Raw genomic sequence first — 72,089 nt, forward strand, 5'->3', positions numbered from 1 at the left:
TTGTAAACCATCTAACTGTAGGTTGCCATTGATAGTATTATTATTCAGTTTTTCATAGTAGATAGTGCCTATCCATGGTGAAGTGTTGCATGATAATTCAGACTGAAGGAATGGTTCAAAATTCTGTAAATACATTTACTGTATGTATTTTGTTTTGGGTATACACATGAAAAAGATTTAATATATACAAATCTTAGGGACTCCCCACTAATAAACTATCACTGAAAACTGGCTTTGACAAGGAGTATTTCCTATGGATTGCTGAGGAGCTGAAGCCAATTTTTTTTTTTTTTTTTTTTTTTTTTGTATATCAGCAACCCCTGACAGTCCATTAAACTTTGGGGAATATTTTACATTTCAATTATCATTGTGAAAACTTCAGTTTTCCAACCACTTTTTAATGTGTAGGGGAGGTAGCCAAGTGACCTATGACCTTTAGTCATGCCCAAAATACAACGTATCTCTACCATACTCTCTTGCTCTTATTCTACAGGATCAAATACCATTAATAGTTTTTGATACGAAATTACGTTGCGTCTTTTTTTCCCCAGAAAAAGTATTCTAGTATTTTATAATATGACATTCTGACAAAGGATCAATAGAACACGATATGATTGTTATATGTAGTACGTTGTAAATCTTAGTGCACTGTATAAATATGAACTGGGAACATATGAACATAAATAAGAACATAACACATAACACTTGTCCAAAAAGATCCTGATTCCACACTCTGAAAGAGACCTAGAAATAAAAATAGTTACCATAGATGAATGTGGTTCCTTTGATTCCCCATCAATGAGAAGTGTCATTTTCTGGTGCTGGGGCTGGGGTGGAGGATCTGAATTGGGCTGATCTGTGCATCTGTGCCAGCACTGAAGAGATAACAGTGCTTTGATAAACATATTAGTTTACTTGATTCTTACTAAAAGGTATGAAGTAGATGGATATTATTATCTCCAATTTATTGTACAGGGAAATTGAAAAATGGATGACTTAGCCAAGTCATCAAGCAAAGGATATAGTAAAAAGCAGAATATATGCCTCTTGACACTTTGTAAAGTTCTGGAGTAAGAGACACAGTTTGGATATGGAATAGAAAAAAGGCTAATTGATTAGAAGATATCTAAACTCTCTTCGAGTCTAATTATATTCCATATATGGTCATGGAAATGTTGAACTTGATCTTATATTATAGTCAACCAGATACATATCTAATAAGGTCTAAACACACTCAAAGGCCCATTGTGCAGAAGCACTCCATATACAGTAAAGATAATATAATAATACCATTCAAGACCCAGTTTGTTCCCAATAAAATCTTTTAAAAATTGAATTGTAGTTTATGTTTTATATCACCTTTATTTCTGAATGCAGAAATGGATTTTCCTTCCCTTACCAATTGCAACAAAACTGACAAGTAAATCACCTGAGTCTGAAAGTATATGTGATGTTCTACGCTTGTAGTTCATCTCTGCAAAGCAAACGCTGCATAGTCTTATCTGTGCTCTGAGGTGATCTTCCAAGCATTATTATTCCCTCTGCATGATTGCCACTTTCAACAGCACTTTTATTTGAGTTCTCATTGCTGCAGGCCTCTGTCACACCATCTATAATTCTTCACATATCTTTAGCATAGAGATGATAATTTAACGTATGTGAGATGATGTGGTCATCAAAAGAGAGAATGTGGAGAGAGATGGGAAGATAACCCAGAGCCTTGGGGTACATGGACAATCAGAAGGGAGGACATGGATGACGATCCAGCAAAGGAGTATAAGAAGTCAAATAAATGGGAAAACAATGAGAAAGAAAAACCAGAAAGGGAAGAATATTCTGAAGGAGGTGTTTAATAATGTCAAATGAGATCTCAAGAAAGCTAAAGATTGAGCAAAGGCTTTCTCTCTACCTACATGGCCACACTCTGATTACAAGTGCATATCATACCTCATCTGAATCATTGCAGTAGCCTAACTGGGCTCCCTGCCTCCAGTTTCATCCTCTCTCCATTCTAACTTCCACAACGTAGTCAAATTGATATTTCTAAATACCAAGTGTGACCCCACCATCATTGTGCTTCAGAAGTTCTAGTTGATGTTTATTGCCTCTAGGATAAAATTCAGATTCTTCAGTCTGTTGTTTAAAGATGTTTATAATCCCACCTTTCAAGGCTTATCATAAATTAATACCATACACACACATATATGTATATATGCATATATATGTATATATATATATATATACACACACACACACACACACACACACTATACCTACCAGTCAAACTTCTCTACTTGATGTTCCTTGATACACTACATTTATTTCACAATTGTTCCTTTTGCCTAAAAAGTGCTTTCTCCTCCTCCTGTGTGCTTCCCAGAATTCCTAGCTCCTCTTCTTCACAAGATCTCTTCTGATCTACCATGATGTAAGTCCTCCTGTCCCCATATGACTTTGTATTACATACACACACACAAACACATACACATGTGTATGCATTTACAAATGCATTATACATATATCCATATTATATATATCCATATATGTATATTGCACTTATTAAATCTGTACATGTTACTTCCCTTCAGTAGAATGTAAGTTTTTTTGAGCGCAGGAACCATTTTTGTTTTCGTCTTTGAATTGCCAGTACCAAATACAGTACTTTACATAGAAAAATGCTTAATAAACATTTGCTGAGGTGAATTGAAATGCTTACAATACATGGGGTGCTATCTTAGGTCCTATGGAGAAGTCAAAATAAAGTGAAAATATAGTCACTATCCACTACTTTTTACTGTCTAACAGATGCTCTATTGAATATCATCTAGGTAGATGACACTAGATTTATATGATGCTGAATTGTTGTGACTTCAAAAATTCACAAGAAATCTTACTTCTAACATTGTTGGGCTAGTGTAAGCTGATATGGTTACTACCAGTAAAAAACTTTGCTCATCATTATTCTTCTTTAGTAAAGACCTGCTCATTAACCTCTTCAAACGACATGGAGAACAGAAGGCAAATTGCGAGCCCTTGAGGAGGAGTGGAGAGAAGAAAAAAAACATGCTTATTTCTCTTTTCATACCTTACACCTAAAAACTTCCTTTTAGATAAAAACAATGTAAAACCTTGGGTTACTGTTTTAAGGTGATGCACATAGGCTTCTGGGTTGATGTCTTCACTATTTAGATCATTTTTAAGATTCATTGAACTTAGTCAATTTTATCTTTTGATAATTTAGCAGTTTTACTGAGAGTTAGGAGATGCCCTCAGTGTTCTACACTTCTAAACGTCTTGTTCTAAGGGATATGGGGAGGGAAAACCCAAAAGGAAGAAATTGCTGGATCCTAAGGCAAAATTGAGCAGCTAGATGGTGCTGTGGATAGAATGCCAAGCCTAGAGTGTGAAAGTTCTTGTTCGATTTTTCAGTCATGTCTGACTCTTTCTGACCTCATGAGCATAGCACACCAGGCTCTTCTGTCTTTCACTATATTTCAAAGTCTATTCACATTTATGTTCGTTGTTTCTATGACACTGTCTATTCATCTCATCCCATGCTGCCCCTGAAAACCTGAATTCAAATCTGACCTAGACACTTGCTAGCTGTGTGACCTTAGGCAACTCATTTAACCCTGTTTGCCTCAGTTTCCTCATCTGTAAAATGCACTGGAGAAGGAAATGCAAACCATTCCAGAATATTTTCAGGAAAACCTCAAATCGGATCATGGAGAGTTGGACACCACTGGAAAATGACTGAACAGTAGCATCAATTAGTGGAAACTACTTAGAGAAGCCTATGGAAAGCTGAAATCATCAGGAGAATGCTTGTCCCCAAAGAAAAGATGGGAAAATGCATTTCTCCACTTCCAGTGCAGCTAGGTGGCTCATGGGACTGAGTCAATAAGATCACAGTTCAAATCCTGCCTCAGACACCTTCTAGCTATTGGATAAATCATCAATTTCTCTCTGCCTCAGTCTGCTCATTTCTAAAATAATAGCACTTATCTCACAGGGTAATTGTGAAGATCAAAGCCAACACAAATGTGATAATAGAGGCAAAGTTGTTTGTGAACTTTATGCTGCCATATAAATATTAGGTATTATCTGTAGAGATCAAAATCTGTAAGTGTGGAAAAGTGCATATATTGTTTTACTTGGTTGAAATAATTGTTAATTTTGCTGATATACTTTTTCTTTCTCTTTTTATTTATTTACTTATTCAAATTTTTTACTGAATAGAATTGGTCACTGGGCAGGGAAGGATGAAATAATATATTTGGAAATATGAAAACAAAACATTATTTTTAAAAAGAGAGAAAAAGAAATCACCTGATGGCTATCAAGGAGATGTTGAAATGAAAGTTCAATTTTTAAAAAGTAGCATACTGCTTGCATTAGCCATTTGGCTTCAATCAATTCACTTTAACACCCTAGACACTGACTATATTTTTTCCTCACATAAAGAGGTTGGACAAATAACCCCTTCCAATGCTGATATTTTATGAGTCCAAGAAACTGGAAAGATTTCACGCTTTCTGTCCTAGTGACATCCCATTTCTGTCCTAAGAGGAGAGGGACATGCTTCAGTATATGTAATATGAAGCCATGTTTAATTTTCCAGTTATTGAGACTTCAGTTTCCATTTGCCTTGCTGTAGTCATTGAATATATTTTCTTTATATTCTGCTTATTTAATTCTGTATTAGTTTATTCATATCTTCTCATCTTCCTATTAATCCCTCATATGGTTTATTCAGCCATTCCTCAGTCAATGGACTTGTATTTTCTTTCTAGTTCTTGGTTACTGCAAAGATTAGGAACAGGAATTTTTGAGAATGAAATTATTCACTATTATTGGAGCCATATGCAGGGTAGGGGTGATGGGAGCTTTGTTACAGGCACCACAATTGGGAAGACTTGCCATGAGCTAATGAGGAACCAAAACTTTCATTAAGTGTTCTCTATAATGTCAAGTCCAGTATTAGGTTCTAGGGATACAAAGACAAAGAACAAAAAAGGCAATTGTTACTCTGAAGGAATTTACATTCTGATCAGGGAAGATAATGCATAAAGAAGAGCTGGAAAGCAGGGAAAGTTACAATTTTATCACTATTTGAAACTCTTGATGACAATCAAATTCATACATATCCAGCCACTCTTCTCTAACCATGACTATCTTGGCCTCCACTTCTTGAATATCTAGGTAGGTTAAACTTCACCCTTCCCCTAGACTTCTCTGGTACTCTTAAAAGGGACTAGGGGTATCTAGGCTCTCTACCAATAGCTCAAGCCCTCTCAGATGTCTTGCCCAATTGTAAGGCATGTCCCCTGCACTAACAGTCAGATTAGCTTTTGCAAAGAAACATTTACTTCAAAAACTATAAATGTAAACATATAAAGTTTAGTTTTCAGTAAGTAGGAGGCATATTTCCTATCCCTCTTTTGCTACCTTAGCATCTGAAGAGAGTAAGGGTTTAGATTCATAGTTTAATTGGCTCCTTTAACACAGTCCCAGTTCTAAATTCAACCTCCCTTTCTTGGGCTCAAGTTCCAGGCACCCTGGATTCTCAAGGCTTCCATACCAGATGAGCTGACTGCACCATTCCACCTACCATCCTGGTTCCAAAGTCACCATGGCTCAAATCCCCAGGTTTGGTGGGGATCACTGTCGGCATCTAAAACTGAGAAATACAAGTGACACAGAGCAAGACAGAAGCCCCAGTTCAAGAAAAATGCCAATCATGGACTAAAAGAAGATGAGGGGAAGGAAATCCTTCTCCTTTACCCATTTCAATGAATGGCTCTGGATGCAGGAGGAAAGAGTATAAGGCAGCTAGCTCAGCATATAAACAGCAATCACCTCAGTCTAGCCAGTTTTTAAGACACAGCTTGTTCTGTTTACACAGCCAAGCAAAGGAGGTTACATTCACCCACATGGTAGAGGACAAGGAATGACTCCATTTTGGGAGTACTGGAAATGCCCAAGCAAACCTCTTAGGATGACTTCATGTTAGGTAATCCGGGCATTCTTAGAAAGTCCTGTTACATATCTATAACTTAAAAATTTAGAACATTGTCTGGGACCCTTAGAAGTTAAATGACTTTTCCATGATTGTGTGCTACATCCAAAGACAGTGTGTGTCAGAGAAAGGATTTGATCCCAAGTTTTTCTGAATCTAAAATAAACTCTCTAGTTACTAGGCAGTGTTGCATCTCCTCTGAAGTTCAAAGGACATAAAATTTAACAATGTACTTCTACAAGAAAGAATTCACTGCAATTTTTAATTCATCCACTTACTCAACTTAATTTTTGTTAGTTATTTCTTGTATTATTTCACATAATGAATTACAACACTGATTTCAGGGAATGTGATTCTTGCTACCTGCCCTGGTTCCAATTAATGGTATTTGCCCAAATGCCAAATGGCTTTTGTGGCTTCTGATTTTGGTAATGGAGATAAAACTTTCAATTCAAGAACCAGTTCCCTAGATGTCTCTTCAATTTAGAAATCCAGTTGGTAATATTAAATATGCTAGTCTGTATGAGGGACCAGTTTTAACTTTTACTTTTGCCTGCTTCAATCCCCTAACACTTGCCTCCTTTGAGAGATTTTATTATTATAGCAAAGCAATCAAGGAAGATAATTATGAAACAAAGGATACGGATGTCTGTGTTGCTGAAAGTAGACAAGAAAGAACCTATCTTTAAAGAGCTGGCACCACTATAAATAGAAATCCCTAGAACAATTGGAAAGTAGTTTTCACAGCTTTGTTTTCTTACCAACTGACCAAACATTCAATGAGAAACCCAATATGTGGTGAGGCGATCCCTTTCAGACACTTTCAACAGTACTTTTCACATTTCCAAATAATTTGTTTGAAAAGCACAAGTTGTGCTTTTATTAAGCTGGCATGGGCAACATTGTGTGGCTTATTTTAGCTGTATTAGTCAATTTTATTTGCCAGTGAACTATAGCTCCAAGCTGACCATCTGGAAAAATAAACTACTCAACAGCCATGTAATTTGTCTTTTGTCTGGTTTCAGTCAGTGGATTTGGGGGGGATTATCAGTATTAAGCAAACACTGAAAAGGAGCTTTCCTTATTCCATGAAGTGCTCTCACTTGTAAGTGCCATCTTGCAAAGTTACAAGTTAACAAGTTGTCTTTACTAATATAATACGTCCGTAAACACAAATTTTACATTACCTAATTTGAAAAAGAAAATGCACAACACATTTGTTTTTTAAAGCAACTTTTCATTTGTGCTCCAGTGAAGTAACAGCACCATGTGGATCAAAGTCCAAGGAAAGAAAAAAAAGTTGTCTGGAATCTTAGCAGGCACACCAGCTGTAGCCATATACTAACAATGGATGGCAATAGGGGTGAGGGGGCTTTTCTGTCTCTGGGTCTTGAAAATTTGATAAAGAAATTAGACCAGCTGTTTGAGAAACCATGCCATAGGAAACCATGCTTCACATTTTATTTTTTTTTTTCAGTCCTTTATTTTATTTTTTTGCACTTAACAGTATTTTTATTTTACAATTACATGTAATGAGAGTTTTCAACATTCATCTTAGTTAGAATTAGAGTTCAAAATTTTTCTCCCTCCTTCCCTTCCCTCCCCCTCCCCAAGACAGAAGCAATCTGATATAGGCCATAATGTACAATCATGTTAAACATATTTCCACATTAGTCGTATTGTGAAAGAAGAATCGGGACAAAAGGGGAAAACCATGAAAAAGAAAAAAATAGAAATAGTATGCTCTGGTCTTCATTGAGACTTCATAGTTCTCTCTCTGGATATGGACAGTATTTCTGTTGAGTCTTTTGGAATTGTCTTGGATCATTGTACTGCTGAGAAGAGCTTAGTCTTGATCATCACACAATGTTGCTGTTACTATTCACAGTGTTGTCCTGGTTCTGCTCACTTCTCTCAGCCTAAGTACATGTAAGTTTTCCATGTTTCTTTTTTCTTTTTTCTGAAATCTGCTTGCTCATCATTTCTTAGAACTATAATAGTATTCCATTACCTTGATATATCACAACTTGTTCAAGCATTCCCCAGTTGATGGACACTTTTCCCTTTCTTATGATCACTTTTGGATATAGACCTATTACTGGATCAAAAGGTATGCACATTTTTGTAGCCATATGGGCATAATTCCAAATTGTTCTCCAAAATGATTGGATCAGTTAACAACTCTGCCAATGATACATTAGTTAGGGCTCCATTTTTTCCACATCTTCTCTAACATTCATCATTTTCCTTTTGTCATATTAGCTAATCTTATAGGTATGAGGTGGTACCTCAGAGTTGGTTTAATTTGAATTTCTCTAATTAGTAGTGATTTAAAGCACTTTTTCGTATCATTATAGATAGCTTTAATTTCTTCATCTGAAAACTGCCTGTTCACTTATCCTTTGACCAGTTATCCATTGGGGAATGATTTGTATTCTTATACATTTGATTTAGTTCTCTGTGTTTGAGAAATGAGGCCTTTATCAGAGACACTGTTTGTAAAAATTATTTCCCAGTTTTCTGCTTCCTTTCTAAGATTAGGTGCAATGATTTTGTTTGTGCAAATCCTTTTAAATCTAATATAATTAAAATTAACTATTTTGCATTTCATAATATTCTCTATTTCTGGTTTGGTTATAATTTTTTTACCTTTTCCATAAATATGACAGGTAAACTATTCCTTGCTTTCCCAATTTGCTTATGCTATCACTATCTTAAAATCATGTATCCATTCTCACCTTATCTTGGTAAAGGGTGTGGCATGTCTATCTCTGCCTAATTTCTGCCATGTTATTTTCCAGTTCTTCCAACAGTTTTTTTGTCAGATAGTGAATTCTTAATCCCAGAAGCTGGAGTCCTTGGGTTTGTCAAAGAGTAGATTACTATAGTCACTGACTACTGTGTCTTGTGTATATAACCTATTCCACTGATCCACCACTCTATTTGTTAGCCAGTCCCAAACAGTGGTGATGATTGACACTTTATAATATAGATTTAGATTTGATATAACTAGACCATCTTCCATTGCATTTTTTCTATTAATTCCTTTGATATTCTTGATGTTTTCTTCTTGCAGATGAATTTTATTACACTTTCTAGATCTATAAAATAATTTTTGGTGGTTTGATTGGTATGGCACTGAATAAATAAATAAATAAGTTAAGGTAGAATTGTCATTTTTGCTATATTAACTCAGCCTATCCATGAGCAAAGAAAGGGAAGATTGAGGGAGGTGGTGGGCAGAAGCAAAATTGGCATTAGTTAGCTTTAAGTAGCATTAATAAGATGGTATAACAAGCAAAGTTCATATAAACTATTATTAATCAAAGTATGAGATGAACTTTCCCACAAATAAATATCATGTCCCTGGAAAATATAGGCTCTTAGAGTACAATAGTAATGAGATACATACATACATATATACATTCATGTGCTTCAAGTAAGGGGACAGTGGAGGAAAATAGGGACAGCTGTCCTTTGGGAGACAGCACAAAGCAATGCTTATTCATTTGCCACGAGAAAGCAACAGGAGATGGAAGAGACCAATAATTGCTTTGTATAAAGATGAGTTGTCTTTTAAAAGGAGAAAAAGAAGATAGTAATGTCAGGGAAACATAGAAAGGAGAGAGTATAAAGAAGAGAGTGGAGAACAGTATCAAAAAAGTGGTCAAAAAGAAAGATGATTGAGAAATGACAATTATATTTGGCAATTAAGAGATGTATGGTAATTTCAGAGAGAGAACAATTTAAGTTGAATGATGAGGTTGAAAGAAAGATCATGGAAAATGAAGAAGTAGTTATTTATTCCACCTATGAGTGTTTTGTAATTACTTCTATACTGTCTAGACTAACTGCCCAATATTTTGTACGTATCATTTTGAACAGGACTTCCATGTCTGATATTCTCTTTTGAATTTTGTAATTGATATATAGTAATGTTGTTCATGTGTTTGTTTTGTGTTCTGTGACTTTACTGAAACTATAAATTGTTTCAATTAGTTTCTTTGCTGATTTTCTAACATTTTATAATTCAAGCGTATTGTTGTTAGCAAAGAGATAGCTTTATATCTTACATACTGATGTCTGTAGTTTGAATTTCTCTTGTCTTACCGTGAGCATCTCTGGAACTGTGACAAATAAAAGTAGAGAAAGGAAGCATTCTTATTGATTCCTGTATTTATTAGAAAGACTTTTAGTATTTTGTTGCTGCATAGACTGTGGTTTCACATAGATTTTTTAAAAATAACATTTTAAAAAGTATATATTATACCTATGTATTATAAGTTCTTCTAAAAACCATGAATGAATATTAAACTTCATTAAAATCACCTTCTGTACCTACTATCATAATGGTGAGGATTTTATCAGTTTTTAATCAGTTTTATCAGTTTTTAGTATGATTAACTTTGTTTATTATTTTCCAAATTCTGAACCATTAGGATATTTGTATCATAGATCCAATCAGGCCATAGTGATATTTTTGTACAGGTATCCAAAGCCTTTTTGCTGTTATTGTAAATTAAAATGGATAATTATTATTAACATTAGACTATAGTTTTCTTTCTGTATTTTTATTTTGATTATTCATATATATGGACTATATTTTTCTCCTAAAACAAATTTGGTATAGTACCTTTCTCAATTTTGATTATAATGGTGGAGCATAACTATTGTTTTTTCTTTGATCATATTTTCTTATAAATCTATCGGAAACAAGTTTTTTCCTGCATTTTTTAATTCATTATGTAGTAACTTAAATATCTTTTTGAAACAGGATTAGCTGAGATCTCCATTTGGTGACCATTTAATGTACATTGATTATATATATTTTTTGAAATTTTCTTTTGTTTCTTTTACTCCCTTGACTTTGTTGCCATGTAATTGTATAGTAGGTTCTCATTATTCTTTTCCTTTTTTTCTGATTTCACCTTGTCCATTTAAAATGTATTTTCATTTTCCTCCATTTTTTATCATGTTGGTTATAGGTTTAGTGATTGTGTCAATTTGTTAGATTTTCTTTAAATCAGCTTTTACAAAGGTTATTTTAAAAGGTTTATCAAGCTAATAGTTCTTTTCATTTTCCAGTTACAAACTGGCGAGAATTCTGAAATTTTCCAATCTGACCAATAATCTATTAGCTTTCTACTTTTTCCTCAGTTTTTCCTTATCAAAAACTTTCCTTTTCCTTTACCACTCTTTCTGTCTTCTGGACGTCACCAATATGTGTCACTCCTCAAATGATAAATGGTCAAAAGACCTGTCTCCTTCTGATGACACAGTTTCCCTCACCCTCCTTCCTAGTATTGGCTACACTGTCACTTATTCTCCTGGGCTCTCTGGATAAGGTAAGAAGTTACAATAATTCTTCCTTGCCATTCTAACATTCAGATTCTCCTCTAGCTCCATAACTCAGTAAACTCTCCTCCTTTGAGATTGATGCAATTTCTGTCTGTCTCTCAATAACCAAAATCCTGATAGCTTTTGTCTGTATACCTTCAGGTAACTCTCCTTCTTTCCTCACCAAGTTCAATATCTGACTCACAACTTTTCTCGCGAACTCCTGTGTCAGAGTAGGAAATTTCAGTGGACATACAGCTTTCTGTCAAACCTCCTAACTCTTTAAGTAGTTCATCTTCTTCACCCCACTACAGTCACAGAAAAAAATGATCATACTTTTAATGTTGTGATGACTATTAGTTTTATGTTCAAGAACTCTGAAATTCCCTTATCTGACCAATAATCTATTAGCTTTCCACTTCTCCCTCATTCTTCCCCTTATCAAAGGGGAATTTTTGTTCATACTGTGACCTCCAATAATTCACTGAGTTTTTCTTCAGTTCTCTCCCAGACCATCACCCCTATATGAAACACTCATTCCTCTTTTCCCCCTCTTGCACCCACGATGAATGGTTCAACTCTATACTCTCTTATTCTTTTGTGTCCCTGATCAATATTTATTTTTTATTTATTTAATTAATTTGTTTTCAGTTTTCAATAATCACTTCCATAAGTTTTAAATTTTCTCCCCTTTCCCTCTTCCTCCCCAAGTTGGTATGCAATTTCATATAGGTTCTACACATACATTCTTATTAAACACATCTTCACATTAGTCATGTTGCATAGAAGAATTAAAATGAATGGGAGAAACATGAGAAAAACCAAACCAAAATAAACACAAGAGAAAATAGTCTGCTTCGTTCTACATTGTGATTCCATAGTTCTTTCTCTGAATGTGGATGGCATTTTGCCTCAAGAGTCCTTTGGGAATGTTTTAGGTCCTTGCATTGCTGTGAAGGGCTAAGAATATCAAAAACAGTCCTTGCACCCTGTGGCTGTTGCTGTGTATAATGCCCTCTTGGTTTTGCTCATTTCACTCAGCATCAGTTTATATAAATCTTTCCAGTTTTTTTTTCTGAAGTCAACCTGTTCATCATTCCTTATAGCACAATAATATTCCATTACATTCATATACCACAACTTGTTCAGTCATTCCCCAATTGATGTGCATTCCCTCAATTTCCAGTTCTTGGCCACCACAAAATAGCTGCTATAAATATTTTTGTACATGTGGGACCTTTTCCTGTTTTTTTTTCTCTTTGAGATATAGCCCTAAAAGCAATATTGTTGGGTCAAGGGGGATGCACATTTTTATAGCCCTTCTGGCACAGTTCCAAATTGTTCTTCCAAATGGTTGGATGAGCTCACAGCTCCAACAACAATGAATAGGTGTTTCAACTCTCCCACATCTTCCTCAACATTTATCACCTTCCTGTTTTGTCATGTTAACCAATATGATAGGTGTGGTGTGGTACCTCAGAGTTGTTTTGATTTGCAGCTCTCAAATCAATAGTGATTTAGAGAATTTTTTATATGACTATAGATAACTTTAATTTCTTCCTCTGAAAACTGCCTGCTCATGTCCTTTGACCATTTATCAATTGGATAATGACTAGTATTCTTGTAAATTTGTTTCAGTTCTCTATATATTTTAGAAATGAGACCTTTATCACAGCCACTAGTTGTAAAGTTTATTTCACAGTTTTCTGTTTCCCTCCCAATCTTAGTTGCTTGGCTTTGCTTGTGCAAACAAATTTGATGTAATTACAGTTATCCATTTTGTATTTCATAATGTTCTCTACCTCTTGTTTGGTCACAAATTTTTCTATTTTCCATAAATCTGACAAATAAACTTGATTTGTTTATAGTATTAGCCTTTATGCCTAGATTGTGTAACCATTTGAATTTTATTCTTGTGTATAGTGTCAGACATTAGTCTATGTCCAGCTTCCACCACACTACTATCCAGTTTTCTCAGCAGTTTTTGCCTGACCAATACTTCCGTTTATACTCTGATAAGTCTCAGCCTTGAGTCACTTCCACTATTCATTGCCTTTGTTCCTACATATGTTATTGGAGGTGATGAAAATCCTATAACTGCTCTGACTGTCAATATCACAAATTTATTTTACACAACCTCAACTGAACCTCACTACAACCAGGCAATATTTCCAATCCTCCATTATCAATTCATTATCTCACTTTTCACAGAGGCTCTTCAAAATCTTTTCATCCCTTCTCAAATCTACAATGAATTCCTTCCCCACTCTCTCCACTGAAAACCTTGCCTCATATTTTACAAAAACCAAGGCCATTCTCTCCTTTTTTTCCTCATTTACGTGTTATATTACTCAGATATCTTCTCCTGCTTTCCGCTTCTTCACTTCTGTCTCAAACAAAGAGGTGAGTCTTACTCTTTACTAAGAGAAACCCCTCTGCTTGCACAAGCAATCTCATTCCATCCTGTTTCCTCCATCAGATTGCCTCTTCTTTCATTCCCATTTCATTTACCTTCAATTTCTTCTTGTTGATTGTCTCCTTCCATGCTGTCTATGAACATCCTTATGGCTCCCACATCTTCCAAAAACCCTCCCTTGATGTTTCCATCTCCGCTGTGTCCTATATGTCTCCTCTCTTTTGTAGCTAAGCTATTGGAAAAGACTTTTCTTTCTTTTTTAAAATTAATTAATTAATTTAAGTTTCAACATTCATTTCCACAAAATTTTGAGTTCCAAATTTTCTCCCTGTGTCTCTCTTCCCCCCACCCCAAAACTCCCAGCATTCTAATTACCCCTATCACCAATCTGCCCTCCCTTCTAACATCACTCCCTTCCCTTATCCCCATATTCTCTTTTGTCCTGTAGGGCAAGATAAATTTCTATACCCCATTGCCTGTATTTCTTATTTCCTAGTTTTATGCAAGAACAATACTCAACAGCTGTTCCTAAAACTTTGACTTCCAACTTCTCTTCCCCTCCCTCCCCACCCATCCTCATTGGGAAGGCAAGCAATTCAATATAGACCATATCTGTGTAGTTTTGCAAATGACTTCCATAATAGTTGTATTGTACTAACGATATTTCCCTCCATCCTATCCTGCCCCCATTTCTTCTATTCTCTCTTTTGACCTTGTTCCTCCCCAAGAGTGTTGACTTCAAATTGCTCCCTCCTCCCATTGCCCTCCCTTCCATCATTCCCCTCATCCTGCTTCTCCCCTTCTCCCCCACTTTTCTGTATTGTAAGCTAGGTTTTCATACCAAAATGAGTGTTCATTTTATCCCTTCCTTTAGTCTAATGTAATGAGAGTAAGCTTCATGTTTTCTCTCTCACCTCCCCCCTTTTTCCCTCCATAGAAATGTCTTTTACTTGCCCCTTTTACGAGAGATAATTTGCCCCATTCCATTTCTCCCTTTCTCTTTCCTATATATTCCTCTCTCACCCCTTAATTTCACTTTTTTAAGATATGATCCCATCCTATTCAACTCACCTTGTTTCTCTCTCTCTCTCTCTCTCTCTCTCTCTCTCTCTCTCTCTCTCTCTCTCTCTCTGTGTGTGTGTGTGTGTGTGTGTGTAATCCCACCAACTACCCAGATACTGAAAAAAAGTTTGAAGAGTTACAAATATTGTCTTTCCATGTAGGAATGTAAACAGCTGAATTTTAGTAAGTCCCTTATGATTTCTCTTTCCTGTTTACATTTTCATGCTTCTCTTGGTTCTTGTGTTTGAAAGTCAAATTTTATTTTCAGCTCTGGTCTTTTCATCAAGAATGCTTGAAAGTCCTCTATTTCATTGAAAGACCATTTTTTCCCCTGAAGTGTTATACTCAATTTTGCTGAGTAGGTGATTCTTGATTTTAGTCCTAGTTCCTTTGATTTCTGGAATGTCATATTCCATGCCCTTCAATACCTTAATGTAGAAGCTGCTAGATCTTGTGTTATCCTGACTGCATTTCCACAGTACTCAAATTGTTTCTTTCTAGCTGCTTGCAATATTTTCTCCTTGATCAGGGAACTCTGGAATTTGGCTACAATGTTCTTAGGAGTTTCTTTTTTTTGGATCTCTTTCAGGAGGTGATCTGTGGATTCTTTCAATATTTATTTTGTCCCTGGTTCTAGAATCTCAGGGCAGTTTTCCTTGATAATTTCATGAAAGATGATGTCTAGGCTCTTGTTTTGATCATGGCTTTCAGGTAGTCCCATAATTTTTAAATTGTCTCTCCTGGATCTGTTTTTCCAGGTCAGTTGTTTTTCCAATGAGATATTTCACATTATCTTCCATTTTTTCATTCTTTTGGTTTTGTTTTGTGATTTCTTGGCTTCTCATAATGTCATTAACCTCCATCTGTTGCATTCTAATTTTGAAAGAACTATTTTCTTCAGTGAGCTTTTGAACCTCCTTTTCCATTTAGCTAATTCTGCTTTTGAAAGCATTCTTCTCCTCATTGGCTTTTTGGACCTCTTTTGTCAATTGAGTTAGCCTATTTTTCAAGGTGTTATTTTCTTCAGAATTTTTTTGGGTCTCCTTTAGCAAGGTGTTGACCTGCTTTTCATGCTTTTCTTGCATCTCTCTCATTTCTCTTCCCAATTTTTCCTCTACCTCTCTTACTTGATTTTCAAAATCCTTTTTGAGCCTGAGCCCATTGAATATTTATTTTGGATGTTTGGGATACAGAAGCTTTGACTTTTATGTCTTTGCCTGATGGTAAGCATTGTTCTTCCTCATCTTTGGCACCTGTGGGTTGAGGAATCTGGGAACTGCTGCTACTGCTACTCTAGATTCTGCCTCTGAGGCCACCTTTTGTCCTCCTCCCAGAGCTATGCCTCATGGCCAAGGGTGGGGTAGGCTCTGTTCCGTGTCTGGTGCAACAGACATTTCCCATTGGCCTTCTACATCACCCTGGGCTGGAAATCTCCTCCACTCTGTTGTTCTGTGGCTTCTGCTGCTCTGATATTTAAGCCCATGGTTTGGTCCAGTCTCTCTCAGCTTTTCAGTTTTTTTAGTAGTTTCTCCTTCTCCAATTCCAAGGCCACCATATTTTCCTGTATCTTCTCATGATGTTCTAGTTTTCTCTGAAGTCCTTCTACTTCTTCTTTCAAAAAGCCATTGTTCTGTTTCATTTCTGTCAGGTAAACATTTTCCTCCCTTAGCTGCTTCACTTCCCTCTCCATCTTGGGGAAACGTACAAGTTCTGACTTCATGTTCTTCACAATAGCAGCATCCTGCTCCTGCAGAGACAGCTTCTGCCCCAATTCTTTGATTTTTTTTTCACTGTCAGCTATAAGACACTGTCTTTCTTGGAGCTCCAGGATTCTCTGGCTGGCTTCCTGCCATTTTTTGAGCTGTACATCTCACTGCCCAATCAGCTCCTGCTTCTGGTATTCCAAGTTCTTCACTTGCATCTCCTCGTTCATTATATTCCATTGCAACTCAGAAATTTTCCCCTTTAACTCAATGATGGTCTGATTAGCTTCAGCTAACTTGTTCTCTTTCTCCTGGAGCCTCTTGTTTGCCATGTCCAGATCCTGATTACATGACCTATTGATTTCACTCTGTTCCTTCAAGTTATTCTCTGCTTCCACCTTCCTCTCCTGTAGCTGTTTGATATGAGTCAGGAGCGCCTGGTTGCAGTCAGCCTCTCTCTCATAATTCCTGGCATTGGTTGTTGCTGCCTTCTCAAGTTCAATTTGAGCCCACTTATGGCTCAACTCCATCTGTATCTTCTCCCATTCTACTTGGATGAAGTGAAATTTTGAACAGAGCTGCTCAGCTCTTTCCTCCAATTGAATGCTCTGCTGGTACTACTCATTCAGTTTGGATCTTCCTCCACATCTGGTTTTGAAAGAAAGTTTTCCAAAATCTTCAGGCAAGAGAGCACAGCAGCATTTTCTTTCTCAAGTTTTCCATGGCCACTTTTGGTCCTACACCAATGGAGCCCGCTGCCACCAGCTGCTGCTGTGCCTCTCAGATCTCTGGAAAAGACTTTTCTAAAAGGCTTCCAAAATCTCTCCTTTCACTCTTTTTCCTAACCCCTTACACTCCAGTTTCTGACACTGTAATTCCACTGAAACTGCTCTCTTTCCACAGGGGCCAATTATTTCTTAATTGCAAAATTTAATGGTCTTTATCCCAGTCTTTATTCTTCTGGAATTCACTGAAATTTTTGACACTCCTTGATTCTCTACTTTATCTTTTTTTGGGGGGGAGGGGGAACATTATCCTCTTCTTCTCTTGCCAGTCAGACTATTTCTCAGTTTTGTTTGCTGTATCTTTAATTAGGTAACATTTTCAAACCATAGGTATCCCACAGATCTCTGTCTTGGATCTGCTGCTTCCCTTCTCCCTCTATACGACTTCACTTGATTATCTCATCAGTTCCCATAGATTTAATTATCATCCATATGCTGATCATTCTTAGATCTACATCTTCTGCCCTAATATCCCTTCTGACCTCTATTCTTTTATCTCCAAGTGCCTTTCAGTCATCTTGACCTGTATGTCCTATAAACATTTTAAAATCAACATACCCCAAAACTGAACATATTATCATTCAGTCTAAGATCTTCCCTTTCAAAACTTTTTTGTTACTATTGAGGGCATAACCATTTTACCAGTCTCCCAGTTTCACACTATATGTCATTTTTAACTCCACACAATCTCCTCTCCTCCTGCCCCCATATCCATTCCATTGGCAAGGCCTGCATCTTCCATTTTTTCAGTATCTCTCAGATATGCCACTTTCTCCCATCACATACTGCTATGTAGCATAGGCCCTCATCACTTCACACTTGGAATACTGCAATGGCCTACTGGTGGATCTTCTTGCCTCAGTTTTCCACTCAAATTCACCATCCATTTAGCCACCAACAATTTTCTTAGAGCACATTTTTTCATGTAACCTCCTACCCCACACAATAAATTTCCATTACTCCTATCACATGTAGAATTAATCACAAAATCCTAGCATTCAAAGCTCATTATTATCTACAACCACTCTTCCCTGCATCTTTTCACTTTTCTTATGTTTTATTCCTCACCCTATACTCTTCAATACAATGACACTAACCCCTTACTGTTCCCAAAACCAGAAACTCCTTCCCTTCTCTGGATTTTCTCTGGCTACCCACATGCCTGAAATGTGCTTCTTTCTCATCTATACCTCCCAGTTTCAAGTTCCAACTAAAATCTCACTTCCAAGCTTTACCTATATTGTTTTTCATTTGTCATTTATATAGCTTTGTTTATTTTGACTAGTTGTCTTCCTCCTACCTCTCCCTCTTGCCTTCATTATGTTATGAGTTCTTAGAGAGAAGATCTTTTGCCTGTTTTTGTATTCCCAGTACTTAACACAATCCTTTCACATAATAGACATTTAATATATGCTTACTAGCTGACTTTCTCTGCCAATTTCAAGGCTTTTTCCCTTTATTTTCATTTGGGATTTAAAAAATCAATTTTTAAACTTAATTTACACAGTCATTTCATTAATCCTCTAGTTGCATATTTTAAAAATATAATTCCTTAGGGATATGTATTTATGTGTGTGTATGTGTATGTGTTTGTGTGTGTGTATGTTCATGTAATCCCCTCATCCTATTCAATAAACCTCAGTGCTTCCCTCTCATTCTGTACAATTAATACATGTGCATATATGTATATATTAGTGTTTACACATGTTTATTTTCTCATGAGATGCTTTAGCTGTATCCTAGAAAAGATTTTGTAGCCTTTCATATTATTATAAATTACATATGTATATGTATGCATATATACATACATATACAAACATATAGTTAATCCTCAACTTTTGCAAGGGTAGTGTTCCTAGACAACTATAGTAAAGTCAGAAGGGTCAATACTGATCCATTAAATTTATGAGATATAGGGTATTAGGTTCCTTTGACTACCAAAACTATCATCCTTTAGTAGAGGTTGTTGAAAATACACTTTTCTTCCTATATTTCTTTATAATAAAATGCTAATTCTGATAATATGCACTTTTCCTAACACAGTACCATGAAGTAACCCATAAAATACACTATATGTTTTGAAATTTGGCAGCAGATATAGTTTCAGTAGAACCAGCTTCACAGAAAGTTTTATATTTTTAAAAGCATACTATGCTTTAAAACAACCCACCCATACTTGCCTAGCTACAAAAAGCTCAACATTTGTTTGGCTCTTTACTTATGAATCTGTTGGGTTTTCAAGTGGATAGTTACCATACTGACCACATTTTTTTTTCATTCTTCCACCATCTTGTTTCCAACAAGCAACTTCTTTTCCACTTTTTCCAGTTCCTTCATCCTACAATTGAGATGTTACGTTAGAACTTTCTGGAGGAGAATCATTAAAGTTTTTGCGAATGCTTTCCTCTTTTTTGTGGATGGAACAAATTGTTGACTCATTAACACCACATTCAGAGCCAGCAGAGGCTTCAGATATTCTAGCATGAAGCTTCTCCAACACCTTTATTTTCTCACTAAGCTGTATCACTGAATTTTGCAGGTTTGGGTTTATGACCCAAAGGACTTGCACTATGTTTTGGGAATGTAATTGAAACACAAAACTGGCATTTTAGAGACAATAAAAATATTCAGTGGACAAGTAGGGAACAATAGGATGAACAAGATCAGTAAAGGATATTAGCTGCTCCACAAACTTGCAATATTATGTTCATTTTTTTCTACTTTGCATAGTCATGAATGTGTATGAATTATAACATAAAAGTGAAAATGAAACTACAGAAAAGCAATCGTGCAAATGCAATAAATTGTATGCTGGATCCAGTGTCAGATTCATCTCCCTAAATTTTAATCTGGCCTCAGACTCTTACTAGCTGTATGATCCTAACCAAGTGACTTAACCCCTCAGTTTCCTCATTGGAAAGGAAATGGCAGACTATTCCAGTATCTTTCCCAAATTTTCTGATATATATATATATACATAAAACGTGTGTGTATATATGTATATATGTACATATGTGTTTGCATGTGTTAATGCATATGCATATGTATATGTGACATTGTTATTCAATTTTCTTTTAGTCCTACATCTTCCAATTATGCCTTTGATTAATTAGTATTTTTATCATGTCATCATTTGTAAAGTACTTCTTATTTTTGTTTTTATATGTATTTATAATTTATGTGATTGTATGTAAAATATTCAGTTCTGAGAAATATTTTTATACCGTAATGTTCCAATTAATACGTCTTTAAAGTCTAAGTTCTCCAACAGTTTAGTCAGTTCTATACTTTTTTTGCTTGCCTTTCTGTTAGATTTGTCGAATTTTGAGAAAGTATTAAAGTCTCTAACTACTGTTGTATTTCTATATTATTTGACATTCAGTTACATTTTTCTTCATATATTCATGTCTTATAAACATATATATAAATATATAAATTATATATATGCATATAAAATGATATTGATTCAATACCTAAAGTTCCAAGAAGAATGACATAATTTGTTTCCTTATCTTCTTTGATATGATGGATTTAAATTGTTTTACTTTGATATTTTGATTCCAAATTCTGTTTTGTCTTTAGCCACTTGATTCACAGTCAATTTTGTTAAACTTTTAATCTTAATCTGTGTGCAGATTTGCTTTCTGATATACAACAGATGTTTGGTTTTTATTTCTCTAAAAATCTTTAATCTATAATTTATAAAATTCATAATTTATAAATCTGCAATTTTTTATAAACCAGAATAAATTATTTCCTTTTATTGTATTATTCATTCTACAACCATTTAAAATAGAGATATCCATTTTGTCTTTTCTTCCATTTGGTATCTTTTATCCAAATGATATCATTTAATTTTTTCATCCCCTTCTTTTATGCTGTAATTTTATTTAATGATGAACTTCACTTAAACTATTTTGATGATAATCTATTCTCAGAGACTGTCTCCACATTCCCCTCTTTCATTTTCACACCATTTTTTTTTTATTTGGGGGGTTTACTTCAATTCTTTCTTTATTATCATTTCTTTTTTCTTAGTTGAGTTGTTAGCACAAAATTTTCCCTTATATATTTCCTCCAACTTCTTATATTTATTAATTTTCTTTGCTGCTTCTTTATATAGTTTTTATGTAGTGTTGCACTTTACTTCTTCGTTCTGCTTTTTATATTTCTTTAAATTCCACGCAAATTTATTCTTTTGTGATCTTTTGATGATAGATTTCTTTTAAAAAAAACCTCTTAACACCGAATAATAAAATTTTACTCCTTTCTCTTCTTTTAAGTTATACTTATGTTTTTTATTTTTATTTTTGGGATATTACAAGCTAAATATTTTTTCTCATTTGTGATTTTCTTTTTCTTTTTTTAAGTAATGATGTAAATATCTTTCTCTTGCTGAATGTTTATTTTTTTTCACTGATCAGTAGCTTCTAGATTGCAGATCATTTTATATAGTGACTAGTATTGGAAGACTTGATTTCAAATACGTCTTCAGACATTGATTAGCCATCTGACTATGAGCAAATTTAAATTCTCTCAGGCTCACTTAACTTATTTGGAAAAAAGAAAATAAAAATAGCTCCTACCTCAAAGTATTTTTTAATTTTCCACAATTTTTTTGGAAAGCTATAATCTTTAAGTTGTCTCCGTCCATCTTGTCATCTAGGTTTACTGGTTTGATTAGTTTAAATTCATATTTTTATATTGTCTCTTGATTTTTCCTATCACATTTTCTTCCTCTTCAATATTCTAAGTCTTTTAATCTTTCTTTAGATACTTTAGAGATATTCTCAATCCTATTTTTTCCCAAAATTGTTCATTGAGTTTTAGGGCAACTGGGTGGCCTATTGGTGCCAGGCTTGGAGTCAAGAAGACTCATCTTCCTGAGTTCTAATCTGGTCTCAGACATTTATTACCTTTGTTACCCTGGGCAAGTCACTTAAACCTATTTGCTTGTTTTCTCATCTGTAAAATGAGCTGGAGAAGAAATGGCAAACTACTATAATGTTTTTGCCAAGAAAATCATAAATGGGGTCAGGAAGAGCTGGACATGACTTGAAAAGACTAAAAACTACAAAACTTGAATTTTATATTCTGTGTTTTAAAGGATACAATATGGTCTGTATCTATTCCTATTTTTTAATGTTTGTTATTGTTCTATGTTCTCTTGAAAGATCAAGCATGATTTACTTTTCCTATGTATTATAATATTTAAGAGAATGTTTTTCTCCTTTTGAGTTTATCTTTCAACTTATTTTTAGAATTCTTGGTATTTATTGATTTATCTGCTTTTCCTTTGTGCCCTTACTGAGGTCCTTAATTTTGAAATCTTAGGTGCTTCAACTTAGGTGCTTTCCAATTATCTTAATTATCTTGCTTTTCTTCCTTATTGATGAGTAGATTCCTGAGATAGGGCTACAAGGCTGAGTGAAAGATTTATAATTTCACATCTTGGATTCATGTTTTGAACAATTTTCAAGGAGATTATCCATGCGTCATCTGAGTTTTAGTACCTTCAACCCATGCCTACACAGTGGGCATCTCTTCTAACAGGTGGAGTTAGCTTCTTCCTCTGCTACAGGTGCATGGAGACTGTTGGGAAAGAAGTGACGTGTGAGCATTTTTAAAATTAGAGTTTCCAGTACTAAGGATTCTATTCTGTTGTGTTCTGTCATCTTTCTTCTGTGTATTCAGCTATAAATATTCTGCATTTGGTGCATAATGTTCATTTCAAAAGGTTGAAGTAGTTTGGGAAAAAGTGATTAAACCCTATTTTTCTGGTTATGTGAGTCAAAATCTTCTCCTGTTTTATTTTTTTTTTAATGACTATCATTGGGTCTCCAGTATGAAAGGCAGAGAGTGCTGATTAAATGCCTTTCTTTCTGGTTTCTCTCCCCCCACCATCATTTCCAGAGGACCTCCATCTTTGGGCAGTTAAACAAGTAAACTTAGCTCAATGGGACACCCAATGAAACTACCTTCATTGAAGAATGAAGTGGATTCTTGGCATTAGCTACATTGAATATATGGTTAAGGAATCTGGTTGGAAATGATGATAGTTGGGTTGGCATACCAGGCAATGTATTTATCTTTAGTGGGAGCAGAATGTGACTGTACCCAAATTCTAATCAATTACAGGACAACATCAGTAAAATATTTCATAGCACTACTGGAAAACAGATGGAGCAGGATATACTTAGGCTGAATGCTTTGCAATGTTTTCTCACTCTGACTCACAGTGACTTGGTCTTCTTGGTAATGGGCCAAACTGAGGAAGACACCTGGAATTCATTTTGACTTTTGCACAGCTGGTATAGACTCTTTGGGATACTCATTCTTTCTGTGGGACCAAGTATACAAAGTGCACAAAGGGTCATAAATCTCTCATTGCTGGCATGTGCAGTGACAGAAATCTTTGTACTTTGGCCTCGAGGTGCACAAATATATAGGCTGTGGAGGAGAAGAAGAGTAGTAATTTGTCTTGGGATGGATGAAAAGTATTTTTTTTTTCATTTCTCCTCTCATTCGATCTAGCTGTCCAGGAAATGGATTTTTCTCTTGTGCGGAATTGTATGTGAGTGGTAGAGTTAGGCCAGAAACTGTACTGTACTCTGACTTCCCCTGACCCCATATGGATCTGTTCTCCTTCACTGAACAATAAGCTTCTAAGCAAAAAGTATAGTGAAGTGTCTGTTAAAATCCTTGCTACAACTTTGTGATCAAAGTTCAGATTTGAGAATGATTTTTAAGAAAAGTATGGGCAGCTTAAGAGACACTTAAATGAAGGCTAAACCATCATGAGTGTGTGATTAATTGTACAAAATTTATCTCCATTGGCAGGTACATTTCATTCCAAATCCATACAGTGTCTGAAATATTTAACCATGGTTTCAAGACTCTGCTATTCATTTAGTAGCTAGCAATCTATACCACCAAGGCAATATTCAGAGCACCAGTGGCCACTATGAATATGCCAGCATAGTTCCAAATCACAAAGTATAACAGGCTTTCCATATAAAAGGCAGAAGAAAAACATTTATTCAGATACCAGAAAGCCATATTCCAACACCAGAAAGCCAAATCCATCAAACTAAGCAAGAAGTCAATACACATTCTCAGACCTTCCCACAAACAAACACCCTCAAATAAAATGCCCTTCATTCATGTATAGCCAGCTGCCTTCTTTCTCTTTCCCAGATCTGAATAATCTGACTCACTTTCTGCTCCACCTCTACCCATTCAGCAAACTCCTCCCACCACAGGCTCCATGTGATTCAAACTTCTATGTGACCCAGGCAGTCACATGGGCCTATTAATGAATGAGAAAGATCTTCCCATTTAAATTACCATTACATAATCTTAGATGTGTCAACTCCTGAAGAAATACTCCACCACAGTTATCTAACAAGCTACTACTTGTTGTATGTATGATTGACTCAGTACTTTGTCCAAACACCATCATGATATAAGCTGAGAGAAATCTCTGAAGTGGAGGACCTCCTGGGATCATCAATATTAATAGTCACCCCAGGGTGTACTGGCATACCTGGCTCATGTTCTAAGAACTATGCTGTTTAATATTGCACTATCATGGACAAAGGGAGTTAGATCTACAAAAATAAAAAGGGATTAACCTCAGGACTTCCTTCTTCTGCCTCTATCAAGATTTAACTGGGCATTTAGACAAACAGGACTATGCTACCCTGCCTAGACCTATCCCACACTTTCTTTTTTAACATAACATTTTTTTAACACAACTTTTTCAAGTTATTATTATGCTGAACTAAGTTGAATTCATTTGGTTTTAATTATGTCCATGTGAAATATCTCATTCAAAGTCTAGAGGACAAATGGACAACTGTGGTATAGCTATTTAATCAGTTTTAAAACCATATATTTTTGTGTGATCTGACATTGACCAAATAATTAACAACATCCACTACTAAAATATTTAATTTTGATTTTGACACTTACTACCTAAAGACTCTCCAGAACCTCAAAGAAAAGGAAGAAGTAAATCTTTTTTCACTACCTATATTTTTGATGTCAAATTTGCTTGTAGAATATTTATCCACCCACCAGAATAACACACAGAGAGAACCTTGAAAAATAATGCTGCTTTTCTGATTAGAAGACTTAGCTAATGATAGAATATTGGGGAATGCCAGTATAAGATGTTTTGTTTTTCTTTTTGAATTTCTGTTAGTGCTTTGTTACTTTTGAGTTTCTATAATTATAGGCTATCATGGTTTAAGCATGGGACTTTGCCTAGAATAGTATTATGTTAATAAAGGACTCTGTTCATACGTTGACTGTTTTGTTAGTACCCAATAGAACAATGATGTGCTTGTATGCATATGTGCTTTTTATTTTCTTTTTTAAAAACTTGACCTATAGTTTCATTTCTGTAGGTAACTCCCATCAAAGAAACTCTCTTACCTAATGAGATTCTGAAAGGTAACTTTGTCTTATGGAGTTACCTAGAACTGAGGAGAACTAAGTTAAGTGGCTGGCTCAGAGGATTCACAGACAATATATGAAGTCGAACCCAGGCCTTCCTGACTGGCTTTCATCTACTCTTTCATGCTTCATCATATGCATGAAATGTTTTCTTTGCTTCAAAAAAATGCTCACTTTAATCATTCAGGGTATAGAATGTACTCTTTTCCCTCCAACTACCCTTTTCAATTTAAGGCAGAAAGTAGGATTGTCCTTCATTGATGATTTGGTAAAAAGTCTTCTTAGTCTAGGTCCACTGCAGAAGGCAGAATCAAGGACCTTTTCCAACACAGAAAAGGTACTGATAGTGATTAAGGTAGAAGAAAAACATTTAATCAGAAACCAGAAAGCCAAGTTCTAACTAACCCAAGTTCCTTACTTAATTTAGAGTGGCTCTCTGCAAGCTGTTCACCAAAAAAAAAAAATATCATCGTAAGGTGAGAACAAGTGTTTCTTAAGAAAAAAAAATTGTTTGAACTTGTACCTTGCTGGATTTCTCAAGTGAAGTGGAAGGGGGTGGGAAGATGACTAGGGAGGCGCCAGAGATTAAAGCTCCCTTTCTTGCTACATGCAAAAACCCCATGTCTCATTATTTCTTTCACGCATGGGTACCCTGTTTGCTGAAGGTGGTGTGAGAAGTTGCCAAGAGATAATTCAACTGTTCATGATTCTCATTGCTTGGCACTCTGTTAATTTCCCAAGAACAGCCTCAAACCTACAACTTGAAACTGAACAGCTGCTTTCCAGCATGTACAAATAGCTGTATTTAAATATATCTTTAGACTCATGGCTTGGAAATGTACACATAACACAATACCTTTTCTTTTTTTTCCAGCAATGGAGCATTAAAAAGAAGAAAAAGGAAACTTTATCATTTGAATACTGCTAACATTTATTGTGAGACTGGGGTAGTGTTACATTCTCTTGGTGCTGGCTTGAAAGATGGTAATTAAGTGGGCCTTCCCCATAGGGCTCTTACTCAAGCAGAAACATTTCTCTTGATATGATTTTGGCTTCAACTATCTCTGAAGTGGCACTTGGAAAATGAAAATCAAAAGATCTTTTAAGCCACACAATATCTAGTCTGTACTGGATTATTGTGTTGCAGTATTGTTGTCAGATAGCAGGATAATTCATTTCACAAAAGTACAATCTGATGTTTCTTTTGTAATAAGGAACAAGTTGAGTTCCACTATATTCTTGTGTAACCATTTCACTTCCTGGTCAGATAGGACTTAGGCAGTGAAAGTTAATTGGTTAACAGAGGAGGAGATGGCTTCTGAGATAGAATGACAAATTAAGAAGCACTAGGGACTCTTGCAATTTTACTTGAATAACAGCTGACATTGTCAAGGTGAGAGAGTAAAGACAGGGACTCATCTGAGCTGTCCCAAATTCCGTTTCAAACAACTATAAAATAGCACCTCAAAATGAATTCTGGAGTGGCAGAATCAATAAAAGGATGGGGTGAAACAATTTTCTAGCCCAAGACAACTTAGAATGTTGGTAAGAAAGGCCTGTCTAACTGGAGTGATGATGAATCACAGTCCAGTACAAGCCTCCACTAGGAAGCTAGCAGCAGGTCTTGGGAGTGACTGAATCAAAAGTGACAGTTTATAGATCACAGTCCACAGAGGCTAAGGGGGATTCATATGGAAATTATAACAGAACCTTTGCTGTCACTGGGTGCAAGACTCTGTTTATTGCCCATACAAGATTGTGGGTCACAGTCCAGGGCAAGTAGAAGCACTAAAACACTAGAACATGAAGCCACAGGGGAGCAGGGACTCTGGTCACACTTACAAGATGAAAATGAGTGCTTGGGGTCACTCATAGATCACAGCACAGGCCAGGAGAATAGTGATCATATCTCTCCTTAACTCATATCACCTTAGAAGAACTGAAAACACATAAACCCTAAGAACTAGTTCTAAAAATAGCAGTATAAAAAACCTGAAGCTTGAGACCATGCCCCTTCCTCCCTCAGAGCAGAATCCAACTTTAACATAAAGGTAAAAGTCAAAAAATAAACTGGAAAATATGCAAAGAGGAAAAAGAATCTGACTATAGAAGTTTATTAAAGTGAAAGGGAAGATCAAAACACACTCAGGAGGCAAAAGTGTCAAAACAGCTATATTCAAAGCATCAAAGAAAAATGTGAATTTTTGACAGACTCAGGAGGTCCTCAAAAAATCTCAATCAAATAAAAGAGAGAAAAATTGGAGAAGAATGAGAATGATGCAAAACATTCATAAAAAAAGTAAACAGTTTGATAAAAGAGGCACAAAAAGTACTGAAGAAAATAATACCTTAAAGAATAGAATAAGAGAAACAGAAAAATATGTAAAAATTCCCTGAAGGAAGGAACAACTTTAAAAGTAAAACTGGCCAAATGGAAAAGGAAATACAAAAGCTCACTGAAGAAAATAATTCCTTAAAAATTAAAATGGAAGCGGAGCCAAAGTGACAGAGTGGAAGGATGGACCTGCTGTAGCTCTCCCCCATAGCCCATAAAATGCCTGTAAAAATGACTCTAAACAAATTTGAGAGCAGCAGAAGCCACAAAATGACAGAATGAAAGAGATTTCCAGTCCAAGGCAGCCTGGAAGGCCAACAGGATAGGTCTGTCACACCAGGCTTGGAGCAGAGTGCAGTGCAGCCTTGGCAGCCCAGTGTGGCACAGACAGGACTGGGGCAGGCTTCAGGGTACAGAATCATGGGCAGCAGCTGTGTTTCTCAGATTTCTCAACCTGTAAAACCAAAGATAGGTGAAAAGGGAGCAGGGTCCAGCCTTAGCCCCAGTTCCTGTGCAGAGGAAATCACTGCAGCAGTGCCCCTCTTTGAAGTTCTAGGCCTAAAGATCCTGAAGTAATCAAGCAGTTGATCTGAATCTCAGCCCTGAGTGGCAGCCAGTGAAGCTAGAGGCAGTTGTGGAGAGGGAATTCTACTCATAGTTCCTGCATGGAAAAACTTATGACTGCTCCCAGATCAAAGTACAGGCCAGGAGAGGAGTAAACTTATTTACCTTGATTGTGCCACCTTGAAGGAACTGAGAACATACAGATCCTTAAAGTATATTCTCCACTTGACAAAGGACTCAAAAGTCAAGTAACTAGCTAGGAAAATGCCCAAAAAAGGGAAAAAATAAGACTATAGAAATTTACTTTCTTGGTGAGCAAGTATTTTCTTCCATCTTTTTGGATGAGGAAGAAAAAAAACATACCATTAGAGGAAGACATAAAAGTCAAGACTTCTGCATTAAAAACCTTCAAAATAGAGAAGATGGGGATAAGGGAAAGGTGGGGTGTAATAAAAGGGGGGCAGATTGAGGGAAGGGGTAATCAGAATACATGATGTCAGGGTTGGAGAAGGGGAGAAATGGGGAGAAAATTTAGAACTCAAAATCTTGTGGAAATGCATGTTGAAACCTAAATATAAACCAATATTTTAAAAAAAAAATGACAAAAAGTAAAAAAAAAAAATTAAAATTGAACAAATGGAAGGTAATGACTTCATGAAACATCAGGAAACAATAAAAGAAAATAAAAATAATTTTAAAAATGGAAGAAAATATGCAACATCTCATTGGAAAAGCAAATGAATTGTAATATAGATCAAAGAGAGATAACTTAAGAATTATTGGACTGCCCCAAACTCATGATTTTTTAAAAAGTGGCTAGACATTACATTGCAGGCAATTATCAAGGAAAACTTCCCTGATGTTCTAGAAACAGTGGATAAAATAGAAATTGAAAGAATGCACCAATCACTTCCTCAAAAAGGTTCCCAAATGAAAACTTTAGGAATATTACAGCCGAATTCCAGAACTCTCAGGTCAAGGAGAAAATATTATAAAGAGCCAGAAAAAAACAATTCAAATATTGTGGAGCCACCATCAAGGTAAAACAAGATTTAGTGATTTCATCTTAAAGGAGCAAAGGACTTGTAACATAACATTTCAGACTGCAAAGGAGCAAGAATTACAGATAAGAATCACCTACCCACTGAAATTGAGTTTAATCCCTCAGGGGAAATAATGGATATTTAATGAAATAAAGAATTTTCAAGCATTCTTGGGGAAAAGTCCAGCACAGAATTGAAAATTTGACTTTCATATAAAAGATTCAAGAGAAGCATAAAAAGAAAAGAGAAATCATAAGGGATTCAATAAGGGTAAAATGTTGAAATTTGCTCATAGGAAGTTAATACTTATAGCTCTTAAGAATTTTATCATTATTATGACACTTAAAAGAAAAAATACATAGTCAGGGGGCATTGGCATGAGTTGACTATGATGGGATGGTATCTACCAATATAAAATTAAGGGATAAGAAAGGGAAATGACTATGATGGAACTAAAAAAATAAAATAAATGCTGAAAAAGAGGGATGCATTGGGAGAAGGGGGAAGAAAGATATAGAACAGTAAATTAACTCAAATAAAAAAGATGTTAAAGAGCTTTTATAGTGGAGGAGAAGGTGCACTTGAGGGTGGTGGTGAGGAGTGTCAGACAATGCGTGAATGTTTCTCTCATCAGATTTGGCTCAAAGAAGGAATAACATACACCCTCAATTGTGCATAGAAATCTATCTTACTCTAGTGGAAAGGAGGATGAGAAAGGAATAAGAGAATGGGGGAGGATGGCTTGAGAGAGGTGGTGGTCAGAATCAAAGCACTGATTGAGAATAGGCTGGGTGAAAGGAAAGAGAAAAGGATAAAGGGGAGAAAGGATAGAGGGAAATATGCAAAAAAAATAACTGATTTTTTTTACATTTCTCTGATAAAGGCCTCATTTATCAAATATATAGAAAACTGAGCTAAATTTATAAGAATATAGGTCATTTCCTAATTGAGAAATGGTCAGAGGATACTAACAGGCAGTTTTCAAGTCATGAAATCAAAGCTATCTATAGTCATATGAAAAATGTTCTAAATTATTATTTTTAGATAAATGCAAGCTAAAAACAGTTCTGAAGTACCAACTCACTCCTATTAGATGGACTAACATGATGCAAAAGGCAAATGACAAATGTTGGAGAGGATGTGGGAAAATTGGAACACTAAAGTACTCTTGGTAGAGTTGTGAACTGATTCAACCACTCTGGAGAGTAATTTGGAACTATGTCCAAAGGCCTATAAAGTCATGTATTCTTTACCTGAACTTTCTTAAGTAATTACTTTAAAGCAGTATCAGGTGCCAGGTGGGCAAGATGAAATTACCAATATTATAAAGGAATATATTGAGGTAGGAGAGCCTACCACAACTTGCTGAAATAATTCTGTCTGATCAGATGGGACATGGAGAGTGACAGTGACTCCTCCCTTGTATCCTGCTGATCCAGATACCATTACCTTAATAGAAAGGATCCAGAAAGATGATGGCACTTGGCATGCAGTTACTGATTTAGCCAATGCTTTCTTTACTATCCCAATAGATTCTAAACAAAGGGACCAATTTGCTTTCACTTGCCAGAGCCAACAACATACTTTACAATACACTATACACGCTTGCCACAAGGATATTTGCACAGACCCACTATTTGTCATAGGATTGTGGCTGAACATTTAAATGAATTAGAGCTACTGTTTACACACTACATAGATAATGTTATGATACAGGAAAACAATGCAAAAGTGAAGAAGAGTTGCATCCTTTTAATTGAGCACATGAAAAGCAAAGGGTGGGAAATTAACCCTGTAAAGATTCAAGGGTCAGCTCAAACTGTAAAATTTTGGGGTATACAGTGGAATAAGAGGCTGAGAGAGGTTCTCCTGTAAGCTTGACAAAAGATTCAGGATTTTCCTATCCCCACCAATAAGAAAGAGGCCTCAAAGTTTATAGGATTATTTGGATATTGGCAACATCACATACCACATCTAGGGCAAATTGTGAAACCCTTATATAAAATTACCAGAAAAAATATGAATTTTATTGGGGACTTGAGCAGATAAATCCTTTTGAAGATGCAAAGGCCTCTATACAACTGGCCCTAGATTTATGGCCCAGAGGAATTACAAGGAACTGTATAGGATGAATATGCAAACTGGAGTTTGTGGCAAAAACAACAAAGCTGAAATATACCCTTAGGATTTTGATCTAGGAAACTTCCTGGAAATTCATCTGGCACTCAATACCCCTTTTGAAAAGCAGATGTTAGCTGCATATTGGGCTTCAGTAGAGATTGAAAAACTGACTTTGAGTCATGAGGTAATATTAAGTTCTGAAATCCTGATTTTGACTTGGGTAATGAGTACCTCAGCTTCTCACAGAACTGGATGTGAAAAAGGCTAATATAATTAAATGGAAATGGTATATTCAAAATAGATCTAAAACAGGCCAAAGTGGAGTTTCTGCTTTACATGAATCTATAGCAAACATAGATTCTGAGGGAAATGATACACCCCCTGAATTAAAGTAACATTTTTTATCTTCCTTGGTAAAATGGAATGAGGGATATGATGGATTAACTGAAGAACAAAAGAGACATGCATGATTTACTGATGGGACAGCAAAATATTTGGGCCATAAAAGGCATTGGAAAGTGGTAGCCTATAACCTGTGTACTAGGGAGGCTTTTGAAAGTACTGGGATAGGTGGAAGTACTCAATATGCTGAATTTATGGAAGGACATCAAGCTATCAAAGCAGAACAAGGAGTATGGTGTCATATATTCACTGATTCATGGGTGGTAGCTAATGGGTTAGCTACATGGATGCCCATGTGGAAAAATCAAAATTGGGAAATTTTGGGAATTTGGGAAATTTGGGAATTTGGGAAAAATTGACAAGTAAGTCAGGGGCAAAGAATTATGGGAAGATGTATGGGACATGTCTTTAGTTACTGATTTGTCAGTTTTTCATGTAGATGCTCACATGGCCCTTGCCACACCAGAACGTGTGTACATTACACATGCTGATCTACTACACCCCATTTTAAGCCCCATTCATTTGAGGGGGGAATGATGGGATGCTTGTGCTCAAGCCCACCCTAAAATATTGTTTTATGTGATTATTTTATGTGATCTCTGTTATATTGATGTAAAATTTTGTTGACACTAATTGCCTAAGATATTGTTTAATATGCTTATTTCCTGCTATCACTGTTACAATTCTGTTAATACCAGTTGTCTCACTAACTTATATAATGAATACAAAAGATCTTGGAGCCAGATGTAATTTAAATGGGAAGATCTTTCCCTTAAATCACATGGAAGACTAAATCACATGTGGTGGGAGGAGTTTGATGAAAGGGTGGAATAGGAGGCGTAGAGAAGAACCCAGAGGAAACTAGAGAGAGTGGTTGGGCAAAGAAGAAAAGACACAGGGCCACAGGCACAGCAAGGTTCGTGAGTGTTTTCTTGTGGGAAGGCCCTGGAAGGGGATGGGGGCAGGCTTGGAAATGGTTTTGTCCCCTGAAGTGTTAGTGTATTGACTTCTGGATTACTATGATGAATTTGGCTTTCTGGTGTCGAGATTTGGCTTTCTGGTGTCTGAATAAATGTTTTTCTTCTGCCTTCTATATTGAGAGTCTGTTATACTTTGTGGTTCAGAACTATACTAGAATATTCATAGTTGCCCTTGGTGCTGTGAATATTTTCTTGCAGATAAAATGACTTGCCCTGGGTGACAAAATTAATAATTACATTAAGTGGCATTCAAACCCAGATCATCCTGATACCAACTTCAGAGCTCTGTCTGTATCTCCTAAGAAGCTAGAACACTACAGAAATCCGGTCATCAAAAATTAATGAAAAAAACCAGCCACAGTAGAGACTCAACTGAACCATTTGCTTATTTTTTACTCCTTTCTACCATTTTATGGGATCAACATCTACCTCCCAGGATTGTTATGAGGATCAATGAGGTGATATGTAGAAAATGCTTAGCACAAATGCTTGTCACACAATAGGTGCTTAATAAATGCTTGTTCTGTTCTCTGATTTATTCTGACTCTCATAGAGGCATGGACCTTGATTCTCCAACTTGTGAGTCAGTGGGAGGCAACCTGTCATAATTCTGTGGCTTATGCTTGGAATGGTAGTTAATACTTTATCTTCCTCTGTGCAAGAGTAGAAATACCCTCTATAGGACTGTTTTCCTCAAACTTACTTCAGGAATTCTTTTGATAAAATAGAGAAATTGCTATATTCACTCTGGTTATTTAGTGGCATACATGCTAGAGATGTTATTATGGAAAAGGGGAAGTGTCATCTGCTATGGTGGTTGACACTTAGACCAGTTGTGGGAAAAGGATAAGAAAAAGAATCAAAAGAATTGGGTTCTAGTTCTGGGTTCATCTGTGACTTGTAAACTTGAGATCAATATAGATAAATTACTGATTTTTTTCTGTAGTTTTGTTTCTTCCTCTGTATAGTGGGGATAGTATCTTCCTTCCTTGGTTCTTTTACAGGACTATTCTTCATATCAGACAGATAACAGATGTGAACGTTTAAAACATCAGAGTGGACAATAGAAAGAGTGTTGGATTGAGGTTAGAAGAGTGGGGTTCAGATCTTGGCCACTTACTTCCTGCATGACCTATAAAACAAGTCACTTTGCATCTCTAGGCCTCAGTATCCTCATTTAGGAAATGAAAATTGGCCCCAAGATTTCTTTAAGCTCTAAATCTATGATCCTATAATCATCATTATCACCAGATTATAGAGATGAACATGCATTATTTCTACTCTAGGAAGAGATGGTTCTTCTTCCTTCTGTGTTAATAATATATTTTACAGCACTCAGGGAATCTTAAGCATATTATTTGATTTATAAGAGAATTCTTAAAAAACTTATTTAGTATTTTATTTTGCCCCAGTTACATGTAAAATCAGTTTTTAAATATTGGTTCTTAAAACTTTGAGTTCTAAACTCTCTTCCTTCCTACCTCACCCTTTCCCCACCCCCATTGAGAAGGCAAACAATTCAGTATAGGTTATGCATGTACAGTCATGCATAATATATTTCCATATTAGTCATGTTGTAAAAGAAAACAGACCAAAAAAATTCAAGAAAAATAAACTAAAAATTATGTTTCAATCTGTGTTCAGATACCATCAGTACTTTCTCTGGGCGTAGAAAGCATTTTTCATCATAAGTTCTTCTGAGTTGTCTTGGATCCCTGTATTGCGGAGACTAGCTAAGGCATTCACAGATAATCATCTTAATATTACTGTTGCTTTGTACACAATACATTTCACTTTGCATCAGCTCATGTAAGTCTTTCCAGGTTTTTCGAAGACCATCCTGCTCATCATTTCTTATAGCACATTATTATTCCATCACAACCACATAGCTCAGTTTATTCAACCATTTCCCAAATGATGGGGGGAGTGCCTCAATTTCCAGTTCTTTGCTACCAGAAAAGAGCTGCTATACATATTTTTGTACATAGAAGTCTTTTTTTTCTTTCTTTTTTTAACTCTTTTTGGATTACAGACCTAGCAGTGGTATTGCTAGGTCAAAGGGTATGTATGCATGGCTTTATAACCCTTTGGACATAGTTCCAAATTTCTCTACATAACAGTTGAATCAGTTCACAACTCCAACAACAGTGCATTAATGTCTCATTTTTCCCACATCCTTTCCAACATTGGTAATTTTTTTCTTTCTGTCCTATTAGGCAATCTAATAGATACCTCAGAATTGCTTTAATTTGAATTTCTCCAATCAATAATGATTTAGAGCATTTTTTCATATGACTATAGATAGCTTTGATTACTTCTGAAAACTTTTCATATTTGCGATCATTTGTCAATTGAGGGACAGCTTTTAGTTTTATAAATTTGACTCTGTTTTCATTTTAGAAATGAGGACTTTGTCAGAGAAATCTGCTTCAAATTTTTTCACAATTATGATTGCCACATTTATTTCTCTCCATCTGATTCCCACCAATTCTATTCTATTCTCTCTCCTTTTACCCTGTCACTTTTAAAAAATGTTTTGTTTCTGACTCTGCCTCCCCCAATCTTCCCTCCATTCTATCAACCCACCACCTTCTCTTATTCCCTTGCCCTTCTACTTTCCTATAGGATAAAGTATATTTTTATACCAAATTGCATGTAAATGCTATTACTGATTTAAGGCAATTCTGATGATAGTAAAGACCACTCCACTGCTCACCTCCTCCATCTTCCCTGCCACTGTAAAAATTTTTTCTTGAATCTCTTATGTGAGATAATTCACCCCACTTTATTTCTCTCTTCATCTTTCTCCCAGTGCATCCCTCTTTCTCATTTTTAATTTTATTTTTTTAGATATCATGCCTTCATATTCAACACACACCTGTGCCCTCTGTCTATATATATTCCATCTAGCTGTCCAAATAATGAGAAGTTCTTATAGTAACAAGTATCATCTTCTCATGCTGGAATGTAAATAGTTTAACCTTATTAAGAACCTTATGATTTCCCTTTCCTGTTTACTTTTTTTATGCTTTTCTGGAGTCTTATACTTGAAAGTCAAATTTTCTATTTTCTTCTAGTCTTTTCATGAAGAATGCTTGAAAGTCCTCTGTTTCATTGAATATCTGCTTTTTAGCTTGATAAATTATACATAGTTTTGCTGGGTAGGTGATTCTTGGTTGTGATCATAGCTCCTTTGTCCTCTGGAATATTATATTTCAACTCCTCTGAACCTTTAATGTAGGAAATGCTGAATCTTGCTATCTTGACTGTAGCTCCACAATACTTGAATTGTTTCTTTCTGACTGCAATATTTTCTCCTTGATCTGGGAGCTACAATATTCTTGAGAGTTTCTATTTGAGGATCTCTTTCAGGAAGTAATATGTGAATTCTTCCAATTTTTATTTTGTCTTCTGGTTCTAGATAACAGGGCATTTTTCCTTGATAATTTCTTGAAACATGACATCCAAGCTCATTTTTTCCATCATAAATCTGAGGCAATCATATACTTTAAAAATTATCTCACCTGGATCTATTTTTCAGGTTAGTTGTTTTTCCAATGAAATATTTCACATTGTCTATTATTTCTTCATTCTTGGGCTTGTTTTATTGCTTATTATTTTCTTATAACATCATTAGCTTCCATTTACTCAATTCTAATTTTAGGGAGTTATTTTCTTCATGACTTTTTTTTACCTCCTTTACCATTTGGCCAATTCTACTTTTTAAAGAGTTTTTTTTTTCTTGAGTTAATTTGTGTACATCTTTTTCTATTTAACCAGTTCTCCTTTTAAATGTATTGTTCTCATTGGTTTTTTGTATCTCTTTTACCATGTGTCCTAATCTGTTTCTTAAAGTGTTATTTTTTTCATTTTTTTTTGTTTCTTCTTTACCAAGCTGTGGACTTCTTTCATGATTTTTTTACATCATTCTCATTTCTCTTCCTATTTTTACCTCTACCTCTTTTACTTGATTTTCAAAATAATTTTTGAGCTCTTTTATTTTTGAGACTGAGACCAATTCATATTTTTGTTGGATGCTTTGGATGTTGGAGCTTTGACTTTGTTATCTTCTTCTGAGTGTTTTGTTTCCTTCTGATCCCCTTTGTCACCATAGCAACTTTCTATGGTCAGAATTTTTTCTGTTGTTTCTCATTTTTATGCCTACGTACTATGTTTACTTGACTTTTAACTATTGATTAAAGTGGGGTTCTGCTTCCAAGATGGAGGGAGCACTCCCAATCTTCAGGGGGTTTGTGCAGCTGTTTTCAGAGATGCTTCTAGGAAAATGTAAGTTTCTTCTAAGGTGATATAATCTAAAGAGAGCTGTGTTTACTCCTCTCCTGCTTATGCTGTGGTCTGTGAGTAACCACAAGCACTTCTTTTCTGCCCTGGAACTGTGAGGATGGTCCCTGTTTCACTAACTGCAAGCTCTGGTATGCTTCACCCTGGAACTGACACACACAACTGTGACCCATATCTAAATATGAGCAAAGCAATGGAGTCCTTCCCCCAGTGCCAGCAAAGATAATCCTGTAATGTAGGGCTGAGCAGTTATCTTAATCTATTACCATTTGTGGGTTGAGACCTTGGGAAGCAACTCGTGCCACTGCTGATTCAGTGGTTCTCAAGGCTTGTTGGGTCTGATGTTATGCTGGTGCCTCCTGTGCTGGAGTGTGCTCTACTCTCACCCTGGTACAATAGATCTTTCCTGCTGACCTTCTAAGTTGTGTTTAACTGGAAAATTATTTCATCTCATTCTTTTGTGGGATGTTTTATGGCATTATTTAAAGGTATTTGGAGGAGTTTTGTGGAGAGCTCAGGTGAGTTGGCTTTTCTCAGTCATCCTGGCTTTGTCCCAAGAGAATTCTCTTGGAAAAGTATATAATTGGCACATTTGGAAAAATGAATCAAGGAAAATATATTTACTGAATTTATCCCTAATTTGATATCTTAATAGAAGGATTTTCTTTATCCAAATGAGAAACTATTTTATTTCTCAAAATAAAAGCTTTTCATATATTCCATCCATCTATCCATCCATCCATCCATCAATCCATTCCTTCCTTAGGTTTATCATAATCCATTTTCCTTCTGAGTTCAGAAAATTACATACTACTTTATTTACTTAAGTTATTATCTATTTTACATAGGTCTTAGTCTTAGAGATTTCCTGGCACAACTGAAAAACATCACCTATAGTAAGCATATGCCTTTCTTCTTTGAATCTCCTTTGACATTGATGTTCTGTTATTTCATTTTCCAAAAAAAGTCTCCCTTCTCTTGTGCTCACCAGTGATCTCCTTGATATTGCTATATATCATTTTCAGAAAGATTTTCATAGGTATTGGGAAGTAGACATATGGCTCAACAGTATCTTGTTTCTTCTCAGTTACCTTATTTTGGTAATAATAATGTCTATAAACTTACCCACGGTTTTGGAATTTTCCTCTTTTTGATAATGATATTAACAACTACCACTCAGCATATCCTACCTCAAATCTTATGGAAGAGGTATCATCTATAGATAGTGAAGCTATATAATGCTCCTGTTCACAAATATTGTTGATCATATAAAACTTTAGATTACTATGAGGTCTTTTCATGAAGCTCTATGTCCATTTAAAAAGAGATCAGGCCATCTATCAAGACACATAGGAAAACTCAAGTAGATGAAAAACACATCTAGATGCATTTGGAGTCAATTTGTTTATATTAGATAGGTACCAAGTTCAGAACTCTGAAATTAATAGGATAAGCAATTCGGGGAAATTATATAGCTCTTTCAATTATCTCAAACTGCTTCTTAACACAAAATTCCATTTTGGCATTTGTGCATTTATTACTAGTATCTCCAAATTGTAAATCATGGAACACAATGATTGCCAAAGAATCAAAGAGTATATCGGGAAAAAATGCATGGTGGGCATAAGGGAACTGCCAAATTATCAATGAAGACATATATGTGATCTGATATAAAAGACTTCATTAAGGAAATATGATTGAAAAAGAGGTAGTCTAGTTACATGTTGAACATGATGAGCAATAGAACAGCCTGAGTGTTAGTTTATATCAAATATTAAAAACACTGGAGCAACACATTCAGATTGTTGCATCAGTTCTCTGTGGAGGGTTTAGAAAAGGACATAGAAAAGAATTACAGAAGGTAGGAAGGCAGGAAGGAAAAGAAAAGAGAAGAGAGGAGAGGAGAGGAGAGGAGACAAGATGAGAGAAGAAGAGAGGAAAGGAAAATTATTAAGTGCCTATTGTGTGTCAGGCACTACAGTAAGCACTTTATAAATATTATCTCATTTGATCCTTACAACAATCTTGGGATATAGTTGCTAGTATTTTTATTATTCCCATTTTACAATTGAAGAAACAGATAGACAGATAGACAGATGTTAAGTGAATTGTTTAGGGTCACACAACTAGCTGGATTTAGTCTCACTTCTTTCTGATTCCAGGACTAGTTTTCTATCTATTGTGCCACCTAGTATATGGCTGGATTTATATGTTCCTGTGGAGGCAGTGATTTCATAAATGAAGTCATATATGATGAAATATCATGAAGGCATAAGGATTTCTTCAATGCCCAGAATCTTGTCTCTTCAACAGATTTCCTTTAGTCAGAGACTACTTCCTCTTATTAACTGTTGCTATGTTTGTTCAATAAGGACAAATATTGAGAGGCAATTCAGGTCAATCTTTGTTAAGATTGTACAATACCAAACTAACCATTTTTCTGAAGATGAACCAAAAAAGAATTCTAGTCAAATACGCTTCTTTGGAAAGAATATTAACATATAAAAGAGAAAGGTAGAAATTCAGAATAGGAAGGGAGCTTATTGATTGTCTCTTCCTGCTCCCTCATTTTACAGATAAAGAAAAAAACTTCTGGAAAGCTAATGACTTTTTCAAGGTTATACATCAGAAGCAGGTTTAGAACCCAAGTGTCTGGATTAAAATCTTTTGGTATTATATCAGCCTATCAGGTATGGGAAGGTTTCCCTAAAGGCTGACTAAGGGCCAGAGCGGTGAATGGAATTTCAGGATCTTGTGTGCTAGTGCACATGAAAATAATGCCTGGGCTTAAGCAAATAGAAAGGAAGTGAAGGAAACTTTTCTGATTAGCCCTATCCTGCTGAGAAGATCTCTGCCACTTAGCTTCCTTTGATGAGATTACAGATTTCTGAAACTTTTCACACCAGGAAGATAGACATTTTGAACAGACATCCTTTTAAGAAGGCATAGAACACATTCCTTATTCTCTCTAAAGTATACTATTATTCTTTTGGGAATGACTTGATCATGTTTTTAGAAAGAAAGTATCAGGTTCTCAGACCTGGAATCAGTTATTCTGCAGAAGGCTAGTAAATAATCTATCCTAAAACAAACAAACAAACAAATAAAAAAACAGATTTTCCAAGATGAAGGAGTTTAGGTTTATTATGAGAAAGTAAAAGAATTCCAGGAAGCTTAATAATGATATTTTTTTTCCTTATGACTGCAATTCAGAAAATATAGTCCTGTAAATAAAGCTAGCATATATGTCCCTATATACATACACACATTTATATGTATATATACGGAGAGTGAGAGAAAGATCTCAAGTAGTTTTTCTATCTAATTAATATTATTCTTCCACTGGTGATTGATGTTGATTTAGTTTTATTATGTTTCTCTAATGATGTCCAGTATGGTATTTTTCTGCGGAGAGAATGTAATCATCTTAGCTGTGGAAGAATTTCTAAGCTGACATTAGTTTAGAAACAGTTCTTGAGCTAATAACTACCACATCAGTCCCAACTCTGCTGTTACATATGCATTTTCTTCTCATTCATGATCCATTGAATCATGGACTCTTCAAGTTGTAGGGAATCTTAGAAGTCATCTGACCCAAGTGTCACTTCAGACACTGTCAAAACCCCTTCTACAGTAGTCTTTGCAAGTGGTCATCTTGCCTTTCCTTAATGCTTTCTACAATTGAAAATCCATTATATCACTACTCCTTTATTTTAACTATTTTCTTTAAATGTATTCTCTTTCTATGCCTATATATATATATATATATATAGTATATATGTATGAAATATACATATTAGTATACGCTTGGTATTTATATTTCCTCTTTCCTCCATTAAGTGCCTTGCTCATAGGCCATCCACTCTATGTATATCCCCAGCACTGTTCACCAAGCCTGGAACATAGTACCATCATGCTAAATATTTGTAGATTGGTCATCTCATTGAAGCTGGACAATTTAAATTCTTAGGAAATTCTTCCTTTTATTGAATGGAAGTCTTTATTCTTCTACTTTAGTCCTTCAGAGGCATATGTAATAAGTTTAGTATGTCACTAGTTTCTACATACAATCACAAGTTTTACCAAATCACATGGCCTGCTACCCAATATCGAATAACACATCTCTCTTAGGGTATTTTTATTATTCTTGCAGTCATTTACTTACCCATAATACCTCATTTATCTCCTTATTCAGTATTGGGTTCTGTTTCATAACTTGTCCCTCTCTAGGTCCTCACCTTTATTCCCTAACATCAGAACTGATACACCCTTTGCTTTTCAGAAATTTTCTTTTTCTATCATTCCTATTTTATCTAAAATATTGTTTGAAACAGCCACATATAAAAAGAAGTAAAACAAACAACTGATTAACTGAAGTGATCCTTCCCTCATGATAATATGTGTGTGTGTGCGTGTGTGTGTGTGTGTGTGTGTATGTGTGTGTAGTATGGCTAGAAGAAGAAAGCATATTACTGTTAATCGTGGAACTCTAAAACTTTCATCTTGCTCATATATTGATATACCCTACACCCAACACATACATATATTTGCATTGTCACAAACAAATACAGGCTTTTATAAATATTGTGTTTTCAATATATTTTTCTCTAGTATAGTCTTCTCAACACCTTCACTTCAACCAAATAGCCTTTGTGTTTTTTTTATCTCTATGTTTTGTTCCCACAATTTTATCCACCCATAATTTCCTTTCAACTTAAGGTCTGATTATGTCAAAATCTGGTTGCTCGGAGAAGTTCAGCAGTATTGTACGTCAATTTCATGATGGCATGTTTGCCTGAGATCTGCATAGTGGACAATGCTCTTGTGCCTTCCCAGTCACCAATAAAGTGAAATAGGTCTGTGCACTTGCTGTCATGCTTTTTAGCATGATGTTTTCAGCCATGTTGTCAAATGCTTTAAAGAGGATGAACATGGTATCAAGGTCAAGTACCGTACTGAGGATGGCAAGTTCTTCATTTTGAAAAGGCTATAAGCCAAGACCAAAGTGGAGAGAGTGTTGGTGCATGATTTTCTGTTTGCAGATGATTATGCACTCAATGTAGCCTCTGAAGCTGAGATACAACAAAGCATAGATCAATTCTCTGCTGCCTGTGCTAATTTTGGCTTAATAATCAGCCACCACCACACCATCTATACATGGAACCATCGGTTGCAACAAATGGAGAAGTTTTGAATGCTGTGGATAAGTTCACTTACCTTGGTAGTGTACTTCCCACACTGGCAATGAGGTTGATGCACACATTGCCAGAGCTAGCTCAGTGTTTGGGAGGCTCCAAAGAAAAGTTTGGGAGAGAAGAGGTATTAGACTTACTACCAACCTGAAAGTCTACAGAGCTGTTGTGCTGACCTCATTGTTGTATGCCTATGAAACATGGACAGTCTAACAACGCCATGCCAGGAACTGAATCACTTCCATTTGAACTGTCTTTGGAAGAGTCTGAGGATCACCTGGTAGGATAAGGTACCTTATCCTTGAAGTCTTTGCTTGAGCTGAACTGTCAAGCATTCAAACTATACTCCAGAGAGCACAACTCCTATGGGCTGGCCACATTGTTTGAATACAAAATGTATGCTTTCCAAAAAGACTCCTTTATGAAGAACTCACATGGGGCAGGAGACCACATGGTGGTCATAAGTGATCCAAGAACACTCTCAAGGTCTCTCTCAAGAACTTTGGATTTGACTGTGAAACATGGGAGACACTGGCACAGGACCACTCAGCATGGCATACCTACATCAGAAAGGGTGTTATGCTCTACGAGCAAAGCAAAATGGAGACAGCACAAAGTAAATGTAGGATGCACAAATTTGGAGTATCTACCCCAAATATTCACATGAACTATCTGTGTCCAACCTGTGCTAGAGCCTTCTGAACTCATATTGGTCTGATCACCCACAGTCAGACACACTGAAACTTCACTTTGTCATGACAATGTCATTTTGGTCCTCTTAGAAAATGAAGGACAACAAACAATCAAGCCACCCAAACCCTACTCGTTTTTAAAAATCAATTCAAATCTCACCCCTCCAAGTCTTCTCTGTTTCCTCCATTTTGAAATTATGTCTCATTCCTCTGATTTTTATAGCGATACATGTGTTCTGTGTTGTGACATTTTTCCTATTATTTATTTGAGTGTATTTCAATATTTTAGTGTTATTTAACTGTTCATATGTTTACCTTATTTTTTCTCAATGAGACTATAAACTCTATAAGGGCAAAGGCTATCCTATTGTACTCAGCAGTATGTCTTTATGTAAAGAAATTGTACAGATGAAGAAACTGAGTCCCTGAAAGGTTAAAATAGCTTACATCTGAGAGCTAATTTTTATCAAACTTCTATTTTTTAATTTAGAAAATGAGAATGATTGGATGACATTTCAGTTACTCTATTTGTAGTTAAAACTTATTCAGAAACTGAGAGCATCAAGGAAGTCCTACTACTTCCCTGAAGGTAGCTTACTATAGACTGTAGTTAAAAAAAGTATCTAAGTGGAAATAAATACCCTCTGGAGTGATGAGCTTGGAAACCCCAGCATAAATGGATGATAGTGAATGTCATAATAGTAAAAGATACAAATTGAAGATCACAAGCAATGGACATAACAGAAGAACTAAAATAATCACAAAACTCTCAGATACTAGTTTAGATACCAAGTTATAAGCAAGGCCAGAGTAAATATGACTTTGTTCTAGGACATGGACATTCACTGGGGGACCAATGCTTCCTCCCATAAATGGCCTTCCCTGTCTTCTATGCATCAGGGGACACCTAATAATCATGCTGCAATCTCCAGAATCCTATCAGCATGAGAATTACCTCTCATGACCTATCTCTCTCCCAGAAGCTCTGCAGGGGCTAGGAGATGAGCTGTCCTAGTTCCTAGTGGGTTTATCTCATGGTCACATTGTCCTCTTTGTTATTGTAAATCTTCAAGCAGTCAAACTGTCTTCAAGCACTACTGTCCTTGATTTCACTCCCTTAACAATTTTGTTCCAGTTGAAAGAATTGATAGTTATGACTCAGAGCAGATGAAAAGAAGGGCCGAGGGATATAAAGGAGGGGAAAAGGAGTAAAAAGAAGATGTCACAAAGAAGGGAGTCTGAGACAGCGCGCAATCAAAAGATGAAAGGAGAATAGTACTACAGAACTTCAGGTCTCAAGGGACCCTTAGAGATCATTTACTTAATATTTGATATATATATTATAATATATATGTCATATAATATATATATTATTTTATAGATAAGGATACTGAGTAACCTAGTACTTGTCTAAATCAGTTTGTAATAGAGACAGGACTGGCAATCAGCTGTCCTCATCCCTGGTTAATTCTTCTTCATATTTCACCATGTTGCTACAAGAAAAAGGTAAAGTAGAGGCAAGCAGTGGTAAAAAGGAATGGCAAAACAAAGAATAAGAGAAATAAAGTGAAGATATAAAGAGGACAAATTTTTAAAAGCATAAAAACAAAACAAGAAGGAAATGAAATTTTAAAAAATCTGTGAATAATATGGCATAGACAATAGGAAAAATATTTTTAACCATGATCTTTGAGTTAAATTCCTTTTTTAGGAAATATTATGTTACTCTTATAAATCACTAGCTAACTAGAAGAATTGAAAAGAGGAAAACATCAGAAAAAGAGAACTTGGGACTTATTGAGCCATGACACAACTCAGATGCTACCAAATTATAGTCTGCAAACCCTTGTCAAACTGATAGGAATGAGTTAACTATAAATGATTGTGGAATCCTGAAAATATGTAGCTCACAGAATAAAGGTAACAGTTTCTTCAAATTCTTTACTTCCTTCCTTTATCTCTCCTGTATTAGCTTCCGAGTTGTCTTTATCCTCTCTCTTTCTTTGTTATTTGTTGCTCTGTGAAAGCTGGGTACTTTGGGGGCTTTGATTTCCGAGGCAAGCTAGTGACCCATAAAATGGAAGGTGAGGGAGAAATAAGTGGTAAATTTTACATAGGGAATGGAGAAGGGGCCCAGAGTGAATGAATCTAAACTTTCTCTGCAGTACTCAGAAAATCTTAATGACTTCAAGGACCTTCTGAAAGAAATACTTTGGATAAAGGCTGTAGCTTATCATTACATGCAAGACCAGCTCTTGAAAGCAATACATCATGCTAAACGGGGCAATTTTTTACCTTAATAAAGTCTTTATGACAAGGGTTGGCTTGCTGGCCAATTTGGAGGGAAGAATGTATACAGAAATAAATGTGATATAAAAAGACCTTGACAATAAGAGATTTAAAAATATCATAGAAAATATTAATATGAAACAAAAATTTGAAAATAATGATCCTCAGCATTGAATATCACAAAGACAGAAAATTCTGGGTAAAATCTGGAATGTCTCATTTGAAATGTGTATTATATGCTTGTATAACACTTTCTCTAGCAGAGGTAAAACATGAAATAAAAAGTATCTCAAAGTTTTTATAAATTCTATTTGATTCAGTGGTTCCCATTCAACAAACACTTATTAGGCACCTGTAATAAATCTTGTGTTTATGCCTACAGTAGATCAACATGTAAATAAAACACCCTAGCAAAAACCAGCAAGAAAGAGTGGATCCTTGGACCAGAGCATTGCCTATCAGATCATGATACATGAATGTAATGAAGTACCTTGGTGCTATAAAACAACGACAAATTAAGGAATTCAGAGAAACATACTAGGACATGAAATGACATAATGAAGCAATGATAATAAAGAAAACAATGTTCACAATGAATTGGGAATGTAAAGAACAATGAAACAAAACTCAAAACTCTATAATTGTAATGATTTGTTTTAACTCCTTTCCTTGGAGAGGTAGAGGCTATGGATGCAAAGTGTTGCATATGCTATAAGTAGTCTTTGTTATGCCAATGCATTTTGCTTAATTCTTTTTGTTTTCTGGTCACAAGGGAAGGCTTCCTGGGTTGGTGGAGGTTATTTCTAGAAATCACTGTAATGCGAGAAAACAACATTCAACAACAACAAAGGCCATCAATAAAAAGGCTCTATAAAAATACAAACTTTGGAGAAATAGCTCATAATAAAACAAATGGATAGTATTGAAGGAGTTAGAGAGAACTAACTTCAAGTCCTTCTTCTGTCATATACTGGCTATGTGATCCTGTGCAAGTCACTTAAACCCTCAGTGCCCCCATGCAATTCTTTAAGACATGATTATATAGCAGGTATCAACCTGCACTGAGGATTCCCTACATGGATGAAACCACAGATAAGGTAAAAAATGTTTATACATACCTATGACAAGTTCTCTGACCTCAAGGAGCATGCAGTCCAATAGAAAAAAAAATAAAGTATGTACGTGATAGTTATAATATCAATCACAACACAATAAATTCATATGAGAGCTCAAAGTAGTATGAAATCAACATAGCAGTGGGAATGGGAGCTTTGACTTTGAATCCTGACTGTACTACTTTTTTCTTGTGTTTTCTTGGGCTAATTACATCACTTCTCTTGGCTTCAGTTTCTTCATTTATAAAATGAAGAGGTTAGAACAAATGATATCCAAGGTCCTTTCTACCTCTTGTAGAAATCCCTTTGATTTCTGGGGGCAACAAGAACACTGAAATGATACTTTCTTAATTTTATCCCCAAAAGCTCACCTTATGCTATTATCATCATAGATCAGAGAGTATGTGTCTAGAATATATTTTAGGAATAATAAAGTCTTCTTTTGCATCTTGAACACTGTCTCACTGTAGAAATTATACCATTCTCCTTGCCATGACATTAGACTGGAAGTGATTCAAAGCAATTGTAGATTTGGCAACTATTGCTCATGACTTGTTTAGATGTTCACCAGTCTGGAAGCAATGGGGAATGAACATGTAACTTTGAAACTCTTTTCAGTTCATGAACTGTATAACATTTACTGTTACAATTTTCAATTTTTTTATCTAATGGGAAAAAACATTCTAATGATGATACTGATATATTTAGTTACTTTTCTCTTTATTTTTTGAAAAATATAAGATATTTTCACACTTGTCAAAACATTTACAACTGAAAAGTACTTGCTGCTGCTGAGGAGGCAAGAGCTATATATAATATAGTATGAAGGACATTGGACTTGAAGTAAGAAGCCCTTCAAAAGCTGGTTTTTAGATTTAGTTCTTTCACTTAATTGTTATGTGATTTACATGTGGTAGAAACAGTATCTGGCAGCTAGGAGGTATAGTGAATAGAGCACTGGGTTTGAAATCAGGAAGACTCATATTGATGAGTTCAAATGTGCCCTCAGACACTTACTAGCTGTATGGCCCTGGATAAGTCATTTAATTCTATTTGCCCCAATTTTCTCATCTATAAAATGAGCTGGAGAATTCCATTATGTTTGCCAAGAAAAACTCCAAATAGAGTCATGAAGAGTCTGAAATGACTGAATAACAACAACAGTAATAATATCTAATATTGTAGACTGGGCTAATTTTTCTCTTTAAAGGATGTTGACATACCCACTAAACTTAAATTAATTAAATATTATTTTTAATTAAACTACTACAATTAAATTAAAGTTCAAACCCTTGATGCAACTTCCTGTTCAGCTAACTTACTACTGACTAGTCCAGGCTATACTGATCATTTCCTATTTTAAATTCCTCTTGTATTTATGGAATTTAATATACATTTTTAGCACTCAATTATTCTTAAATTGTTCAGATAGGTACAATGATCTTGGATAGTTACTGTGCTTTAAAATTTCATGAACTAGAAGCCAAGCAAGTGATGAGCTTCTCCTGATTTAGTAAGACTGGTCTTCAGATTATAGGTGTATAATCTGCCACCAGGTCAATCAGTATTCAGACAGAGCCCTTTCAGTTTTCTAGAATGTATCATTAGGGTTTACACTTAGCAGACTTGACTCTGAGAACCCTGGACCACCTCTAATCCAGGATGAGGAATGCAAATAGGATTTTTAGAGGAGCCTAATTAATCAATAAACACAGTTTTATTATGTATCTGTCAGAGCCCAGGCACTATTCTAAGCCTTGGGGATGCAAACAAACATTACTACAAACAAACAGCAGCTAACATTTATCTAATGGGTGGGTAACCTGCAGGTGCTATGCCACATGTGGCCTTCTAGGTCTTTGGGTGCCATCTTTTGACTGAGGTCAAATTTTGTAGAACAATTCCTTTTATTAAGGGGATTTGTTCTGTGAAGGGTGGATTCAGCCAAAGGGCCACACTTAAGGACCTGAAGAGCCACGTGTGACCTTGAGGCCATAGGATACCCCTCCACTCCCATAAAGATTTTCAAAGTCCTTTAGATAAGTTATTTCATTTGAGCCTCATAATTACCTTCAGAAGTAAGTTCTGTTATTAACCCCACTTTACAAACCAGGGAACTGAGGCTGAGAGGTTAAATGACTTTCTGAGAGTCACATAGCTGGAAATGTTTGAGATAGGATTTGAATTCAGGTCTTTCAACTCCAAGTCTGACACTTTATCCCCTATACCACTTAGCTGTCTAGAAAAGCAACAGTAGCCTCTGTTTTCAAAAAGCTTGCATTCTAATGGGATGATACATACATATTTATACAATGTATATGGAAGGCAATTTTAGAGGAGAAAGACCTAGCAGTGGGTAGTGAAAGTCCTTCCATGTTACAAAACATTAACTATTGTGGCATTGTTGAGACAATGATCCAGTCATAGCATTGTTCCTATGGAAAGATGTATCCTCTGTAATGCTTTCTCTCATGTCACACTTTGTGGAATCAGTATCATTAGGCAGGATATGTTTGTAGAAAAGATTTAGATTAATAAAAGTATCACTACCTTTGCTCTAAATTGTTATGCTGTGCTATTCAGTCACAGACATCATTTTGCTCATGTTAGACTCCAGAAAATAGTCCAATATTTCATTTTTAGGATGTTGCCAATATTCATGATTAATTTAATAGCTATTAATATTTATTACTTTTAAACTTGTATGAGCTGTAAAACAAAAATTCCTATTCTTGAAAATTTTTTTCACTTAGAATATTCAAATTGAGTACATTTTTAATAGTCCAGGATGAAATAACTTAACAGTAAAACAAAGCATTTGAAATTATATTAAAAAACAATAGAAAATTTGCAGCAATTATAAAGGCCTATGATTATGATTGAATATAATGTTATTGAATAGTAAATTGAGTATGCAAGTGTAATAATTGTAGTATCCTGGTAGGTTTTTTAAAAATAATAATGGAGGAGTCATATATTGGGATAAAATAAAGTACTATGACTTGCATATTATTTTTAGCTTCTCCACATGGTGCTGAAATTGTTATTTTGGTGATTCCAGTTGTTAGATTCTTGTCTTTTTTATATTTAGCATGTGTGTGATTTTGAGTGTGTTAAAACAAATAAAATAAATGCCTTTAAAAAAACCTCACAACAACACAGTATTCATCATATATAGTTGTTTCTTTGCTATTGTTTATTTGCATTTCTGTCATTGTACATGTGCAAGAAAGCATCTAGGTCCTGAGTGCCTGTTCCTTTTTAAATACTTTCTATTCCAGAGTGTACATCAAGCTTCCTTATACTTTCCTGTGCATGACCTGTATATGAAAAATCCTTTTGCTACAAGATTTTTATGTCAGCTGGAATAGTAGAAAGAACAATGCACTGGTAGGCACACCTATAATCTAGTGCTCGTTATGCCATCAACTATTTGTGTGACCTTAGACAAGTTATTTGAAGATGCAGCATAATTTATAAGAGAGAACTCTGGGCATGGAGTTGGAGGGCCTGGGATTGAAACCTAGCCCTGCCTTTTACAATCTAAATGGTATTGTGTGCATTGCTCATTTTCGTTATCTGAAAAATAACAGGGATAGACTACCTTACCTCTAACATTTTTTTCCCTTTGTTTAGAATCTCTAATATTAAAAGACCTTTCGGAACCTCAGTTTTCTCAACTAATAGGCTCAATAATATAATTTATTAAATCCTTTCCTGCTCAGAAAAACTATGAATTCAGGATTCCTATATGTGGGAAATCTTAATAATAAGTTAAACATTCTAAATGTCTAAATTTTATGCAGCTTATCAAATCATCAATTCATTAATTCAAGAAGCATTTGTTAAGCACCTGCTGTGTTCCAGGACCCATTGCAGGTGTCAGGCACATAAAGACACAAGTGGAATAGTCTCTTTTCTCTAGGAACCTACATTTTATTGGGGATAAAACAGCGTTCGTTACAAAAAATAGACTCACAAAGTAAATACAAAGTAATTTTAGGTCAAAGTGGATCAGAAAACATGTCATCCTAAAACTAGGCACTTGAACTGAGTCTTGAAGGGAACTTAGATAAAGAAGAAAGGTGAAGTTGATCAGGGTAACCTATAAACTTTTGATGATGTTTTTCTGTATTCAGAGACATCTGAGAAAACCTTTCCCACAGACTGGAAGCTTGTCCACTGGTGGGTTTGTTGATGAGACAAAGAGAGCTCAATGTGGGTGGATGGTTGAGAAGCAGGAGTTGCTCCTCTTAGTCTTAAAAAGGGAGATGTGAGAGCCCTTGCTCTTGATCATACTCACTATGCTAACTAATTTTAAAGAATTTAAAAGAATTAAAAGAAAATAATAATAGAATTAAAAAATTTAAAACACGAGCTATATACTTGTTATATTAGCAGATTTTCCTAAGGAACTCCATGACCGTACAATCAGCCAAACAGAGACAAAGACTTTCAAGGTATCAGCCTCCAGTTTCAGGACTGACCTTAATTTGCTACAGCAAACACACTGAGATGGAATATGGGACGTTACACAGGGAACAGTATTTCTTCTATAGCACTTTTGTTCAGCTCAGCTTGTTTGACATTATCTTCATTTTATGGAGCTATGGGTGAGGACATATGTTTTGTTGTTCTTTTTAATTTTTAAAATTTATCAATCTATTTTTAACGTTTACTTATTTTTTAAATTTTGAGTTCCAAATTCTCTCCCTCCCTCCTACTGATCACTCATCCACTGAAAAGGCAAGCAATACGATATCAGTTATACATATAAAGTTATACAAAACATATTTTCATTTTTTTTGTGTTGCAAAAACAACAAACTAATAAAATCAAGAAGAATAAAGAACATGAAAAAAGGTACTTCCATCTGTACTCAGGGTTCATCAGTTCTCTCTGGAGGTGACTAAACTTTTTCATCATAGGTACTTTTGATATGTATATTTTTAATATTCCAGGAGGAAAGAAATTAAGAATAAATCAAAGCATTTGAAATTATAAAAAAAAAACAACAACAGAAAATTTGCAGCAATTATAAAAGCCTATGAGGCTCCAGAAGAGGATTACTGTCAAGATGAGAGTAACTTAATCTTTCCATCATTACAATATTGCTGTTGAGAGAGTTTAGCTGCTTCCTCTCCTCTGTCATCTTTCCTCTGCCCCCAGAAGTCCCCAAGGATATCCTTTTATCAGTGCAATTCAGCACCTCCTCTGTAACTTATTGTTTTATAGATCTTCCTGGGACACTGAGGGGTCAAGCAACTTGCATAGACAGGATCGTATAGCCAATAAACAACACAGAGACTTTAAAACTCCAAGGCCTGGTTACTATCCACTATGTCATACGGATAGAATACATTCTCTACATTGCCCCTTATGACATTTTCAGAAAATGCCTAACTTATTTTGACGTGTGTATTCTAAGAAAATTTGGATTCTTAATAGCATGACTGATGACAATTAAGAAATATATAAGCAGGTTGATGAAATCTGAATCCCATTTACCAACAGGTTGCAGTTTCATTTAGATTCTTGATCAGATGTGAGATTAACTAATGTTAGGTTTGGGTGAGAAAGAGACACTCTTGTAACAGCAAGCAAAGTAGGGAGTTTTGCTGTTTTTCTGGATTGTGTTGTAGCCAATCAATTGCCTTATATGTGTGTGTGTGTGTGTGTGTGTGTGTATGTATTGTATTGCTTGGAGGGAGAGACTAGAGAGAGAAGCAGAGTTGAGAGAGAAGTGAGCATGAACTGGCTAGGAGAACTTGCTTATGGGGAGGCCTAAATAGAAAGAATTTTGTAATGACAGGGTTCTGTCTGTTGATCTGTGCTACTATCTCAGACAGAAGTCCTGTCTGTTGGTCTGTGTTGCTGCTGTGTTTGTCCTTCATTGCCAAAGAAGACCATGCCATCCGAGAAATAATGACATGACTTGCACTTGACTTTGTTTTTGAGTGAGTGAGGACTGTGCAGGTCACCAGCCTCACTTCTCCTCCAGAGTCATCTGACCAGATATTCATCAGGATGTCCGGAGATGACCCAGGATGAGGCAATTGTGGTTAAGTGACTTGCCCAAGGTCACGCAGCTAGTGAGTATCTGAGGTGAGATTTGAACTCAGGTCCTCCTGACTCCTGCACTGGTGCTCTATACACTGCATCACCTAGCTGCCCCAGTCTGTGTTGAATGCTCAGACAGAAGTCCTGTCTGTTGGTCTGTGTTAATTTCTCAGACACGAAGTCCTGTCTGTTGGTCTTTATGAGTGGATTGTCTTGATGGCACTGGTAATTTGTATAAATATTGTTAAAGCCCTGTTAAGCTTTGTTTTTCTAGAAACAGAACCTTTGGGCAGGAACCCCTGGAGAATGTTGTCAGGCAGAAGCAGGAAGAGTTTGGAGGAGAATAGCCTCCATGAAGTGAGACTTGGAGCAGGAACAGAGAGCTGCCTATGTGTGAACTCAGGCAAGACCAGAGAGTAGTCCACAGAAGAGGAGCTGTGGGGTTTGGATGTCAGCCTTGAGTCAAGATGAGAGCATATTTTACTTGGAAAATGTATATTGATTAAGGAGATTATTCTTATAGTGATCTATGAGTGGATAGGGTGGTATTTTCTGTTACCCCTTAAGGATGTATTGTACTAGGGCAGACCCTAGCCTGGGACTCCCTGACTTTGAGGATGCAATGATTTATACTATGCACCATATGCATACTGAGTGTTATGAAATATATATACTAGATGATATGCTTTGCTTAAGGATGTTACTATGAATGTTGTATTTTACTTTACTGAAAAATGTTTATTGCTCAATAAATGGAGAGTTCATTATACTATGCCATTAAACCCTTAAAATTATTCACAACAGACCTCAGGTGTGCTGCTGTCATTGGTGTTACAACTCTCAGGACAATAAAGAGAAATGATCATTAGCCCCTGCGACCACAGGTGTTGAGTAATTTTTGTCAGGACTGACTCTGTGACTGATTTAGGGTTTTCTTAGCAAAGACACTAAAGTGTTTTGTCCTTCATTAGCTCATTTTATAGATGAGGAAATTGAGGTCAACAGGGTTAAGTGATTTGCCCAGAATCTCTTTCTGTCTCTACTTCTCTGTTTTTTCTTTCTTCCTCTCTCTGTCTGTCACCATTTCCCCTCTCTACCCCATTTCCATGCTACTCTCTATTTGTAGCAGAAGATGTATGTGTTATATGCTATGTGCTACATGTACCTCAATGAATGAATGGATTAAGCACCAATTGGATGTACAGACTCAATGAATAATTGTAAATGATTTAATATCAGCCTATCAGGAAGTTTCCAGGTATATGTGCTTGACTTTGTGCATTTAATATTTTTCTCGATGATTTGAACAAGGGAAGAAATAGTACAAATTTACAGAGGTCATGAAGCTGGATGGAATAGCTAACATACTTGATGACACAGTCAGTATCCAAAAGGATCCTGAGAAGCTATAGTACTGTCATAAGCTGAATAAGGTGAAATTCTAATTAATTTAAAGTCTTACATTTGGATAAGAAAAAAAGATACCTTCAACTTCACAGGTTTGGATGGGGAAAGCATGGATAGATAGCAATTATTCTGAAAAAGAATTGAAGTTATTTATGGACCACAGAACCAGTATGAGTCATCATTGTGACATGGAAGTCAGAAAAGGAAATGCAATTTTAGGCAACATTAAGAGGGGCATACTTTCTAGGAATAAGAAGCTGAGAATCTTGCTAAATTTTGCTCTCATCAGATTTCATTTGGAGTATTATGTTCATATCTGGGAACCTACTAATATTTTTTAGAGTTTTAAAAGTAATTTAAATATTATTTTTCAATTGGCAGGCAATAGTTTTTCTTTTACCACCCCAATAAAAAGCAAAACTCCTTGTAGCAAATATTCATAGCCAAGCAAAACAAATTCTTATATTGTATATGTACAAAAATATGTGTCTCATTCATCATCATATATCTATTACTTCTCTGTCAAGTACTAGGTAGAACAGATCATTATTAAGTCTCTGGGATCATGATTTTGCTTACTGAACTTATCAGGTTCCTCAAACCAAAAAGCAATTTGAAAGGTAATTTTTGAAATTTTCAGAGTTATGAGTAAATGGTTACAGTGGGGTAAGAAGGATTAGATTTGTCTGAACCTATTCAGGTCAGGAAGTTATTGTATTAGAGAATTGCCTAGAATATTCAGAGGTTAAAAGACTTTTCTAGCATCACAACGCTAGTAAATGTCAAATGTGGGATTTGAACCCAGATCTGACAAGCTTTAAGGACAGTGACAGTTCTTAACGTATCCTCTTCCTTGAACTACAGAAAGTCTTTTCTTTTGAAGACTCACTAGAGATTCCAAACTTTTAAATTTAAACTCATTATAAATTTCTGTGCCAGCTCAACTTTGACTATATTTTGTTATCAGACCTGAGGTGGGAGGAAGACATGTTTATGAAGCAAACTCAAAGAGCAAGCTATTCTCCAAAAAGTCATCAAGTCCATTCTTTCCCCAATGCAGGCCAATGCTTAAACTACCCCAAAGACAAGAAAATCCCTCCTTCTTGTTCTGTAGCTTCATTTGGGAGAAAGGGTAAGGGAATAAAGGAAGTTGAATCAATTTCAGAAACTTCCTATACATATGGGGGAGTTGCCAAATTCACCTGTGAGTAGGATGCACATACTTACTGCTGATATTAGCTAAAGCCTATACTTGGCCAGATTACAAGGAAGAGAGTTGTTATGCCATCAAAAAGGAAGCTGACTTACATGTGAGTAATCCTTATTAAAGGGGATTTGAGGAAGCTGGACACTTCAGAAAGGCAGGCAACTGTGAAAATAATATCTCCTGCTTTACTTTTGTAAAAACCCAACAATTACCAAGGCAATCAGTTGTAATAGAGTTGATATCTGGGGAGCCAGGGGTGTGGTGGGAAGAGGAGGAAAGTTTTCATTCATTCAGAGATAAACCTCTTATTATGATCCCTTTTGCTTTATCATCTTTATTCTTACCTCCTCACACCTCAACTGTTGTCCATAATGTTCAGAGATAGTCCTAGGAAGGAATGACTTTGGAAGCTCTTCTTAATGCAGACCTTTGTGTGCATTGTGCCAGGATCAAGTCTTTCTCTTCAGCAGGCTTTCCTGACCTATCATTAGGCCTTGTTTCAAAATTAATCACATTCTCAACAGCTGACCCATGCTCCAAGCAGGTCATTTCACATTAACCACTAAGTTGTGTCATTTTTATTCCAGAAGACTGTGGATGTCCAGGATCTAGGGGAAAGGCAGGAGAAATGCTTTTTTGCTCATCTCCAAATCACTGAGACCTTGGGAAAGAATTGTGTCCAGGATTGTGTCTAGGATTTTAAAAAGGTTAATATTTTGGAGGAATTTTCAGCTTTGGCATTTGCATTTGGTAAGAAAATCTGTTTGTGTGAGTAACAGTTAATTTCCCCTAGATGTTAACATAGTCTTAGAAGAATAAACCTTTTCTCCCCTCCTTCATTCCCCACCTCACTTCTACTTCAAAAACATGTAATTGGAGGAGCCCCTGTAAATGTAATCCTGCCCAAGGGCTAAGCTTTACATCTACTGGCCCACATTTGTTCTTCTTTACTGAGTCATTCTTGCACTCATTATCCCTAAATTAGCTCCTTTTTCTCTTTTGCTTTAGTCTTCTTTCCACTCCCCCTTTCCCATATGTATTTTTGCAAGTGAACCATGAAAAAATGTCTTTGTGTTATTTCATGTCTGTTTGAAAGTCCATCTGTGGTACTGACTTGGGGGTACTGAAACTTGTAGGTAGATTATGCGTTCTGCACTAGGTTCTTCATTTACTGTTAAATGATAATGAGAAATCAATAAGGAGAAACTGACAAAATCTGTCATATTAAGTTCTATATAAGGACAAAGCGAAGTGGAAAAACCCAAATAGAATGGGAGATGAGGTTGAAATGCTTTTAAACACCTTCCCTTCTAGGATAGCCACCTGTAATGCAGCATTCAGTTTAAAGAGTCAGCATCAACATCTAAGTGGCGGGAGAGCATCTTTTCACTAAGGGCCTGTGTCCCAAATAAACAGCAAGTTTTTTTCTGAGGATAACGTATAAGTTTAATATGAAAGTCAGTTTAACAATACAGAGAGATTCCAGATAGTACAATGAGAGAGTGGGGAAGAGCCAGTTCAGAAAACTGAAAGAATGGGTCTAATTAGAAATTAAGGAGTGATGGTCAGAGTGAATAGGAGAGAGTAGTATGAGAGAAGCCTTGATGAGTAGATTGTGGGGACAAGACAACTGTGGTAATCCTTGAATGATAAAATTAAGAGTTTATACACTGCTAATGGAACTTAAGTGTGCTTCATGAATCATGTGGTTTAAGTGGCTCCCTAGTAACGGAGGTCAAGTGTCGGGGTTAGGTGAAGTCAAGGAAATGTCAACCTATATAATCACTTTTTTGGCTTCTCAAACTCCATTAATTTATCTATAATTTTCTTTCCAGAGTTACCAATGCATCAATTACTATCTTGTCATCCTATGAACAGCTCTAAAATACATTTTTTTCATCCAAAATTTCCATTGCTGTGCACTTCTAGATTATTGTACATTCTGGAATTTCTATGCCATGAAATACGGATTATACTTCTTTCCTCAGACAAGATAGACCCACTAAAGTTGTTTGACTATATGATTATTGAGGAAGTAATATCAAGAATGGACTAGAGCAAAGACAGACAAAGAAACAGGAAGAAACCTTAGCAAATAATTTTAACTTTCTATGTGTGGGATTCTAAGGATTGCTTATGAAAGTAGTGGAAGGGAGGAAACTTATACAAGTAATATACTAGAAGTAGAGACACACAGCACCTAGAGTGCTGACATTAGGACAGACTGAGCTGAAATCATACTTCTTGCTATCTATGTGGCCACAAAGAAATCATTTAACCTCTCAGCCTTAGTATCCCTACTTGAAAAATGGGATGATACCTGCAGTGCCTTCTTCACTGTTTTTTTTTAAGAACTTAATGTAATCACTTAAATAAAATTATTTGCAAACATTACAGTGTTTACACTGTGAGTAATTATTATTAGAACTGACAGGACTTATTACTAATGGAGTGTGTGGGGTAAGGGTGAAGGAAAAGTTAATCATTCTGCCTATAAAAAAATTTTCTCTGGAAATCATCTATGTTTTTTTCCAGTTTCATGATTGGAAAGAGCACTAGATCTGGGTCAAGAATTAAAAGTCAGAAATGTCATGAAATATGTTCAGAGCTTGGCACTAACTTTTGCTAGTTAAAGTGACAAGTCACTTAAATATTCTGAGCTTCAGTTTTTTTATACATGAAATGGAGTTAATGATATTTGTATTACCTATATCATAGGGTTTTATGAGTAAAATGGTTTTGGTCAAATTATGAAATGCCATATAATAACGAAATTATTATATCTTTCTCTGTTATACTTATTGAATCCTACCTTATAATTATTCTGAATATGCCTTGTCCCCTTAAATTGTGAGCTATCTGAGAACAGAATTGGTCTTACTTTATCATTGTGTGCTCAGCTCTTAACATAGTGCCTCATATAAATTAATTTTTCAGTCCTCATTATTTCAATGAATTGGACATTATCTCTTTATGAATCCATTTCCATTGATTTCATTGAAAAAGAGAGTCCTCATTCTTTCTGATCTGCATCTCTAGTGATGATGAAAGGAACGAGGTAGAAATTGGAAGGTATTGAAAATCCTGATTAGCAGAAATGGAGGAGTTACCTGAACTGAGCAATCAAAGAGCATTTACTAAGTACCTACTATGTTCCAGCTAGTTCAGCTATGTTCAGCTAGTTGCTGAATTTATAAATACAAAAAATGAAACAATACCTTTCTCAAAAAGCTTACACATAATCTAGGTAAGAAATGGGTTATCTATAAAAGAATAATAAAGAATGCCAGATAATTACATACAAAACAATTCAGAAAAGAGGGTACTAGAAGGTCACAGGATTATAAAGGACTTTATTTAGAAAGTGATGCTTAAGCTAAGTATTGTTCCTTCGATAGGAATATCATATATATATGTATGCATATATCACATGTATGTATGTACACATATACATGTATGTATATGTGTGTATACACACACATATATGTTCAATAGAGCAGTTCCATGAGGCTGAGATGAAGGAGGAGTCCATTATTCCAGGTCTAAGGAAGAGCCAGTACACAGGAACAGAGAATGCTGGCAATTTTTCTCTTTTTGGCTTTTCTCAATGTTGGTATTCTCTCTTTTTTAAGACATTGGAAAGTTTATGTAACAATTTATTACACTTCCCTTCATTGAGAGAAATTCTTGAGCATCTTCTCTTCTAATTCTTCTTTTCCTTATGGTATTTCTTTTAGAGACACTGCATGGTTTCTGGGATCCTGACACTATTGATGACCTGTACAGGTAAAACATGCTTTCTGTTGTTCATTTTTTTTTTAATGCCAGGATAACATTGGAATAAACCATTCTAGCATTTAGGAGATGTTCAAATTTACTTTAGTCTGACTCAATAGGGTTGTTCTCAAAATCTATACACCTAAACTTTTTGTGTAAATATTATATGGTTATGTGTTTTTTTCTGAGCCAAAGTAGCCATATCAATTGTTTGGAACAGTATCTGAAACATGCTGTAACACATCTATCTTCCCCTTTTTGTTTCCACTACTATTGACTTGTTTCAGGGTTGGAATTATTGCAGAGGGAGGAACCCATCGCATGGCTATCAAGAATATCTTATGCAAAGACTTGGTTTAGATCAGTGACTTTTTTTCCACCTTTTTTTCAAGTAATAGTCAACTTTTTTTTAAGTGGCTCTACTCTATCCTGAGATGGAGATCTAAAATATGTTTCTTGATTTCAGCATTCAGGGGTTTGCTAGTTGTCCAAAGAGCTATTTTTCCTCTGCAAGGTAACCAATTCACCCTTTCCTATTGATAAGAGAATCAAATCCATCTATCTTTATCCCAAAAGGTGATGACATAGATTGGGGAGGAAAGTGTCTTGGAAATTCTAATATTAGGCATGTAGTGCATTTGCCTAAGTACTGTTCCCCAAAGATTTAAGCTCATAATTTTTGAAAAAAATTCAATCTACATGTAACTGTCTCAGTCATTTGAAGTAAAAGAAATCTTATGCATTTTTAGGTTGTGAAATCACGAAGTTACTTCTTGCCAACTCTTAACTGAGTCCACAATCTCCAATCAATTCTCCTCTTGGTGGAATGTATTTCCTTCACCCTCTTGGAAGAAGAAACACTGGTATCAGGTAAGCACAATAAAAGAAAGAAGAGAAAGATAAATATTTTCAGTAGGTGTCATCCAAAAAGGAGAAAGGGCAGAGAAGATTTGACTAAGTTTTGGGAATTATTAAATGTTACACTTTGTTATAAAGCCAATGATAATTTGGATTTTGATAAAGAGTTATAGAATCTAAGCAGAATCTATAGCTAAGAAATAAGCTCTATTTTAGATGCTAAAAGCTTACCTTAGGTAAATAATTATTTTTGTTTTTGTTAGGTTTTAGTGCTAACTTTTACTTTTTCAAAATGAAAGGCAAAGTTGCATTAGAAATTTTCTTTTGGGAGAAGATATACACATACATACATACATACACATATGCATATATGTATATGTGCACATATGTGAGAGTATGCACACCAGAAGAGAGATCTGGAGAAAGAGATGTTATGTATAAACACACACATATAGTGCATATAATATATAATGTATTTGTAGATGCACAAGTTTCCTCTCTTAGAAGATGAAAGCTTCTTGATATCAAAGACTTCTTCAATTTGTAATTATATCTCTATTGCCTGCTATATAGTAGGCATTTAGTAAATGTTCTTGGATTGGTCTTAGAAAACATACTAGATGATATTAGTGGAATGGTGGCTAAGGTTGTGTAGAAAGACCTACAATCTGGATATGACCAAGTATGAGTTAGGCTGCTTTTCCATTGCAGTGAGGCAGTTCCTCCCTACTTCCTCATACATAGGTATGTGATAATTTCCTTCCCCTTGTGCCCCCATGAAAGAATGAGTACAGAAAAATTTGAGACAACACTTTGGGAAAAGATTATAGGTCCCTGGATTAGGTCATAATTTTAGAGATCCTCTTTTCCCAAATAATCTAAACCTAAAATGTAGTAGGCCCCATTTCTGACAGTTCCCTTATACCTGAAAGAATTTATCCCTCAGGCATTATGCCAACATTCTGATTGTAACAGGAGAATAGGTGACTAAAAAGTTTTTCCCTCCTGCTTCTTCAGATTTCTTGTTTCTTCTTCAAGGAAACCTCTTTTGCTCTAGTTTAATAACTTCATGGACTAAAATACTAAAGAAGAGGAGCTAAATATCTGTTGTAGGAGTATAATTTTCTCTCAAAGGAACACTTTTTATACTTCACCATGAATAATTCATGGGTCATGCAATAGCAACTACATAGTGCTTCACAACCACACTGGGACTGTGGGGGAGCGTCTCATTTGCAGACATTTTTGTGAAGGTAGAAATCCTAACAGTTATTCAAATTTTGATGTGGCCCATGATATTTGGGATTCATTTAATAAATTTTTTTATATGCTGTCCAACAATTATTGGTGAGCAGATGATAATTCTTTCATAATTCAAATACAGTTATTATCTTTTCCTTTGTAACAAAGCTAATAAATCTAGCAGCCATTTTGATTATTATTAACATAGTATGATGTACTGGAGGCAAGATTTGTTAGGATTAGTATGAGATTAGATCTATGGACAAAATATTTCTTTAAATAAAACCTTTTTTGGTAATGACTTTAAGACCTAGCTAGGTCTGAATTGTGCAATTGGTGCACAAAAGGTGCAATTGATGGTGCACCACACCTGGAGTGAGGAAGACCTGAGTTCAAATCCAGACACTTACTAGCTGTGTTACCCTGGGCAAGTCACTTAACCCAGTTTGCCTCAGTTTCCTTACATATAAAATGAGCTGAAGAAAGACATGGCAAAAAACTCCAGAATTTTTGCCAAGAAAACCACAAATGGGGTCACAGAAACAAAAACTATTTGGAAATAAGGAAACCTCCCACTAACTACTATTCTATATTTCTTCTGCCCTTTGTAGTTAAACTTCTAGAAACAGCTCTCTACCATAGTTGTCTCCTATTGTCTAATTCTCTTCTTAACGCTTTTACAATTCAGTTTCTGATCTTATCATTACAACAAAGCCGTTGTCTCCAAAGTTATGAACCATCTCCTGCTAGGCAATTCCAGTGGCCTTTTTTCAGCCCTCATTTTTATTGATTTATGTGCAGCCTTGGGCACTGCTAATCACTCTCTCCTCCTTGATATTCTTTTCTCTTTTTTGGGGGGGAGGGGACACTCCCCCTCCTGGCTCTCCTCCTACTTAGCTCAATTCCTTCTCAGTCTCCTTTGCTAGATTCTTTCACAGATTATGTCCTCTAACCATAGGTAACCCTCAAGATTTTATCTTGGGTCGTATTCTCTTCTCCCTCTATCTTAATTTGATTGGTAATCTCATCAGTTCCCATGGATGAATTGCCATCTGACTGCTGATGACTCTCAAGCCCACCTATCTTGCCCCAATATTCCTACTGACTTCTAATTTTGCATTTCTAACTGCCTTTTAGACATTTCAAACTGGATATCTAGTATCAACTTAAAAATCTTAAAAATACTTAAAAAGATCTTAACATCATTATGCCCAAAATGGAACTCTAAACCTTTCCCCCTCCTACTTTTCCTTTTCTTATGGAGGGCAAGATAATCCTCCCAGTCCCTCAGACTCACAACCTAGCAGTCATGCAGAACTCCTTATTATCTCTCATCCCCCACATTCATTCTGTTGTCAAGGTTTATAGATTTCACCTTTCTAACATTTCTCTTCCTCTTCTCTCCTCAGATATGACTAACACTCTAGAGTAGTCCCTCATCACCTTGTGCCAAGATTATTGTAATAGCCTGCTGGTAAGTCAACCTGCCTCAAGTCTCTACCCACTCCAATCCATCCTCTCCAAGTAATTTTCCTCAAGTGCAGTTCTGATCATGTCACCTCCTATTCAATAAACTCCAGTGGCTTCCTATTTCTTCCAGGAGCAAAAACTCTGTTTCACATTCAAAGTTCTTCATAATCTAGCCTCCTTCTACCTTTCCAAACTTCTTACATCTTACTTCTCAACATGCACTCTTCAATCCAGTGACACTGGCCTCTTGGCTGTTCAAAGAATAAGATACTCTGGGCATTTTATGGCTGTTTCCCAGGCTTGTAATGCTCTCCCTTCTCTCATCTCACTACTAACATCCTGGCTTCCTTTAAGTTCCAAGTAAAATACCACTTTCTGCAAGAATCATCCTCAACCCCTCTCAGATCTAGTGCCTTTTCTCTCTTCATTCTTTGCTTTGTATATATGTTCCAACACTGTCTTCCACATTAAATTGTAAATACCTTGAGGTCACAGACTTTTTTAAACCTCTGTTGTACGTACAGCACTTAGCACATAGCCTGGCACATAGTAGGCACTTAGTATATGTTTATTGATTGTTTGATTGTAAAAGGCAAATATTTAATCATCGTTTCTTTCTTTTCCCTCTTCCTGGTAATTAAGAAGGAAAAATAAATAGTGTGTCAGGTTTTTTTTCTGTTGTTGTTGTTGTTTTTACCCTAAACCACTAAACAGTTATATAACAACTAAAAAAATAAAAAGTGACAGATTATACAAGGAGATTTGTATTTGGCTGAGGAGGAGGAATGTGACTCTTAAGCTGCTGCTGCTGTTGCCAGCTGGAAAGAGACCAGCTTGGATCTATTGTGAGAAGAAGAATGCAATTTGCCCTATCAACTGTAGCCTTATCTATGTTCTTCCTCAGGCAATTTTTTTCCTTTCCTTGTAAACAAGCAGAACAGGGCCTGAATTCATAACTAGGTACTTAATATCCATTGACTCTTTCTTCCTGGTCAGTGAAGTGGGTGAGACTTAGTTCAAGCTTCTTTTACATGTGGAATTCCATTCCCTCTATTTAGGATTTTTTTACAAGTGGCAGTTTCTACTTTTTTTTTTTACATGTAGAATTCATTTTATATAAGCAGAGCTCTACATCTGTCTCTATATTTATGTCTATGTCTGAGTCTATAGCTATGTATGTATCTTTACTATTTACATTTCTACATCTAACTCTCTTTGATCTATATCTGTATATTCATTTATGTCTGCTATACAGGGGAGTTCATGTTCATGTTCTTTATACATTCTATAGTTAATACAAACATGGCTAACTTTTTGTAGGTCTACAAACATGTTAAATATACATATGTGATTGTCAAATGGAAGATAACTTAGATTTATTATCCTTGGGTCTATAGTCCAGAACTTGCACCAATGGGTAGAAGTTATAGAGATGAAGATTTAGGATTCTTATAAGTAAAATTTTTTATTAACTAGAGTTATCCTCAAATAAAATGATTCTTCTCAGGAAATACTCAGTTTCATTTCATTAAATGTCTTCCAGTTAGATGAATATTTTTGGATGTGTTTCAGGTGTTTTGGATGTGTTTAGGTATATATTTGACATGATGGTCTCTGAGGCCTTTCCATCTTCAGAATTCCATAATTCTGTGTGCATATTTCATCTGACACATTATTAAGCCTCACAATATTTGTTTTCTCTCTAAGTATTAAATAGATGCCCCAGTTAGATTAGATATTCTCTTGAGGATAGACACTACCAGGATACTACTTTGTATCCCCACATACTATTTGTAAAGCATTTAGCACAATGTCTGGCATATAGTAGGTGCATAATAAATGCTTATTATCCCCCCCTAGAATAATGCCTACCCTAGGAAAGAGCTCAATACATATTTGTTGCTGCTACTTATGTTGATGGTGATTCATCATCATCATCAACATTATTATGATAGTTTTGTTCATGGGAATGAGTTTGATTGATCACCTTCTCATACATTTGGTTAGAAAGGCATAAGTATGGAGAGCTTGCAAGGCAAAAAGAGAATATTCATATAATTTTGCACTCACCAAAGAGGGGCTAAGATATTCATTCCTTACTTGCAAACATTTTCAAAAAAGAAATGAGAAATATTTTGTGAAAATTATATTGCTTACTGGTCTTTTAAAATTTCATGCCTGTGGATAAGATAAAATACCTTGTGGCAAAATACCTCATGGAAGCCTCATCCCATTTTCCTGGATGCTCAGTCAGGTGTTATATTGGGAAATTGTAGTGTTCCATTTATGGTACTGTAGCAATATTTCTCTTCAAGCATGGTTATCTTACTAAATAAAAAAAAGCTATGTGACATAGACAACTAAATTCTCAATACATTATAAAGTGTGCTTTGAAAGCCTGACAGAGATGAACATAGCTTAAGGTTATTATTTTTAAAAATTAGTCTGACATTCTCAGTCAAACAATAGGATTTCCATTGGTACAGTTCACTCCATCACTGGCTTTTCCTCAGACTTTCAGATGACAGCTCAGGACACTAAAGATTCTATGTAAATATGACATTTCATCTCCTAAGAGTCAAAGTTTCCAAGAGATAAAAACATTTTATATTTATGCACAAAGAAGGAGAGGAAGGAGGATGATTAGTCATTGAGCTGAAACCTAGCATTTATATTTTCTCTTTAAAGGCATTTGCCCCTAGTACTCCAAAGTAAAATCCTAGTTGCAAGGTCATTTTTAATCTTGATTCTCATTTAATTGATATAACAAAAATTGTTATTTTAGCTCAGAATTCTGACTACAAATCTATGTCAGTGAAAACATAACATCTCCAAAAGAATAAATAAATATAAACATTTTGTGGAATTTTTTGTTTATTTATTTATTTTTTTAGGAGCAGACCTGGCCACCACAGCATGGAATTTGAAATACATTTCTTATTTGATTCCACCTTTCCACTCATTTGCATGAAATGTCTTCATATAGATAAAACAAAGACCAACCAAGATAAAGCCTGTCAGTGGTTCTGACTACTGGCCAGGAATATCTCTAAGACCCAGTATCAAGTCATTTTTCAACTGGAGCTAGTAAAAGAGGTAGTGAAAAGAAAGGAATTTTAGACCACATTGTCGTGAATGCTCTTTTTCTTCACCTTGCCTTATGCAACTGCTATAGTGCTCTTTACAATTCAAAGTGCCATAGTAGCATGAATTCCTTCTTGTAGAAGAATAAGACTAAATGATGGCCCAATGTCTTACGTAGAATGGCATCCTTCCATTTCTTGTTTGATGAATCTGCTTTTGCAACCCCCATTTTGGCAATTTCCCCTCCCAAATATGTAAAATATTTATAATTCAGTATAATTCAGTGTAACTCTCTCTGTTTATTAACTTAGTCATGCTTTAGGATGCATATCATAAAGACTTGTAATCTTCTAGCCTTCCTTGTTTAAGGTTCAACAGTATTCTTTGTGGACTAATGTCTAAGTTCTATAACACTACATCTCTAAGATAGTAGTTGCTTCTTCACAATTTTTTGTCACAGTAGTTCACTGATTGGGTGCTAGGTGTTACAATGGATGGCACACCAGGCCTGAATTTCCTTAGAGCAAATCCAGGTTCAGACATTTATTAGCAGTGTGATGCTGGGCAGATCATTTGACTATGTTTTCCTCAATTTCTCATCTCTAACATGAAATGGAAAATGTTCCAACCTACCCATCACATTATGAGGATATGGATATTTCAGTACAGCCAGAAGTGGGATGCATTCAAATGGTACTGGCCAACCATGACTTTTGATCTTTGTTCTCTCCCCTTTCCACTTCCCCCATCTAGCGACTGTTTGGGTAAGAAAGGCAGTATTCTAATATGAAATGATAGCGTTAGAAAAAGGTTTTACTCAGGATTGCCCCTAAAATGCTAAGTTGGAGATGTGGCCTTCCTTATCATGGAAGAGTAAAGTCAGAGTATCCTTACACAAATAAATGCTAAAAAATGCAGGCAGTAATGGAAAATGCTTCTTTAGGTCAACCTTATTGTAATGTATTTTTCATGTAGAAAGAAAAAGCAAGTGCCACTTAATAAGTTAAAATGAGCACAGAAGAGATCTGCAAATCAATTCAATGTATTTTCTTTAAGAAGAGATCAAGTTATTTATAATTTTCATACTCAGAATTATTGATCCACATTTATTCCCCTTCAACTCAACATTTTCACAGATTTTTAAAATATAAAACAAAGATCTGGTGCCAAATTTAGTAAAAAAAAAAAATGAAGACTTTTAAGCAAGAAGAGGAATTCATACCCTTGTAGCCACTGCAAAAGTGGTTTCATATTTTAAAGACTATATTTGTCTACCAAACGCAAAAATTCAGGAAGTAATAAGTAACAATTCAAAATGGTCATAGATGTGTCTGGAAATAGTTCTGGGAAATTTAAATAACTCACTTAGTGGACTCAGGGACAATTTTATTATTGTTCAGTCATTTCAGCAGTGTACCACTCTTTGTAACCGCATTTGGAGTTTGCTTGGCAAAGATACTGGAGTAGTTTGCCAGTTTCTTCTACAGATCATCTTACAGATGAAGAAACTGAGGCAAACAGGGTTCTGTGGCTTTTATGATATCATATAGCTAGTAAGTGTCTGAGACCAGGTTTGAACTCAAGAAAATGAGTCTTCTTGAATTCAAGCCTGGAACTCTATCTGTGGTGTCACCTCACTCTCCAGTGACAATACTAGAGGACTAAAAGGCAACTGATGAGGTATTAAAATTCTTTCTTTAGTCATTAGACATGCAGGAGATATAGAGAGGGGAAAAAGTTGCATCACTGAGTTGCTCAAGAAGAGAACATGTCAGGATACAATTCACCTTGAATCAATATGACAGACGTTACAGGGATTCAGTAGGAGCTGAAAGGATTCCCAACATATAAGAAAGCTTCAGTGAGGTCAGAGGCCACAGAAGTGGGGTACAAAGAAATCTTCTGAAAGTTACAACATCCTAGTCAAGTCTATCCTTTGAAACATAGATGTATTAGGTCAAGACATGACCTCTAAAATGGTCTTACCTTATGAGTCTATGACTGAAAAATCATAGGAAAGGAAATAATTGATTCCCACAGCTGAGAGCTAAGAACTGAAGGTGTGTGTAATATATTGAAGAGTATCTTGATCAAAAACGAATAAGAGAAAAGTGGTAGAGTTACATGCTATAGATGATGTCAAAAGGGTCTGTGATTAGAAGTGGCAATTGGTTTAATCTGCTTGAGAAATAGCATGGCATAGTGGATAGAGCACTGGACTTGAAGTCAGGATGATTTGGGTTCAAAACGTACCTTGGAAACTTACAAGCTATGTTATTTTGAGCAAGTTATTAGATCTCAATTATCTTCAGTTTCCTCATCTGTGAAATGAAGGGGTGCTGGATTCCATAGCCTTCAAGTTCCCTTCTAGCTTCAAACTTACTCTATTTGATTTTCAAGAGAAAACAGCAAAGAAGCAGGAAGTCTAAATTAAGAGTCATAGGGTGAAGGTGACTGGAAAAGCCAGTGTGGTAGAGCAAACAATACCCCCAAAAACATGTTATATGATTGTGACTGAGGAAAGATGCATCCTGGTGAATAGGGCTATTTTGTATGGACTCTGATATAAGCCTTATTTGTATTCTTTGACTTGTAAATAAACCTGTTCACTCTTTGAATCTTGTGATCATTATTATGATTTGTACTCATTTATTGTGATTATTATGTGTACTTACAAGGGGAGGTTCAACAACATGCTGGGTATGAGAAAAGTGAGAAATCTTCCAACATATAGTTGGCTCTTTGTGCCTAAACAGAATGTCTCCCTCAAATTTTATGGTATAGGTGGAAAAGTCTCACAGAAAAATGCAGTCTAGTCCTCTAATTTAAACCTTAATAAACTTACGTAAACTTTATAAAAGTACTATTTCTAACAGTCAGAGCAAGTCTCCTAGCATTCAAGCTGCCAAACCTATTATGAGTCTAAACTGTGTTTTGTGACTTCAGTGAGGTAAATGGATGCCAATCTGACATTTCTCTTGCGTCTGCGTCAGGATAGTGTTGCATCTAAGACGTGAGGAGAATATTATGTACCCATAGTAACTTTATTTGCTTTGTATTTTTTCAACTCTTTTATCTAATCCATTTAAAGTGTGTACTAATGGAGTAATCCTTTGAGTAGAAGCTCAAGATTAACCTGGCGTGTTGAAATATGAAGGAAAGGCCATGACAAGTAGGTGGGAGTGTAATTGTTTCAGAAACTGAATTAAAAAAAACAACAACAAACTAAGATAGTAAGTAACATGTTGGTGTTCAGTGGAATTCGAGATTAGTTGAAGGCTCTCCCTGCTCCTTTATGGTTAGGATAACATATAAATGTGTCTTTCATGAGCTAAACTTTTTTTCTTCAGGCCACTTACATGTTATTCTCCCTCATAAAATCTGTATCCCATCCTCTCCATGATATTGTCACCCATCTCAGACTGTCCTTCATTTCTGATTGCTTGTCTTTCTTACTTCAACTGCTTCGATCCTTTAGCTTCCATCAAGGCTCAGTTCAAATGTCGCCTCCAAAAACAGGCATTTCCTGAGTCCTCCAGTTTTTAATGTTTCTTAACTAGGACAAGCAACTTTGCATTTTGTATATACTTTGTATTTACATATCTATATACATATCATCCTCCCTATTCCATTGGAATGTAAACTTCTTAAGGGCAGGGCCCACTTACTTTTTCTTTGTATTTTTACTGCCTATAAAATATCTGGTAATTTTATAAGTATCTATATACTTAATAAATGCTTATTGAATGAATGAATGACTAATTGCTAATAGAGAACCTTATAATCTGCTATCACAGAAGTCATCACACTTTCAGTGAACAAAATTTGTGATCATACCTATATGTTAACCATGATCTGTTTGTGACTGTACTGCCACATCAATAAATTGAAATAAGCTATTCTTTTAGGAAATGAGATTCTGTTCATACTTTAATGGGTAGATGCAACCGTAGATATTAGTTTATTCAATTATCCTCTAAACTGGGTAATACATTTAACTTTAAAAGGGGGGAGGTAGAAAAGGGAGAGGAATCATCAAGTCAGTTTTCAAAATCATTCTTTGCTCTTTATATTCTCTTTTGCTTGGAAGATACTAAGAGCTACTGAGGGGCACTTGCAACACAGAGTACCAACTTTTCATGATTTCATTAAGTTTTATATTCTGACAACCTGTGCTATGCAGAAAAAAGGAGCACAATTAAGTTCTATAGACCTAGCCATAATGATTATAGAATAATAAAGAACTACCATGAATAAAAATACAAGTATTTCCAAATAATCTCTGACAACTATATTATATAGAATAGGTCTTTGCCTGAAGACCCATAAGGCAATGTCTGTGAAAATGTTTCATGTATCTTTAAGAGTAAGCACCCCAACATACACGTGGGGGCTACTATCATAGGTTCTTAGAAGTGCATTCATAAAAGGAAAGGCAACTTTTGAGAGGTTAACAATCTCCTTTAATCAAGCATACGTGTCATTCACTTAGTTCAGGGGAAAAAGTCAGTACCCTGAACTTCAGAGAAAATGTAGAGATATCAAAGGTCAACAGACATTGCTAAGAAGAAAACAAAAAGATTTGGTGATAAATTCTTGCCATTATTGAAAGATTAATATATTTATTTCTTGATTCTTCTTTGAAAATGAGAGTTCATTTTTTTCTTAAAGTCAAACAAAATCCTAGGAACTATAGGTAGAAGACCTTTCCAAAGAACAAGAAACATTTCTTTCTCTTCTGTCCTAAAGTTTTATTAATATGAAAGAAATTTTCCATCAAAAATCCAGACATCTCATGCAATAAGTTCCTTGAAAAACAGTTTATGATTCTGCACAAAAGGGGGGAGGGGGAATGTGTGTTCCAATTGTAACAGTGTGGCATTAATTCTGTTAACTTTGTCTGAGTTTTATTGTTTCTCCATGTTTACAGTATTGTAGTCAATATGTTTAATTTTCGTTTTGTTTTGCTTTCTTCAGTCTGTATCATTTCATACATCTCATTACTGTTTTTATTTTTTCATATTTGTCATCCTTGATGTATATTCATTCGACCATATTCATATTCCATAATTTGTCCAGCCATTCTCACATCAATGGATATTTAATTTCTTTGCATTTTTCATTACAAATAATATTTCTTTGGCTTATTTTTAAGAATATGTGATTTTTTTCTTCCAGCAAATAACTTCCTTGGACTATAGTTCAGATAGTACTAACTCTGGATTAAAGAGAATGAAAAACAATAATTTTGTCACATAATTCCAGTCAGTTCAGTATTACTTGATTTAGTGCTATACATCATTATACTAGGCATTATGGAAGATACAGAAGTTTAATTGGAGAAATATATGTGGTTTGCTTCCTTAACTTTTATCTGCCTGTTCTTTCCCTACTGCCTACAGACATGTTAAGTTTTATTGCATTCTTTAAAAAAGTGAAAATACAAACAAAGCTACAAAAAGAGCTTCACTTGATTCAACCATGTCCTTGATCTGCCCTGTGTTTCTCCTTCCTTTCATTACCAAAGTCCTTGAAAGATTATTTATATTTAATTGCCTTCATTTCCACATCAGTGATGATCTAACAATATCCTCTTCCTTTCTAGTAAAACTACTTTCTTCTGGGGGCCAACAATTTCTTAGCTGCTAAAAATGATAATATTTTCTCACTCGTTTTCTTTGACCTCTTTGTAGCTTTTTTTTTGGCTATCGACTACTACTTCAACTTAGATGCTATGTATCTACTATTTCTTGACTTTTGGATAGTGCTCTCTCCTAGTTCACCTCCATCTTCTCTGACTATTCCTTCTCAGACTTCATTACTGAATCATAATCCATCTCACCCACAACCCTTATCTCAAATCTGTTAGGAAGGGCTTACCCCAGTGCTTATCCTAGATTCTCATCTCTTTTACTCTCTCATCTGCTCCCATAGGTTCATGTATCATTTCTCTGAAGTTCGTAGAATCATATATTCATATCTGGAATGTTCTCATCTAGCATAACCCCTTCATTTAAAAAATGAGAAAACGAATCCCTAGAGATTTAAGTAACTTGACAAGGACCACAGGTCATGCCAGAATTGAACCTTAGATATCCTAACTCTAAATCTATCTTTTTATTGTTCTACAATATCTCCCCTCACAGGTGACTTGTGAACCTTTGTAT

At 35.5% G+C, this 72,089-nt stretch overlaps 1 pseudogene; it reads right to left on the reverse strand.

The window, feature by feature from the left end:
- Positions 1-16,242: 16,242 nt before the first annotated feature.
- On the reverse strand, positions 16,243-42,792 carry LOC140505291 (mitotic spindle assembly checkpoint protein MAD1 pseudogene; annotated as a pseudogene).
- Between the last annotated feature and the right edge of the window lie 29,297 nt (positions 42,793-72,089).

This window comes from Notamacropus eugenii, chromosome 1 (genome assembly GCF_028372415.1).
Source record: "Notamacropus eugenii isolate mMacEug1 chromosome 1, mMacEug1.pri_v2, whole genome shotgun sequence".
Classification (NCBI taxonomy): Eukaryota; Metazoa; Chordata; class Mammalia; order Diprotodontia; family Macropodidae; genus Notamacropus; species Notamacropus eugenii.